The sequence below is a fragment of the Vipera ursinii genome, assembly GCF_947247035.1.
Source record: "Vipera ursinii genome assembly, chromosome: 2".
NCBI classification, from domain to species: domain Eukaryota; kingdom Metazoa; phylum Chordata; class Lepidosauria; order Squamata; family Viperidae; genus Vipera; species Vipera ursinii.
Genome location: NC_139513.1, coordinates 243,919,757 through 243,991,845, shown reverse-complemented (window position 1 = coordinate 243,991,845; position 72,089 = coordinate 243,919,757).

The window sequence follows — 72,089 nt, the reverse complement described above, 5'->3', positions numbered from 1 at the left end:
TGAAAAACCTTGCCAAGAAAACTGCAGGAACTTGTCCCAGAGTCAAAAACTAACTTAAAGGGATGTGCGTGCACACACACACACACAAACACACATACACAAAATAAAACATGAATTACAATACTCAGTACTGAATACAATTATTTAAAATAAAACAAAGGATGTCACTTTGATTATTTATTACATTGATGGATAAATGTTAAAGGAACATTTATGATACACCTTGGTAAGATATCGTAAATTAAACATGTAGTAAAAATAGGGTAAATGAATGAGGAAATGTTAAGATTTAACAATATTTGTAGAAATGTTGGCAATGGGCAGGATGTTGCAAGGAATGAATGCTCAAAAAGGGGTAGATATAGAAGAGTCAGTTGAGAAATAAGAAACAAAAGGAAACTATAAATTGGTGTATAGATAAAGTGGAAGCAAGGATGGTTTCCAAGGATATGGGGAACTGTTGGTGTAAAGTAGATATAGCTGGATTTTTCTTTTCTTTAATATGGATCCAGGAAATTACAGGAAATTACAGACCTATCAGCCTGACCTCTGTTCTGGGACCAGTGTTTTTCAACATCTTCATCAACAATTTGGACAAGGGGATAGATGGGGAACAAATCAAATTTGCAGACGACACCAAGCTGGCAGAAATAGCCAACACTCCAGAAGACAGGATTAAGATACAGGAAGATCTGGAGAGACTTGAACACTGGGCGCTATCTAACAAAATGAAATTCACTGGTGAAAAAAAGTAAGGTTCTACATTTAGGCAAGAAAAAACAAATGTACAGGTATAGTATAGGTTGTACCTTGCTCAATAGTAGTAACCGTGAAAAGGATCTCAGAGTCCTAGTGGACAATCACTTAAATATAAGCCAGCAGTGTGCTGCAGCTGGCAAAAAAGCTAACACAATGCTAGGCTGCATTAACAGAGGGATAAAATCAAGATCACATGAAGTATTAATACAAGTTTACAATGCCTTGGTAAGCCACACTTGGAATACTGCATCCAGTTTTGGTCACCACGATGTAACACCACAATGTTGAGACTCTAGAAAGAGTACAGAGAAGAGCAACAAAGATGATTAGGGAACTGGATGTTAAAGCATATAAGGAACAGTTGCTGGAATTGGTTATGTCTAGTTTAATGAAGAGAAGGACGGGGGGGGGACATGATAGCAGTGTTCCAATATTTCAGGGGCTGCCACAAAGAAAAGGGAGTCAAGCTATTTTCCAAAGCACCTGAAGGCAGGACAAGAAGCAATGGATGGAAACTAATCAAGAAGAGAAGCAACCTAGAACTAAGGAGAAACTTCCTGACAGTTAGAACAATTAACCAATGAATCACCTGCCTCCAGAAGTGGTGAATGCTCCAACACTGGAAGTTTTTAAGAAGAGACTGGACAGCCATTTGTCTGAAATGGTATAGGGTTTCCTGCCTGAGCAGGGGGTTGGACTAGATGACCTCCAAGGTCCCTTCCAACTTTATTTATTATTATTATTATTATTATTATTATTATTATTATTATTATTATTATTATTATTATTGTTGTTGTTGTTGTTGTTGTTGTTGTTGTTGTTGTTGTTATCTTTAATTTTGTTTGCTTACTGTACTCTGCATAACATTGCAGAGTATTCATTGGTTATGAATACATGTTTGTAAGCTACTTTTTGCTCTTCATACACTCACATAAGTTGACTCAAGCTTAGAATAGAATAGAATAGAATAGAATAGAATAGAATAGAATAGAATAGAATAGAATAGAATAGAATAGAATAGAATAGAATAGAATAGAATAGAATAGAATAGAATAGAGCATCAAGGGACCTTGTAGGTCTTCTAGCCCAGCCACCTGCTCAAGGAGGAGAACCTATACCATTTCAGACAAGTGACTGTCCAGTGTCTTCTTAAAAATCTGCAGTGATAGAGCGCCCACGATTCATGTATTCATTTGGTGGAATTTCTATTATACGAATTAACACCTTTTCAATTTTGAATATATATATATATATATATATATATATATATATATATATATATATATATATATATATATATATATATATATTCATAATACAAATATCATTTGAGAGTCACTGTAGAGTTGACAAAATGACTCTCAAATGAATCACAGTTAGAACAGTCTCTTTCTTGTTCCATGCACTCCTTTTGTATTATGATAGTGTCATCTCTGTCTGTTAGAACCATGACACATTTTACTTGTCAACAAAGAGACAACAAAGATTATTCTCATGATATTAAAAAGTACACAGAGGTAAACAGTACATATTGGTTAACTGCTTTTAAACAAAGATGACTTTGAGACATTTATGAAAGGCAGCTAACATAAGAAAGTACATCAACAATCCAAGATAGTTTGGTATGTAAATTTATTATGTAAAGTATTTTCGTGTTCAGTTGTCCAATTCTCAAAGAGTGCCTGGACACATTGTCCAGTTATCAAAGACTGCCTGAAGATTTTTTGGAAAGGTTTTTTAAAAGTAGTTTGTCATTGCCTCCTTCCTAGGGCTGAGAGAAAGTGTTATGTATTCACATGTTAATGTAACGTTAAACATACTTTAATATATAAACCAACGGGGCTGAGGTAAACTGTGGCATCTTTTGACAGCTGTCAAAAGCTGCCGGAGAGAACTATGCAGGCGCTAACCGACTGACAGCTCTTGGCTGTCAAAGTCGCCGGCTACAGCGCACGCGCCACCAGATGACAGCTCCGAGCTGTCAAACCAGCCCGACTCCGATTGGCTGAAGCGAACGAAGCGGGAAACCGGCGCAGCCCCGATTGGTCAGACATCTGACAGCTGCAAGTATAAATAGAGCGATGTTCTTCTGTTTGTTTGCCTGGTTCTTAATAAAGTTAAGTTTGCTTAACTTCGCTGTCCTGCCTGCTCCTTTAAAGCAGAAAGTGACTGACCCAAGGTTGTGTCTGCTAACTTTGTATCTGAGGCAGAACTAGACTTCACGGTCTAAGGGTTTCTAGCCTTAACTGAATGGCTCTTAAACTTAAGTATATTAAATGTATATTGAATTGTGGCCAAGGCTATCAACAATAATTAAAAAAAACAAATGAGACAGGCTCTTGTGGCTGCTGTAATTAGTGGGAATACTGTTTTAAATGAAGAAAAGTTACAGAAAGAAAAGAAAATAGATCTTGATGACAGAATGTGGGTTTGCAATTGTAATGTTCACTTGGTCTCTTAATTTTCATTGATCATCTGCTTCAGTTGAAGCAGAATTTCCTCCTGATCAATACTGTAAAAACAGAGGATGTTCAAGTCTGCAAAGGAAGTGAAGGCATGAAGGTTGCAAAAGCAAATTTGAATGGGTATGTATTGACAGCAGGGACACGGTGGCTCAGTGGGTTAGGATGCTGAGCTTGTTGATCAGAAGGTCGGCAGTTTGGCGGGTTGAATCCTGAGTGCCGCGTAAGCAGAGTGAGCGCCTGTTACTTGTCCCAGCTTCTGCCAACCTAGCAGCTTGAAAGCACATAAAAATGCAAGTAGAAAAATAGGGACCACTACTGTGGGAAGGTAACAGCGTTCTGTGCGCCTTTGGCATCTAGTCATGCCGGCCACATGACCACGAAGATGTCCTCGGACAAGCGCTGGCTCTTCGGCTTTGAAACCAGCCCCTACGGTCGGAAACGACTAGCATGCATGTGCGGGGGAACCTTTACCTTTACCTTTTTATATTGATAGCAGTATACATTCAGTGGAAATCTATGCCTACTGGAATTTACTTTTGCAACACCATCAAAAGTTCTAGCCAGTCACGTTGGCAAATGGCAACTTGAAAAGAGCAGAAGCAAAATCACTCTGAAGTCCCAGAATTTGTAAATAACCCAAACCTAGCTTGCTTTTATATTTTTGTTGTCTTTTATCCTTGGTGTAAATGTTCTTCCTGGCTTTTAACACTTTATATATGCATATATGTACACACAAACACACACATACCAACACACACATGTACATACATATACCCCAGGCTGAGTCTGAGGCGGGGTCAAATGCAGCATCAATCTACAGTCCCTATGCCCCCAAAGAGACCCTCCTGACATTAGTTGACTCTTATCTGGCACCAATTCACACTGACCCTCAGTAGTTCAGATGTTTGTGTATAAATTGTAACTCTCTGTGTTTTTGATCTCTTTCCTGGCTCCTGTTTTCTTTCACCTAACTATAGTACTAAGAATATTGCTTTTCCAGAATATGGAAATGTTGAAATTGTAAGATACAAAAAATAATTTATTTTTATTTTTTAAATTTAATTTATTTGTTAAATTTATTTGCCATCCATTTTGCAGTTGAGAGAGAGAGAGAGAGAGAGAGAGAGAGAGAGAGAGAGAGAGAGAGAGAGAGAGAGAGAGAGAGTTTTAGAAAACAAGTAAATTTTAAGAGTTGACTTTCTAAAATCAAACCTATACTTTTATCTTATTAACAATATAGATTTCTTCAAACAGATAAGTAAGTGCTTGTTTAATTATTTATTTAGGTGCTACAATTGAGCCTAAAGCACTTGAGATTATTTTTAGAACTGTTTTTTTTAATTACTCATATACTTTCAAGTATGTTTTCCATTCTGTCTATGAAGAAAAACTTTTGGAGTTTTTTTTCCAAGTCAGAAAAAAGTTGATACAGAAGATTAACATTCTTTTTAGATATAGTACACTTTCAGAATACATAACTGAAATATAGGTTTAAATACGGAAATTAAAGAGTCTTGTACTTCATTATTTAGAAAAGCTGAAAAGTTAACCTGTGGGGTATTAACTGAATCAAATTCTGTGCATAAGGAAATGCTCAGAAATCACTTACCGGTATTTCTGAACTGCATCAAATCTACATATTGGGTATATGTGGTAAGTATAAGTGTGTATGTGTATACACACACACACACATACACTATTGCATGTCATCGAGAAAATACTGATGCAGATTTAAATTCTGTTTATTGTAAACTGGAGTATATCTGTATCCCAATTCTGTATTTTTCCTAAAATGTTTCTAAAATTTGTGATTTAGTCAATAACTCAATCAAACACCTATAACATTTAATGAAGTATATGCATGAAAAAAAATGCATAGACAAGAAAAATTACTTGCAAAAGTGGATAGAAAATGTTGCAACATGGATGTAAGAAGTTTTGTGTGAGGAGCTGTGCCTGACAAACTTCATATTTTCATTAGTTTTTTTTTAAAAAAAATATGAATACATTTGTAATGTAAAAATAAATTTAAAACTAAAAAATGAGAAAGTGACTCAAAGAAAGGCCAAATCTGCATCAAAATCTTCTGCTAAAATAAGGTATTGCAAACTACAGAATACTGTGTCTATGTAGAAGTTTCTGCACACACACACACACATACAGTGACTCGATCTGATATAGTGTGAAGTTGCTTTCTGCTGGCTAATGTTCTTGCCCCTTCTTAATAAATAATAATAATAGTAATAATAATAGTAATAATAATAGTAATAATAATAGTAATAATAATAGTAATAATAATAATAATAATAATAATAATAATAATAAGAAGAAGAAGAAGAAGAAGAAGAAGAAGAAGGAGAAGAAGAAGAAGAAGAAGAAGAAGAAGAAGAAGAAGAAGAAGAAGAAGAAGAAGAAGAAGAAGAAGAAGAAGAAGAAGAAGAAGAAGAAGAAGAAGAAGAAGAAGAAGAAGAAAAAGAAGAAGAAGAAGTTGGAAGGGACCTTGGAGGTCATCTAATCTTCTCAGAATGCTTCCCTAGTGGAATGGAAGATGTGTACAAACTGATCGATCAGCATAGTGAAATACAATTACACGTGAGAAAAAAAGCAATATTTGGTTTGATACAGTACATTATGTACTGAAGTTATCATGTGTTTCCTGATATTTTTTGCTTGCATATGTTCCAAAATAGAACTTCATGCTTTCTGCTTCAGTGATTTACAGTATAGTTAGATGAAGAAGCAGTGGACTGGAGCTGAAGTAGCATGCAGTGAAGAAAACCCCAGATTTTATTAACAACCTGAAATTCTCACTCAGTGTACACCCAAGCACCGAAAGGCTTATATATTTGTTATACTGTGAAGAGCATACTTTCTGGCCTCAGAAAGAACACTACCATACTCCCATTAATTCTGTCTGTCAGCAGAAGATGACTGCCCAATGAATAATGTAGCAATATTTAAAAATTTTCCTCTAGTATTCCACAGCACTCATAAATACAGTCAAGTGGAAAATTTACATAGGCAAACCCATAATGAAATTAAAGAGAACAGTTTTGTGTAGTGGTGATTGACATCAGATTAGAAACTGGGACATCGTGATTTCTAGGCTCACCTTAGGCACAAAGCTAGCTGGGTGACCTTGGGTTACTCACTGTCTCTCAAACACAGGACAAAGCCATGGCAAACTACTTCTGAAAAACCTTGCCAAGAAAACTGCAGGGACTTGTGCAGGCAATCTAGGAGAATCAGAGTTGATTCAATGGGAAAAAAAGAATGAAATTAATTTCAACTTCTGGAAATATTATTAAAATGTTGATGTGGCCTTTAGGGGAGAACTATGTTTTAGATTGTGCACATAAAATCCTTTTTTCTTAACCCTAATTGCAAGCCAGTGTGATATAGTGGTTAAGGTGCTGGGCTAGAAACCAGGAGACTGAATTCGAGTCCTGTTTAAAGCATAAAAGTGAGTGATTTGGAGCCAGTCTTCCTCTCCCCCTCCCCCTCTCTCTCTGCCTCCCTCCTTCATCTCCACAGGCCACGTCACAGAGCTGTTATGAGGATAATAAGAGGAGAAGGAAGAAGAATTATAAATTTGCACCATCTGCAGTTACTTATAAAGTAATAAAGGCAGATACAAACCTAATAAATGAAAAAAATAAAATGTGGGATTTAAACATGATGAGACTACATATAAGGAAATCTTAAGTTTAGAAAGGAATGTATGGCAATTAAAGCCATATAATATTTTAAAAGAAGAAAAGATTGTACAAACTTGGTTCCAGTATGGGCAATTACAGGCAAGATGGAAAGAGGACCAGAAAGTTGGCTTTTCGATGACTGATGAAAATTTGGTAAAACAAATTAGAGATCAAGGTCAAGCACATATAAAAAGGATATATAATGCATTGATAGAAATTGACTCAGAAACGGAACTTGTTAAAGATTGTATGATAAAGTGGGCCCAGAATTTTCAAGAAGTTATAACAATGGATACTTGGGAAAAGATTTGGGTTAGAAATGTAAAATTTACACAGGCCCAAAATTTAGGAGAGAATTTTTATAAAATGTTTTATAGCTGGCACTTAGATCCTAAAAAATTAGCATTTTTATTCATACAGATACTAAAATATGTAATTCTATTTAAAAAAAGAAATTAAATTGGCATGAAAATATTGTGCAAACAGGATCATAATGCAAAATGACATTGGAACTATGAAACCAGTGGTTTCAGGGTTTTTTTTAATGCAGAATTAATCTAGATACAGGCTCATTTCTCCAGCTTAATGACTGAAAAATTAAGCACAGTAACAAATTTAATAACTGATTGCTGTCTCCCTTCTGAAGTAAAAATGTTGGAGATAGACACTATCATTTGTGCAAGGGAGCAACTGAAATTGAAAAGGAAATCAAAATAATTCAGTTACCTGCAATATACTACAAACCATAATGACAGCTGTCATAGGCCGCATTTACGCGGCCGCACTGACAGCTGTCAAAAAATGACACTTGCGCAAAACGCTCCCGCTAGCACACGCGGCCGTTTGACAGCTGTCAAACGGCGCGCATGCGCATACAGCCGCGAGCTGTCAAAACCGCGGCTATCCCACAGTGACAGCCACGAGCTGTCAAACACTGACGCATGCGCACTCACCACCCAACTGTCAAACTCACGGCAAGCCCGGCGGCCGCCGCAAGCTGTCAAAGTTGGCACATGCGCAGTCGCGGCGACGAGCTGTCAAATGCCGGCCGCCCGCCAAAACCAGCTGACAGGATTCCCTGCCCAGTTACCCGCTTAGCGTTGTCGCTGGGGAAATTCTGCCCTGCAGCTGACTGATTGGCCCCTGTTCTTGGAGGGAAAAATGCGCCCAGCTGATTTGCTGTCCCGTTTGACAGCTACCTATATAAGCATGTTGTTTACTGTTCCCGTTGTCCGGGCTGACTAAATAAACCTGTTAACGAAGACGCGTCTCCCTTGTCCTTCCTGCCGATAAACTACCTGGCGACGAAGGTGGGATCCCGGTACTAGCTGAAGCCACGGGCCAGGAGTGTTGCTGTCCGGCCAAACCGCTGAAGTCACTTGCTAAGTCACTGACCGGACAAGCAACCTACCAGGCGCCCAAAGTACCGCGGACCCCGAATGGCAGCCCTAGGACACATAAGGGAGTTCGACGTCCGGCACCCCGAAGGATGGGAGTCGCATTTGGGCCAGGTCGAGGGGTACCTCCTCGTAAATAAGATCACGGAGGACCGCCACAAGGCCACCGCGCTCCTATGCCTGAGCGGGCCAGCGGTGTACGACATCGCCGTTGGCCTCTGCAGCCCGGACCCGGTCACCACCATTCCGTTTGCCGAGCTCACGGACCGCCTCAGCAAACACTTCGTGCCAAGGCGGTCCGAACTGTACTGGCGGCTCTCGTTTGCCCGTCGGAAGCAGCAGCCGGGCGAGACCACCACCGCGTTCATCGCGACCGTCAGGCACGCCGCCCGCAAATGCCATTTCCCCGACCTGGAAGACCGGATCCGCGATCAAGTCATCGCCGGTCTCCAGAATCCGCGCCTGCAGAGGAAACTTGTGGCAAAGCCCACAATGGACCTCGCAGAGCTCACGCTAGAAATAATGGCATACGAAGATAGCCATCGCGACGAAATCGAGTCGTTTGGCGAAAACCCGGGCAACTCTGTCCATCAGGCCAGGGAACTCGACCAGGGGCCGCCGGAGCCCGAATCCGGGGTCGACGCGATCCTCTCCCGTTTCAACCGGATGACCGCCGGCCGGGAAAGGAACCGCAACCAAGACCGACAACCGGGCCCCAACGCAAAGAAGCCGCAGGCCAACGCCAGAGCAAAGTGTGCCAGTTGCGGCGGAAGCCATGCCCGAGCCACCTGCAGGTTTAGGAACGCGAAGTGCCACGGCTGTGGCAAGACCGGCCACATCCGACCAGCATGTCGCAGCCTAAACCGGGAGACCCTCCACGACCTTGACGAGATCCCCGCAGGTAGGACAGTCCCTCCCCGCCCTCAACCAAGGGTTATAGGGTCCATACGCTCCTTAACTAAAACCCCCGCTAACAACATCCCCAGAGCCAAAGTTAGGACGTGGGTCAAAATACAGGGAATCCCCTGCGAAATGGAGGTCGACTCAGGATCCTCCGTTTCAATCCTGTCAGGAGACACCCTCCAAAAGATAGCCACCAAAACAAATCACCGCATACCTATCCAACCCTCCAGGGTCCTGCTGGCAGATTTTCAAGGGGCGCAAATAGATTTAAAGGGACAAGCCGTCCTAAAGGTCGATTTTAAAAAATTCTCTGGCCACTTAACAGCCCAAATAACCAAGCAACCAAGAACTAGTTTGATAGGACTAGACTGGTTTGAGGCATTAGGCATTCGCCTCGAAGGAACAAACCGCATCCAAACCGACTCTTTAGACAATATCTGCAAAAAATTTGCAGATGTGTTTGACGGCTCATTGGGCAAATACAATGGCCCCCCCATCGACCTCAAGTTCAAACCAGAGGTCGGGCCAATTAGAATAAAAGCCAGGAAAGTTCCTTTCGCCCTAAAACCGAAAATAGACAGAGAAATAGACCGGCTGCTCAAGCTAGGAGTCCTAGAATCAACTGACAGCGGAACTTGGGAAACCCCCATAGTGACACCTGTCAAACCCAATGGTGACGTCAGAATCTGCGCTGACTATAAAGCGACCCTCAACCACGCACTCAACCCGCATGCGTACCCAGTCCCGTCAGTAAGAGACGTTCTATCAGAAATAGGGTCCGGCTCCATTTTCGCCAAACTAGACTTGGCACATGCTTTCCTGCAACTCCCAGTAACCAGGGAAACCGCAGAAGCCCAAACCATAGTGACGCACAGAGGGGCGTTCAAAGTGAACCGCCTCCAATTCGGCATCTCAGTGGCACCTGGAATATTCCAGGAAGTCATGGAGCGCACCCTCAAAGGCATCCCCGGAGTCTGCCCGTATTTTGATGACGTCCTCATCGCGGGCGATTCCACCCAGTCCCTAGCAACCAGGCTGCACGAAGTCCTCTCGAGATTCCGCGCAGCTGGCTTAAAATTAAAACGTGAGAAGTGCTCAATCGGAGTACCCTCCGCAGAATTCCTGGGGTACAAAATAGACGGCAAAGGCATTCACCCCACCAACGCAAAAATACAGGCAATACAAGCCGCACCCCCCCAAAAAAATAAAACGGAGCTCCAGGCATTCCTAGGGCTCCTAAATTTCTACCATTCATTCCTACCCACAAAAGCCACAATAGCAGAACCCCTTCATAGGCTCCTGGACAAAGGGGCCCCCTGGAAGTGGACTCCACTTCACAATGACAGCTTCAAACAGCTAAAACAATTACTTTCCAGCGATACAACCATATCGCACTACAACGAAACCAAACCCCTGTGCATCGCCTGCGATGCTTCGCCTTATGGCATCGGGGCAGTTCTCAGCCATTCCCTTAACGATGGCACGCAAGCCCCAATCGCTTACTATTCAAGGACACTTTCAAAAACCGAGCGTAATTACGCGCAAATAGATAAGGAAGCCCTGGCTATTGTGGCTGGAATTAAAAAATTCCACGACTACCTCTACGGCAGGCCATTTACAATCTATACGGATCACAAACCTCTCCTAGGCATATTCACATGGGACCGCCAGACCCCGCAAATTTTATCCCCGCGAATGCTTCGCTGGACAACATTCCTCTCTGCCTACTCCTATCAGTTAATCTACAAGCCTGGGAAGGAAATGTCCCATGCAGACGGCCTTAGCAGGCTCCCACTGCCCCAGATAGACCCCGACCCAGCTCCAGCCGGCCAGGTCCTGGCCATCCAAGAACTCACAGAATGCCCAGTAACTGCCAAAGACATTGCAATTGCCACAACCAAGGACCCCACCCTGAGCAGGGTACTCTCATGGGTCACATCAGGTTGGCAATCAACCTGCCCCTCTCCCTCCATCCAACCTTATTTTGCAAAAAGACAAGAGCTTTCAACACACTTAGGCTGCATCCTTTGGGGCTGCAGGGTAATAATCCCCTCATGCCACAGAGCAAAAGTTCTCCAAACACTACATGAGGGCCACCCTGGCATTTCAAAGATGAAGGCTCTGGCACGCAGCTACATCTGGTGGCCTTCCTTAGACAGGGACATCGAGCAGCACGTAGCCGGCTGCTATCTCTGCCAGCAAACCAGGCCCTCCCCTCCACACGCCCCAGTCCACAAATGGGAAACCACTTCCAATCCTTGGTCCCGCATCCACCTCGATTACGCAGGACCATTCCAGGGACAAACATTTTTAATTATTGTAGACAGTTACTCAAAATGGCTGGAGGTTCTCCCGATTTCAAGCACCACTTCAGAGGCCACTATTCAAGCCCTAAGGGGAGTTTTTGCCACCCACGGTCTACCAGATGTCATAATCACTGACAACGGACCTCAATTTACCTCCCGTGATTTCCAGATCTTCACGAGGAGGAACTGTATTAGACACGCAACATCGGCTCCATTCCACCCGTCCAGTAATGGCCTCGCAGAGGTCATGGTAAAGACCACCAAAGACTCTCTGCGCAGGATAATCGTCGGAAACTGGCACCGTCGACTCGCCCGCTTTCTCCTCGCTCACCACTCCACTCCCGTGTCCACCACCGGTAAATCCCCAGCGGAACTGAGATGGGGTCGCCGACTGGTCACTCGTCTTGACAGACTGCACCCAGACAGGCCAGCGGCCGAAAAAACCAACAACTTGCCACACAAAACATTCTCCAAGGGACAAAATGTCTGGGCCCGAAATTATGGGGGAAGGGATAAATGGACCCAGGGGGTGGTTCTCGATCAAACTGGGCCCCTGTCATACACTATCAATGCTGGCACGGGACTCACACTACGGAGACACGCAGATCAACTCCGACCCAGGTCACCCCCCAACACCTACACGCCAGAAACAGCGACAGAAGAACCTGCACCCCCCAGCACCGTTCACCCAGAGATTGTCCCCGCTCCAGCCGGTCTTCCTCCTGAGGAAGCCCCCGCATCAATAGAGAAACCTCCACCTCGCAGATCCACGCGACAGAAAAGGCCGCCAGCATACTTACTGGACTTCGAATGGGCCGGGAGCGCGCCAACAAGTTCTAACACTGTTAAAAGTTAAATTAGATTACCTTGTTCAGTTCAAGGGGGGGGGAAGGGGTGCAATATACTACAAACCATAATGACAGCTGTCATAGGCCGCATTTACGCGGCCGCACTGACAGCTGTCAAAAAATGACACTTGCGCAAAACGCTCCCGCTAGCACACGCGGCCGTTTGACAGCTGTCAAACGGCGCGCATGCGCATACAGCCGCGAGCTGTCAAAACCGCGGCTATCCCACAGTGACAGCCGCGAGCTGTCAAACACTGACGCATGCGCACTCACCACCCAACTGTCAAACTCACGGCAAGCCCGGCGGCCGCCGCAAGCTGTCAAAGTTGGCACATGCGCAGTCGCGGCGACGAGCTGTCAAACGCCGGCCGCCCGCCAAAACCAGCTGACAGGATTCCCTGCCCAGTTACCCGCTTAGCATTGTCGCTGGGGAAATTCTGCCCTGCAGCTGACTGATTGGCCCCTGTTCTTGGAGGGAAAAATGCGCCCAGCTGATTTGCTGTCCCGTTTGACAGCTACCTATATAAGCATGTTGTTTACTGTTCCCGTTGTCCGGGCTGACTAAATAAACCTGTTAACGAAGACGCGTCTCCCTTGTCCTTCCTGCCGATAAACTATTACCCATTCCTGAATCCTTTAGATATTCTCTTCAAACACACAAGGATGAAATTTGGTTTTATGTGCTGCACAGTTTCATGTTGAGAATTTGCAAAGATGATGGTCTCTCATTCCTATATATAGCAATAATAATGAAAGCAATGTAGTTAAGTGAAGGCAAAGGGGTCAGATAGCCTAGATTGCACAATGGCAAGTAGAACTGACTGAATATTTATAACTCACATTGTTGATTGAACTTTTTCCTGTATCCCTTCCTATTTCTGGTTGTTGTCCAATAAATCACCAGAGGAAAAACATAGTCAAGATTGAGACTGAATTATGGACTCATCCAATTAAGCATTCTGGAAGGCATGATTGCTTAAGGGATTGAACAACATCTCAGTTTAATTTTTTTTACCCTAGTAAAAAAGTATTGTACCCTAGTAATTGTTTATTAAATTTTCAACCCCCCATGACAATAACAAGTTTAAATTGATTGCTCAATAAGTTTAAAATAGATGCTGCTGAATACACACCTAAAGAAATTGCTATAGGATCACTTATTGTTAAACTTTATTGAATGTCATATAGCTCTTTATTATCTCTGTAAAGTGGAAGAGGTTTCCTGAATTTCATAGCAGCCAATCTGATTAAATGATTCTAAAGGGAGGAAACAAATTTTTGGAATGTGGAATGATCTGCCATTAAGTTTTAGAGACAGTAGGTAAAAAAGAACCTTGGTGTTAGCAAAAAGTAAGTTTTGCTAAGTCATTACATCACTTGCTGAAATTCTATCCATTCTTGAGTGTTAAAAGAAACATTGTGAGATTAAGATATAAGTAACAGTTTGGCGGGTCGAATCCCGAGTGCCGCATAGCAGAGTGAGCATCTGTTACTCGTCCCAGCTTCTGCCAACCTAGCAGTTTGAAAGCACGTAAAAATGCAAGTAGAAAAATAGGGACCACTACGGTGGGAAGGTAAGGCGTTCCGTGCGCCTTTGGCGTCGGGCAAGCACTGGCTCTTTGGCTTTGAAACGGAGATGAGAACCGGCCCCTAGAGTTGGAAACAACTAGCACGCATGTGTGGGGGAACCTTTACCTTTACCTTTAACATAAAAATGTTAGATCTACTTATTTATTAAAATATATATTAGTCCCTATTAAAATAAGAAAGTCCCCCATTCTGTTTATTAGCAAGGAAGTCAAACAGCAGCTTTAAGGTAACCCCATTTATCTTTGGACAACAATATCAGATTGATAACCTTGGAATTATCAGCTTTATACTTTGATCAACTGAACTGCTAGGTTTACCACTGAATTTGTGGTAAATTCCATATTAATCAGAAGAGTCAACAGTGATTATGTTGGTGGAAAGTGAGAAAAAAGGTGAAATAGCTGCAAATAGCTGCAAGGAGTATCCCCCCTTGCTTTGAATAAACCTCACGTTTCATACATCTCTGTTGCAACTGAGATTAACTGGATGGGAATTTTATATTCTGTAATATATTTTATATCACTTCTGATCTTCAAAGGAATATGTTGCCCTTATCAACTTGTATCTCTTCAACCATAGTTATACCAGGAAGTAGTTGGGAAAATAGAGGTCTCTGTCCTGGACTGTGCATAATTTAAAAACCAAACTACTACAGGTAGTCTTTGACTTATAACCACAAATAAGTTAAAAAAAATTGTTGCTAAAAGTTGTTAAGTAAATTTTGCCCCATTTTCTTGTTAATTGAATCAGTGCAGTTGTTAAATTAGTAACATGGTTGTTAAGTGGATCTGGATTTCCCATTGACTTTGCTTGTCAGAAAGTCGCAAAAGGTGATCACATGACCCCAGGGCATTGCAATGGTCATAAATGTGAGTCAGTTGCTAAGTATCTGAATTTTAATCACATTACCATGGGGATGCTGCAACTGTCTTAAGTGTGAAAAATGGTCATAGGTCACCTTTTCAGTGCAGTTGTAACTTTGAAAGGTCACTAAATGAACTGCTATAAGTCAAGGACTACCTGTATAGTTGAGTAAAGATCATCTGATGTTCTGCACAGCTTATCAGCATAGTTATGCTATCCACAATTTTCTTTTGTATTCTGGTAGAAACAGAGCCTCTCAGGTGATATATATTTACTGTATGTTTCTCTTGCTTGTCAAATAAATATAACAAAAGATAGGAATAAAATAAACATAGGCTTAGCCAAGTAAACCAATCAGTTAGGACTAAAAATAAAGCCCCAAGAACATGCACTGTTTTGCGAGTGCAGCAATAATTCTACCCCTCTGAATACTCCAGTGACTGAATTACTTGACAAGCCATTTGAAGTATAGCCAGTTGCCAGCTGCTATATCTAAGACTGTTCCAGTTCAGAATACAGATGCACAGTATTTACAGTTTATGGTTTAAACATGTGTTCATGGATCACTTTAGGGACAGCTCAACCTCTAAAGTTAGAAAACCAATGTAAACAAAATGGCAGATCATTCTAGATTTAAGAGACACAAGATTATTATCCTGCACCAATTGTGAAACATGAGTACTGCAAGAGATGTCCCTGGTTTAGGGACTGATGGTAAGTGTTGTCAACTTTGATGAATAGCAAATAAAATTGAAAATGATGAGTCTGAATTAAGCTCTATATAAGTTCTCTTAACATTTTGTGCAGGATCTCACACTTTGAGAAACCACCTTAGTTGAGAGACACATATACAGTATCCATGAAATTCCTGTATGTGCAGGCTACTGATGAAGAGATTACTTTGACCCTGATGAAAATCTGGAATTTGTAAAAATCCAAATAGGATTTTTTTTTCATCCTGATACCAATTTTTTTCAGATTAAAAATGCGTGGATCAGTTACAGATGAGATATAACCCCTTTTTTCCCCTTAAAAAAAACTATTGGAAGTAAATAGGTGCATCAATTTGGGGACAAGTACAAGTTATACTTCCAGCTGAGACGGTATGAGATGGATGAAGTTCTTAGCTTTTTTTTTTAGAGAAAAATTATGTATCTTACAATAATGCAGGACTTTGACAACACTTTCTGTTGAATGATGTTTGATCGTGTGCTATAATATGGGTCAGTCAGTTTAGGAAATAGTTTCTGCAAAGAGTATTGCAGGTATATTGTTCTAAGCATGCAAGTCATGTGTACTGTGAAAATGAGAGAGAGAGGGAGAGAGAGAGAGAGAGAGAGAGAGAGAGAGAGAGAGACGGAGGGAGAGAGAAAGAGAGAGAAATAGAGAGAGAGAGATTTTTTTTCCCTGGAAGACTATCCAGTTTTTCCCCAGCTAACTGTGGTGGATGAGCTCTGAGTGAGAATCATAAATCTGTTTCAAAATTTATATCCCTACTTTAGACATTCCTAGTGATACTATCAACAGGACATTATCTAATGTCTCTCTAAGTGTTGCTATGACAAGTCAATATTACTCATCCATCCTGTTACCTGCCTTTATTTATTTATTTGTAAGATAAATATGGCCACCATCTTGCTTACGACAACAATAAAACCACATGAACAGTTTCAAAAAACTGAAAACAAATCTCAGGCATCTTTCTTTGCTGCCCTCAACATCAACCAAAAGACTCCATCTCCCTTTACCACAGTACCTTGGGGACGAGCCCATTCTTAATAACCTTAATGGCTAAAAGGTGGGGTTGTAGGGAAAGGTTGCTCTATAGTACAGGGGCTACTGTAGAAAAATGCCCACTTTCTAGCTCTTAATAGATAGAAATATATAAGGGAAGTGACTTGAAGCAGGCCCCTCTGGTGGGAGTGGTCAAGTACCCTCATGGAGAGGCAATTCTGCAATTCATGGCCCATATATTTTTGTCTTTCAAAATCCATCTATTTGTTCTTTTAACTTGTTTTATTGTATTTCCATTTCTTCATAACAGCCAATATTTCATTGTACATTTGAGCAAGGCTGGCTTTACCATGACACTTGCTGGGTGGCAGTCTTTATTACAACTATAAGTAATGGTCAAGCTTGGAGATATAATGTAAGCTAGATCATATATTCTGTTCTCCTCCAACAATTTGCTGCCTTCAGGTGTGATGGAACAAGCTATCCCACCCCAGTTTAGAAGCACATTTTTATTTGTAGAATGGAAACAGAATGCCTAATAATGTTTGAATCAGTCTTATGTTTAAAGACTTCATTTTGTTGCAAAAAAAACCCCTTCAATGACATAATATTTATTTTATCCTGAAAATATTACAAATTTATCCAGATTTTTCTGAGCTAGATTCAGATAATGTGTGAAATGGTCCTATCATTAGCTTAAGTTGCCCAGTTCTGAAATAATTCTTAGTGTGAATTCTTTTATGTGCTTAAAGATTTCCCCCTCCTAATCTTTTGTACAAAAATTGAGAATTGACAAGCAGAATGTCTTTTCAAAAGAGGAATGCATCAAAATGTTCATAGCCCTCTACAGTAATGAAGAGTTTTGTTTCTTCAGCTCATTGGCTGTTTTTTAAAGAAATAAAATATTGTGACCCAAAACAACCTTTTCTGTTGTAAACAGTTGTACACATACAGAATATGTTTGGGTTATTATTATAATTTGAAATTAGGTAAAGGTAAAGGTTCCCCTGCACATGCGTGCTAGTCGTTTCCGACTCTAGGGGCCAGTGCTCATCTCCGTTTCAAAGCTGAAGAGCCAGTGCTTGTCCGAGGACATCTCTGTGGTCATGTGGCCAGCATGACTAGACGCCAAAGGCGCACGGAACGCTGTTACCTTCCCACTGTAGTGGTCCCTATTTTTCTACTTACATTTTTACGTGCTTTCGAACTGCTAGGTTGTCAGAAGCTGGGATGAGTAACAGGCACTCACTCTGTTATGTGGCACTCGGTATTCAACCCGCCAAACTGCCGACCTTCTGATCGACAAGCTCAGCATCCTAACCCACTGAGCCACCGCCTCCCTTATTTACTTTTAAATTCTTTAATTTCTGTAGCCAGTATACACATTTATAAAAAATATTATTAAAGTGCTTTGCATTTTGTGCAATATTTTTTATTTATTACTATTATTGTTTCTGATTTACTAACAAGTGAATAGATTTAAAATGATGAGAAAGCTTCTAAAAATAAAAGACAAAAAAGTAACCAATAAGATTAAAATGGATAAAAATCAGAGTAAAAATAAAACATAAAATCCATTGTCCCAATACAGGATGAATAGTTAAGATGAAATGAATTAAAATAGAAGAGAAATCCCTGGGAAAAGCAACATGGACTACACTATTGTGAAAAAAAAGGTCCCAACAATTTTTTTCATGCATCCAAGCCATATATGGTAGAAATGAGCCACTAAAAGAAAACTTGGCATATAATATTTTTAAAAAAGAAGTAATCAGTACAAACCAATATTGCTCATTATCACACACAGTGTGAAATGATGGCACTGCTATTTTCTTTGCCTTTTCCAGCTTCATCACTGTGTGTAATGTCAACTGGACACTGTTCACAAAGGGTCACTTCCAGCAACTGCCTAGGCAATGATCAGGGATCATTGTTGCATACATCATGAGACTGGGATACCAGCTGGTTTACCAGATGTATCCTTTGTGACAGATGATAGACCTGATATCTGTTTTCCATGCCTTAGTAACTTGCCTGCTGGATTACTGCATTGGAAAGCCTTTAAAAAGAGTTTGGAAATGTCAGTTAAAATGCAGCTACAAGATAATGCCCAACTATTACAGATTCCCATCATATTTCACCTGCTCTGGCAGTCTATTTGGGCACAGCCCTGATTTAAAGGGCTAGTATATTCCTTTAGAATTTTGTGCATATTCAAAGCTACAGGGTTTCAAAAGTTCTCAGATTCCTTTTCTTGCAACCCTGTCCAAACAGGATGGCCAACATTCAGCCAACATTTCCCGCCATCATGGAAGTCTTAAAGCGGACAGTTGTCAGGAAAATGTTATTTGGAGTCACACTGATGGAAGGCTAGGTTTAATCAGGAGAACACATTGTGCTTTTTAAAAAAATAATAATAATAAAAAGCACCTGAATAAGGCCACTATGAGATATAAACAGGTGATATATAGGTTTTTCCAATTTTTTTAAAAAATATGGCCTGTCAACTTTACATAACCATAAGTATTAGTCTTGCTCTACTTCAAAACCTTAAGCTAGTAAAAGACTATTTTCCTCTGCTTTCAAGTTATACCTGAGCAAAGACCATCTACATGTAAACTACTTTGTATTGCATGAACCTACCCAGATCTGACATGGGATACCAACTACCTGTCCTGTACATAGAAACATGTCTGACTTTGAGAAAGAAAGAAAGGAAGGAAGGAAGGAAGGAAGGAAGGAAGGAAAGGAAGGAAGGAAGGAAGGAAGGAAGGAAGGAAGGAAGGAAGGAAGGAAGGAAGGAAGGAAGGAAGGAAGGAAGGAAGGGAAAAAGTGGTGAAATCAGGATAATGGGTTATTCCTCTATAGAAACCCATTTAAATCTCTTTCTCTGTTTTTATAAGGTTTGAATATCTCTATTTGTTCCCTGAGATATGCCATCCTACAAAAAGATAAGACTAGAAAACAAAATGTAGTACACATTCATTGTATTTAAACTACAGTGAATGTCTGCTGTATTCTATTTTGTAATCTCACCTCTTTTTTTGGAGTTGTTAATGTTTTAGTGCTGCCTTCTAGTGTCTCTAAATGCTTTGCATTTGTTGCAATATCCAGATTTTATATTTGATTGGAGTTCTTGGTGGCAAGTGACTTCAGTTTGATTTGAACAGAAATGTACGCATGCACTGATACATACATTCTTTCCCTCTTCCCTCTGCTTGCTGAAATCAAAATGCCGCAGCTTTAACTTCAGTTAGCTCCAAGTTCAATACACTGCTGAGAAAAATTCATCAGGGATAAGTGCCATTCTGTAGCTAGCAGGATAAAAGTGAAGGTAAGGCATCCCTCTTTCTTTCTTCTCCTCTCCCCCCACAAATGGTATGAGCTAAGCACAGCTAGTAGTGGCAGTTTCCTCTGACACAAATGCTTTCAAGTGATCTTCATAGAATTTGGTTCTACCATTCAGTTCTCTTGTATGTGTCAGCCTTTCTGTATGGTGCTTTGAAAATAGGAAAGTGTGGAATTTCTCATGGGAATGCTTTGGGATTCAAGAAATGACCACCATAATGGACAGTTCCAGAGCCCCTTCCATGATAGCATAGGAGTGAAATGAAGTTTCTTCTAAAGAAAATATTTTAAAATGACCTTCCACAAACTTTGTAATCCTAAGAACATAGTCAGAATGGTTCCACAATTAGTCTATGATATAGGAATGATTGGCACGCAGTTGTTCAGCAGTTAAGACACTGAGTCTTAAACTGTTAAAAGTCCACAGTTCAGCAGTTCAAGACCTGGGTGCTGCAAGACAGAGTGAACTCATACCACTTGTCCCAGCTCCTGCCAACCTATCATATGTAATACAATGCCAGCTACATGACTGTGGAAATGCCTCCAGACAATGCTGGCTCTTTGGCTTAAGGAAACAGAGATGAGCATTGCCTCCTAAAGTTGGTCACAACTTGCAGAGTAAAACACACAAGGACACCTTTACGTTTTATTGGAATGATCTGAGATTCTGATATATATTTTCCATTAATCTATCATCTTTGAAGGTTTTTTTTCCTCAGAAGCATCTGTGTAAATAATGGAAAGTTAATCAGCAGTGTCATTTTGAATATATGAATAGAGTCATGGAGAGAAAAAAGTAGTTTTTGTGGGTAACTAATCTTAATTTATTTATAACCTTAAAGCCAGGGGAAAGCAGCTTTTATTGGCTTATCTTTTTTTCCTGGATACTAACATTTATAGTGTTTATATGAATTCCTTTCTTCAGGACATAGTTCTACATTCAGAAATTACTATGATGATAGGCAAAATTTTTATATGCTTTCTCTTCCCCTCCACACACACACATGCATAGATACAAAAAGAGATTCTATTCACTTTTCCTAATTTGATTATAGATTCTTTCCATTTCTTAATAAAAATTATGCTCAGGATATCTATCTGAAAACTGTATTTTGCTGAGATTCTGGGAGATGTTAATCTACAAGCTAACATTTGGTCCATTTTTTTCCTGGGCAATTTTAAAATGCCAATATATTTTTATTTTCATCCATCTATCATCCATCCGACAAAGCTTTTCATTTCAAAACAAGGGGACAGATGTTCAACAATATATAAAATCTGTATTTCAATGTGCCTGATTTTCTATTCAGTATGAAACAGAAGAAAACAAGAAGGAATTCAGAATTATACAAGAAGCCACGCTCAGGTTATCCACTACAAGATTCAAGTAGGCTCTGTGTTTCAGGTTAACTTTTAGCTGATGTAATGTTTGGCATTAAGCACCAAACTGGAAGCAAACAAATGGAGTAAATGGGACATGACTCATTCCAATAGTTTAAACTTTCCAGAAAATTCTTTCTTTCCTGATTATTTTTGTACTCTTTTGTATCGTAGTTTAATTGGTGTACTATACAGCAGGATGGAGTAATTATTTATAGAATTTTGATACCAGTAATTAACCAAGTATCAGGGCTGTTCACAAAGTTTAAATTAAACTAAATACCAAATACAGTGTAATGCAATAAAAATCAATCTCTATAACTAAAGAAAGACAAAATAGGGTCACATCCGTATAAGACTTGTTATTCTACTAAAAGTGAGAGGAAAGAAAAATGAGCTTTAAAATGCATCGACAAATGGTATAAAAGATCTGGGACATAAAACTTCTCCTAACCTCAGTTCAGCTTGCCTAAAGACATGAAAAAAGGTCTTCTTATTAGGCAGTGGAACTCAGAGAAAGATCATGAGTAAAAAGTATAAGGTCCAAGCATATATATTGGAAATGTTTTTATGAGAAAATGTTCCTTAGGCTAATTTAGGACTTTAACGATGGTTACAGAGGATTGAGTTGAGTCAAAACCAATTGGAAGTTAATGAAAAGTGTATGGCTCTGGTTTAATGTGACTATAATTGTGATTCTTTTCAATAATATCACTGTGTTTTAAAAATATGTTAAAGGTTTTTTGACCATTAGCAAAACAAGTGCTATATGTCAGATATTATTATATTGTCTTGAGACATAACTGGAACATGGATAAGTATAGCTTAGCAATCTATGCCTCAACAGAGTCACCTTGGGTACATCAATTGACCAAAGCTGGAATTATGGATGATTGTTATATTCATGTTGAAAAATTCTACAGGCTAGGAAAGATGATTAGATGCCCACCAAAGGAGTTTAACAGTTTAAATAAGTTTACCAGTGATGCCCCTTTCCTGGAAAGATAAAGCAAAAAGTAGTTATTTCTTCTCTATCAAGTGATTTGTTCTTTGCAAGCTGATTTTAAAAAGTAGCAGAAACAATTTTTAGAAAGTGTGCAAAGCTAATTATGCTCTTAGGAGTTTTATCATCTACAATTTAAATCAGCATTTTCCTAAGTAGGATTGAGAATTTTGCATATTGCATGTGCTGTGCTAACCTTTATTATGGAAACCAACTGAGAAAGCCAACCTAATTTGCATATCAAAGATATTTCCTACTGTACATTTTAAGCTATTCATGTACTTTATGCTATATTTTGCAAAAAAAAATGATGCAGGAGTGAAATTTCCTATGGAGATTCTTTTTAATTAGGGCGAGCAGCAACATTTCTTAGAGAAGAAATAAACAGGTTGGTCAATCATCTATTTGCCCACCTTTGTATGTAACATTTGTCTTGCCTAAGAATTACGGAGATTTGAAAAGTCAAGCATAGCAATTCATATGAGTGAACAGCCCTGCTACATTTTCTGCCAACAAAATTTGATCAAGATTCAAAGCCCTATGTTCTGGTCTGATGTGGTTCTGCTCACAATATGATAATAAAATGAGGCTGCATTTCCTGTTATATTGGAAACAAGATGAGACAACTGTTTTTACCCTCATTTCCACAGGAACAATTAATTACTTCTAATTAATTATAGCTTCCCAACTCCAATGGATTCTAGTGTAGCATACCAAACCAAACAAAACCAAACCAAGCCCCCCCCCAAAAAAAACTCTGTAAAAAACATAAAACCACAAAGATAGATCAGTAAAACTTTCTAAAAGCAACAGAAATCAAACACCCTCTCCTCAAAATAGTATGATGCATTATAGTATCAATAGGGAAGACCATTGTTATTTCAAGAAGCTTAGTGACATATTTTGATTTTTCCTTTGTATTAGGAGAAGCCTAGAATTTTAGAGCTCATTCTGAGCTATCCTGGTTGTTTTCTATTCTTGCTTGTTGAATGTAGCGGAAGTATGTGTGTAGGGTGGTGGTGGAATCTTTAGTGCTTCAAAGCTATGAAAGTCTCATACTTTTGATTCCCATCCCAGAGTCATGTATCAGCCAGTGAAAGTCAGGTCTTGTAGTCTCTTGACCACAGCAGGCTCGTGAGATCATAATGCTGGGTTGTGTTGTTTATTGGGCGCTTCTACATGGAGCCTAGCATTAGTACTGTGGAAACTGGCTGCATATGAAATATCTCTGGGGTCATTATTAAGGAGATTTGCAAGAGATTTGGGGTATTATTTTGCTTGGTATATATGATTTTTGTGTTATGCTTTTAAATATGTTTGCTTGAGCTAATAATAAAGCTTAAATGCATTTATTTACTGGTGTTCTTATTGTCTTTGGATCCAAGAAGAACCAATTGACTGGGCACCTGATCACTGCCATGACACTTGGCAAAACATACATTAATACATTAACTACATTAACACATAAACCCCAGACCTGGGACTAAAGCCAGGTTTTGTGAGCTTTCCAGAAGCCTAGAAGACAGACCACTTTAATTCTATTGGGATAGTAAATTAGCAAAGCTTATAGAAGTGAAATAGGAAGGAAGGATTAAAAATAATTTCCAGGGTTAAACATATTTGATCTATTTTATTGAAAGAATGCTACTCCCTTTCAGTATTCTCCATATTGACTGGCTAGGAGGAGAAATGAGCAAGGGCCAGTTTTGCAAAAAACAGAATTTTATTCAAGTGGAGTATAGATAACCAAATCTTTTAATTTCAAGAGGTTTAGTTTTTTCCTAAGTCATGAAACTGAATGAAACACCATCTCCAGTTATGAAGTGAGATTCTGATGCTTAATAACAGAAAAAATTCTGTTCTTGTTTGCATGCTTTTTTAATACAACTTTTAGAATAGAGTACATTAAGAAACAAGTGGAATACTAATCACAATTAAAACAAATCTACAAGATGAATAAAAGCATACATGATTGGAAAAGGTCAACTTGCAAGTGACCACCTACTGAAATTTAGGTGAAGTAAAACCTACCTGGGCTACAAGCCACCAAACTCCTATGACTTACAGCTGTTTACCTGGATCCTGAACATCAGGCCATTGGAACAGAAATATTACCTCAAAAATGTCTGACAGTGCTATTTTGTTTTAAACAATTTGACTAGATAAGAAAAACCTTATGTTGTTCTTGCTTGTCACAGCTTTTTAAGTTAAGGCAACATTGAGAAACTTGTTTAAATATTCACAGTTGACCAATTTGCATTAAATGCGGATAAGCCTCCTTTAAAACTACGTTGTTGGCAGGATAGACAGTAATTATTGTACAGTTTATCCTATGCCTCTGATTTGGTTAGAGATTGTCTAACATGAAGAAGTTGAATTTTAAAGCTTTATTACTGCTTATGGATAATGAGCAGCAGCTGGTCTGGTGGTAAACAGTAATTCTCAAAAGATTGGACATAAAATAAATTTTCCCTTTACTCCTTCTGTTCCTACTTAACAGAACATTTACATAAAATGCATATTTATTTATTTATTTGATTGATTGATTGATTGATATCCAGCTTTTCCTCTCATGCATGAAAGCTCAACACTCATTTTATTGTCATAGCAGCAACACCTTCAACAAGGCCAGCATTAGAAATGGATAACCTAAAATAATTTAATATTGGTCAAATCAAATCCCTGATCTATTGGGGGTTTGCAATTCCTTTTCTTGAAGTGCCCATGCTCCTTGCTTGGAAAATGTGCATCTTTAAGAGTCCTGATTTTAAGGAGACATGGAAGAAAGCACGGGACTCTACAGAAACTTCATTTTGGGAAATATAGTGTATAAAATCCATATGATTTGATTTTGTTCAAAGTACCCATCATTGTTATGCTTGATTTTATCCATGAACAATCTTGTTTTACAATAAAATAAAGTAAATAAAATAAACTCATAAGGTGAGAAAGTGTTCATATGGGATATTTGTTCTTAAAAATAAGCTGCTGCAAATTTAAATGAAGGATAGAAAACATTTTGGTGAATGAGACCAAGACCTCACCTTTGGTCTAAGGCAGGGTGAGACTCGAAAGTGAACTGATCATGCCATGAACAAAGGCAGATCTAGGATGCTCTATGCAGTTTTGTATATGCTTTTAAACTACCGGTATACTAAATTATTTTGGGGCATCTATTTCAAGTCTCAGAATCAAAGGTGATTATGATTCAAGGGAGTTACAGAGATGCAAAATAGCTGTGGGGCTAGATACAAAACACATATGACTTAAAATTCATAGGTTGAATATACACAATATGTTATACTACATTATCAGGGTAAAACTAGATTGGATAGTTTGTGATTTAGTGTGTTATGACAAACCCAAATAGATGCCTATCACATCACAATTAATTCAGGGATTTATTTAATTAACTGTGTTTTATTGGTAAAACAACATTCTGATTTTCAAATGGTGAAAAGAAAATACAAACTGTGCAAAGAATGTTGACTGAGGATAGTTTTGTGTTCCCTTAGGCACTCATACTATTACTATGCAAGTGTCCAATTGGAAAAAAAATAAAGTTTATTTATTTATTTATTCATAAATCCTTTTGAGAGAGAAACGAGTACAATTGATCTCGGGGTCTTCAGTATGGCACATTGTTAGTTAACTAGACTAAGGATTAGATGGTTGATTTAAAATTACCCTTTTATTTCCTTACCAAAAGAAAAGAAAGAAAAGAAAAAAGAACCCTGTTCAGGGGATTATCTCTCTCTATGATTTCCTAAGTAGCAGCCGTGAATAAAAAATAAAACTGACAGCATTAAGAACCAAATGAATCATGAAAAGATCACTAATCCTTCCTTAGAATAAAATGCAGACCCTTTGCTCCAGTTCCAAAACAAAACTCCAAGGCCTTGAGCTGGGTATCTAAAATACCCTTTGAGTATGCTAGAAATGTACTGAATTCTTCCTCCAGCATTTTTTTATTCTTGTTATTTTGGCCACAACAATAAAGATCAGATTCAAAGTCTACCCAAGTTAATAAATGCTGAGATGATAGGAAACCCCTGAAATTTGTGGAATAAGATGAATGAAAGCCACACACCTGAATAATGTTACTGACAGGTGTATTTCTCAAAAAATGGAATCAGGATGAAAATTAAGCTTTAGTTTATTAAAATGGAATTAAAAGTAATGAATGTTTGTGTGATGGCCATAATTAATCACATTAATTACATAATTCACTTCATTATGACAGCAAAGTAATGTTATTGAGGCTAATGATGTCTTGTAACCTTGATTAGCACTAGCAATAGCCAAAAGAAGCTTCTTCACATGCATAGGAGTCTAATCAGGTACTACTACTAGACCTGACTATTGTAAGGCATGGATTGGATCAGTTTCAAAAAAAGAGGCAAAGTGAAACAATGCAGCTGCTTTACATTTAGAAGCAAGCAGCTGTACTGCATCTCAAAGCAGCTTTGAGGGGGTCATTCACATGAATTTTCAGCCAAGTTATGTACTCCCTGAAGGCACTTTTGACCTAAGTTTATATAATTACTGATTATGAAAACAGGCGTGGTGACTCAGTGGCTTAAAGACACTGGTCTGCTCTGTGGTTTGAGTCTTAGCATCTTGTGGCAGAGTGAGCTCCTGTCACTTGCCTCAGCTTCTGGTTGCCTAGCAGTTCAAACACATGTTACAGGCCAATAGATAAATAGGTACCATTTTGGTGGAAAACATAGTGGCATTTCATGTGGACCTGCCCAGATATAATGCCCAACTGTGAGGTGATATTAGTGTGAGACAAAGCGTTGGATGATGCCACAGGTCACCACTTGTCTTTCTGTGCATCTTTCTAATTTGTCCAATGTGGCTCATGGATAAGCACTTGAGTGCGAATTAAAAGTACTAGCACTCTTTGGCAGTCAAATACTTACTATGTACTAACACTGTAGTCTCCTGACTAATTGTAACATCACCAAAATGCTAAATAAATAACTAATTATGAAATCGATTATTACATTACAGGTCACTGTCAATATACATGGGTTTGGGGGTTCTACCCAAAGCTTTGAAAAGCCACAACTCTGGCATGTCTGCATAGACTTTCAACTTTCTTTCCTCTGCTTTGATTGCCCATCAAAGAAATTCTTCTTCTTCCATGCCATTCCTTACATGTTGCAATTGGATATAGAACCACTGGCTTTATCTTCCCCAGTGTTAAGCCTCTGTGAGTAGTGGACATGCAATGTGTTGCTCATATTCACAAGTGCTTCATTGGGCCTCCATTTAAGTGAAATTCCCAAGAAAATATAGATACAATTTCTTGCTTTAACATTGCTGTTGTACGTACAGCTACTGATGCTCTAAAAATTGGCATCTCTGACAGTGGCAATAGCAAGAGAACAGAATATGAATGAGCTTTGGGTGGCCCTATTGTACTACTGTAATTCCAGAGGTATTTTAGAATGAAAAAACTTGTTGGTTGAAGCACTATTTTCTGGATACCAAGGAAACACACAATTTTTCAAGCATGGGTTTTTTATTGTATTAAGAAAGTAGAAAAGGAAACTTTTATACCTTTGAACTTGGGGTTGTCCCCTCTTTTCCCATCCTCCAAATTGAGGAAAAACATATTATGGAGAAACATGTTACATAATATTTTAAAGTTCAAGATGTATATCCAGAAGTAACGAACAAAAATAAATATAAGAGCTAGCAAGGTTATATACAAATATTTCCTTAGATTTATGTTGAAAACTAATCATGTCTAACACTCTGATTAATCTAGGTACCAAATATTTTTTTTACTATCCAAAGGTAACATAAAGCACCCAATATTTTTTTTTATGTTACTCAGAGACATAGAGAAAGAAACAGATTGTGAAACAAAGATAAACAGGCAAACAGGTAGTGTAATGATTAAGATGCTAAGAATTGAGAGCCCGAGGTTCTAATCCTCCTTTAGGCTTGGAGGCTGACTGGATGATTTTGAGCAAACAATTCTCTAAACTGGGAAGGAGAAAAACTCTATTTACCAGCCTGCATTGGACTACATTGGTAGTTTACAATCCATAACCTTGAATGAAGAGACCTTATCCAGTGGTATAAATCATTTGGTACGTAATTTTTTCAGCAATTTCAACATATACTGTAATGCTCTCTACATGGGGCTGCCCTTGAAGACCACTCGGAGGCTCCAACTGGTGCAGAATGCAGCCGCACAAGTTGTGCTGGGAGTCTCCCAATACTCCCATGTTACACCTTTGCTCCGGGAGCTGCATTGGCTGCCGGTTGCCCTCCGGGTGAGATTCAAGGTGTTGGTAATGACTTACAAAGCCCTACATGGCATGGGTCTTGATTACCTACGGCAACACCTGCGGCCAGCATCAACTTCCCTCCGTCCAGTGTGCTCCCACAGAGAGGGCCTCCTCAGGGTGCCTTCGATCAAAGAATGTCGATTGGTGGCCCCTAGGGGGAGGGCATTCTCTGTGGGCGCACCAGACCTGTGGAACCGCTTGCTGGTCGAGCTACGGATGGCCCCCGACCTTCACTCCTTCCGGCGGGATCTAAAAACTTATTTATTCGAGCAATCCGACCTGGTTTGATGGGTTAGGGTTGGGGTTTTAATATGGCTTTTAATTACTGTTTATATTTGGGTATAATATTTAATTGTTTTTTAACTTTTGTACTTCGTTTTTATATTTATTGCCCTGTACACCGCCCTGAGTCCTTCGGGAGAAGGGCGGTATAAAAATTTAATAAATAATAATAATAATATATTCAATACAGGATAAAATCTGTCTAACTGTTACATTACCATGCTAAACATTATCTCAAAATATGAATGGGCAATTATTTAAGTATCACAGTCTATAAACTACTAACAATGATAGTAGTAAACATTTGTGCAATTGTGCAAAAAAACATTCAGTGCAAATTATATTTGAACTGCATTGCTGTTTTAGGGTGGTTTAAAATTCCTTTTCTGAAAATAATACATCTTTAGAGATACAACATGCATGGAATTGGTTTCAATTGTGCACAATAAATATTGTAGCATGAATATACGTGTATTGTAAAACAAATTAAATCTTGAATTTGCATGCCTCTCTCTGCTGTGAATAGACCCTTCATTCAAAATCTTCCAGGAGATAAAGTGAAAATATTTGTGATGGTTAGATCTAGCCTGAGAACATCTCGAGAAATGAAATTCACACACTTAATCCTGTTCTCCTCAGCACCTCCAATAAAAGTCTTGGATGGTTTTGAACAATGTCCTAGAGAATGGATTCAGGCACCCTGGAGAAACACGTTAATGGAAACCGTTACAGCATTTTAATTTGCAGAGATGAAGGAAAACTTTCCATAGATGTTACCAGAAGTATCTTCCAGCTGAAGAGAATTGTTACCTTGCAAGTAAGTTTGAAAAAGACTCATCTTATATAGCGTAGTATTTTAGTTACATTCAAATGCAAATACTACTGTAAAGAGCGTTGCAACACTGAGTTCAGAAAAAAATGAGATTTTTTTTTTTGTTCCAGGGTTGTTTTGGATATGTGTTTTTCAGGATAAATGCTCCAGCATACCACATGATAAAGTGCATTTGAAAACAACAGCCATTTCAAAAGCATTTTAGAATAAGCATTATGGATGCTAGTCTGCCCAAAGACTAAACATCTTATAAGATGAAGCCATGCCCTTGTTTGGATTCCTTCCTGGACTGTCTGGAACTAGACTGCAAAGGAAGAAAACCATAGCCTGATTAGATTCTGCCCTACATCCTGCTGAAGGTTATTTCTTTGGCTAATTGGATTTTAAAATTAGACATGTATACTGATAGTTTAACTTATTTCAGTGTTTCTCAAACTAGATTGGATTTATTTTCCTCAAGTGATAAACTGAAGTTATTTTGCTAGACACGTTTTTCTTAGGGTCAAACGAGATACTACCCAAGTTGTGCATTCTCTTGACTCCTTATCTTCGCTTTTCAAAGTAAAAGGCAGTGCTTGAGAGAGGAAGTAGAGCAGAGAAGACAGAGAAGGTGACAAGAACACTTAATCTTTTGTGCTGCAAACATTTCCCCTCATAATCGCCCTGACCACTTTTTCTTATTGTTGCTGTACATGTATTATTATTTACTAAGTTTATAACTTAACTTTACTATGATTCTGGCCAGTACACCATATTAAAACAATTTAAAGAATCAGACAAAGCACAACAGGCATCCAGAAAGAACCCACAAGCTCTAAAAAGAGCTGTATAACCACATCCTCTCTAGCCCACAACAATAAAACAAAACCACCACCACCACCACAACAAAACCAGAAAAACAGCTTGAGGTGTAACTTTTGTTTAGTTGAAACTCAGTGCATGGGATGCTACAAATCATAATGGTCACTTATTAGTACCTTTTAAAATTACCAATGTCTTTTTGTTTGTTTCTCTTCCACAACATTTATTCAAACTATACTATTGAATTATTTCCTAGTAGTCAGCAAACATGCCTCAAAGGTTATCAATATTTTTCTACATGCAGACTGCATAATCATTGGAAGTTTTTGTAGACAATCATGTAAGACAAAGGTTGGCCTGTGGATAGCATGCATGATGCCCTTACTCTCTCCAATGTTGATTACGGTACTTTCTTTTTAAGGTTTAAAACTGAGGGGTCCTTGGTGCTCTCTGAGCTTGATTGTTTTCTTGCAAACATTTCATTACCCAATCTAGGTAACACCATCAGTGCAAGATTAAATCTTGCAATTCCAAATTTCATAAGATTTTGATGTTGTTATTTGCCATGTCATAATGGGGGTTTGAATATCAACATCTCATGAGAGTTTGGTCAATCAAAGTCCTATGTGATTTATCCATCTTCTATGTGAGCAATTAAGTGAGTTTTGCCCCATTTTACAACTTTTCTTGTCACATTTGTTAACTGAATCACTGCAATTGTTAAATTACACAGTTGTTAAGTGAATCTGGTTTCCCCATTCAGTTTAATTGTCAGAAGGTTGCAAAAGGTGGATCATATGATCTCACAACACTGCAACTGTCATCAATATGAGTCAGTTGTTAAGCATCCAAATATAAATCATGTAACCACGGGGATGCTGCGGTGGTCATAAGAGTGAAAACTGATCATAAGTCACTTTCTTCATACTGTTGTAACTTTGAACAGTCACTAAATGAAGTGTTGTAAGTCGAGGACTACCTGTATTTTAATGTCTATTTTAAAGTTCATACTTTAGAATGCTGGATGTCCTCCTAGATTTCCATTTGAAATCATTACTCCAGACAATGGGAGGCTATTAAAAATAATATAAATTGCTTAAAATAGCAAACCCAAAATGTATTGGGAAAAGTATATTTATACTTATGCAGTACCATTTTCTAGTTTACTTGGTGCAAGCACACTCAAAACAATTTCTAATTCCCCTATCACAGGTGCATCTAAAAAATTAGTTACAGAATATCATTGCACATGTTTCTAAAAAAAATGTGGTATATTTGCTAACTACTATAATGCCATGGATTCATCTCTTCTCTAATACAGACAATCCCTGGGTTAAGAATGGGCTCCTTTCCTAACTCTAACCCAAATTTGTATTTAAGTCAGAACTCATGCTTACAAGGTGACAGCCTATTACTAAAAATGGCGGATGGCATTCTCCTTCCTCGAAGCCACCAAAAGGCTGAAGCCACACAATGCTTTCAGGAAGTGCTGAAAACCTCTAAAAACAATCTGTATATTTAAAATATGGCTTCAGCAGTTCCTGAAAACATTGTGCAGCTTCATTGGCTCAAGGAAGGAGAATCCTGTCTGACATTTTTGGTAATAGGCAGCCTGTTTTTATCTAGGGGTTGTCTTTAAGTCGGATTTCTTAACTTAATATTCCCATTTCTCTGGAATTTTAAGCAATTACACGGAACTTATCCACATGGAAGATCTACTTCATATGCACATTTCAACAAGAGTGTGGCTTTGTAACATGCCCAATACTGTCTCTGGTGAGTCAGATAGGATGAGAGAATTCTAATAGTTCTAACTGGGTTAAATGTTAGATAATGGCCTCAAGTGCTTTTGAGAAGCAAATTGTAGAACACTTGGTATTTTCAGTCATTGCATTCAAATTCCTTAATAAATAGTTTATAAAGCAGGACAAAAATAGTTCTTTTAGCCTTTAGTAGTCAATATCATTTCATGGGTCCTTGGACATTCTGAAAGGATTTTTTCCCCCAAAAGACACATGTAACCCTTTCCCCTTTCAAATTAGCAAATAGCCTTCTGCTTGTGATTGTTAAATCTATAATGAAGTAAAATACCTTCCTTGCAACTGGCAAATAATTGAGAAGGCAGATAGCTTTTTTACTCTCTTGTTATGATGAGCAAATAAGATAAGATTGTGCTCAAGAAACATCTGTGTCCTTGCTGGATATCTTTGTTCCATACAGTTACTTGGCAAAGAGAGATTATGAAAGCAAACAAATTGTCATTCAAGGCCTGGCACAGATCCTGTTGCAAGTTATTTCATCTTTACACAGATTATATGAAAATGAATATTCTTCTTCTTCTTCTTCTTCTTCTTCTTCTTCTTCTTCTTCTTCTTCTTCTTCTTCTTCTTCTTCTTCTTCTTCTTCATAGCTAGCTAAGAAAAACATAGCTCAGTTCACTGGTAACATAAAATACTGGAAAAAAATGCACAGAGAAATGGAAAGTTCTAAAAGCCATTTCTTTGAGAATATGATTGCAACTGAGAATCCACTGAAGTGTAAATAACAATGAATGTCAGTTTGTGCGGTCTCTGAGAATTACACAAGTAACTAAAAAGCCTGAAAGAAAACCATTATAATTAGTTTCTCTTGTATTTTTAAAAACAAAGAATACTTAGTAATATGTTTTGGTAGACCTTTTTTTTAAAAAAGTGTTAGTACATAAGGGGTTTAGGGTGTGTTCAAAATGTAGGGGAAAATGTTTTGTCCTAAACATAGAACAAAACATCCAATGATCCAAGGAAACTAAATAGAGGATGGCACAAGTATTCAATGTTCTAAAAAAAAGAAAAGAAAAGAAAAGAAAAGAAAAGAAAAGAAAGCCTTGAAATATCCATAATATTTCACATGTCTTGGTTCTGATAGATGAAACCCATCAAAAGAACTTCAAGGCAAAATTCTTCCTCAAAGAACATTTTATAAGGAAACATATTGGCACTACATAGTTGAACCCAAAAACTAAATCCCCTTCCCCCAGATGCAAAGTAACAAAGTGCAATAAATCACATTCTCCAATTAGCCTAAAACTAAAACCGCTTTCTCCCCAGCTCCACAGCCCACCAAAACATTATCAGCTCGTCCTTGGGTTCCCACAAAGCAGAGTTATTATTATGGCTAGCTGAGCTGGAGCTTTCATCCCAACCCACTCATCCCCTTCTGCACCCTGATTCCTAAATACCAGAAAAAGCATGTTAAAAGAAAAGAGAAAATGGCTACATTTTCATCAGCTGTCAGAGCGGGAATATCTAATGTTTACAGTGTTGACATTACCACGGTAAACAATAGGAATTGAAAGCAAGACTTCTGCTATGTGTGCCACATGGGAAAAGTAATCATTTGAGAGCAGAGAGCCAAATTCAGTAGCTTGGCAGGCAGGGGACTTATGAAGTAATGGGTCTCCTTACTTTTGCAGAGGTTAGCTTCACTTCTTAAAAAAAAATGATGTGATTCACCCTTTTAGGTTTTTTTAGTATGTTCCTTGCCTCAAAATGGTGGGAAAACCTATTTTAGTGGTGTAGCTCCATCAATTGAAAAATGTAGTTTGAGATCTGGGGGTTAATCTTCTGAAAGCCATTTCTGAAGGCTTAGGGACTAAGCAAAAGGTATTCTCTCAAGTATAGTAGAATTTGTTTTCAGTACTGAATTCTAGACTACAAGTGATCCAGAGCTTTATTAAGATTAGATAGAGGGAGATATGCACATACATTATCCCATTTCATAGTCAACCAAAGAGAAAATGTATTTACAAATTGTGTAGTATTTAAGGCATATATTGGTTGGGTCAGATGTAAGTACTATAATGTCTAGATTTTTAAAACACTTGTACAGGGATTTTTCATTATCTAAATATGTACTACGAACACATCACTAATTCCAGTTTCTATTTTTGATGTATTTAGGATGTGAGTAAACATGAATGGGAATTTTCTTGGACTATTGATTGAGTACATGATACTGAACATCAAAAATACTTTCTACGGCTTAATGATATTATATAAAGAGATATGTATAGCCATGAAAAGAAGAGCAACCACAGTGTTAAACTGAAGTCCAGGGAGTATAATAAACAAGAGACCAAAATCCATAAAGTATTTTTAATGTAATACATATACGAGATGTCATAGATAAGTTTCAGAGACATAATAAGTTGCTATGAGCAGATCACCATATAGAAATATAGGTAGTAAACATAGTAGTTTCAGTAACATTATTACAGGTATAAATTACTTTGGCTTTGTGAGTTATTGTGTAATAATAGCTATGTACCCCTTGAGATACATTGACTGTGATTATTCTTATTCTTATATTATGCATGGTGTTCTTTTCCAAAAATAGATAGCTTTGAAAAAAAAACACCACTATATAGCTATATCAGTTAAACCAGGCACGTCAAACTGCCGGCCCACAGGCTGGATGCATCACGACGAAACCGCGTCCTCCCCATAGCCAGCAATGGGGAAAAAGTCACGATACATCGTGCAACATCACATGACGTTGCGAGTTTGATATGCCTGAGTTAAATGTTTATTTGAGAACAATTGATGTTTTTAGGGGATAGAGATTATGTTGAAAGGTTAACAACAACAACAACAACCATAATAATGATAATGATAATGATAATGATAATAATAATAATAATAATAATAATAATAATAATAATAATAATAATAATAATGTTGGAAGGGACCTTGGAGGTCTTCTAGTCCAACCCCCCCCGCTCAGGCAGGAAATCCTATACCATTTCAGACAAATGGTTGTCCAGTCCCTTCCTCCCTTTCTGCCTGCTTGCATTGTAACAAGTCTTTACGAATCTCAATGCTTAAAATTTGTCCAAGCAAGGCATTTGTTTGTAGCTGTTTCATGGATCAGTATGATTCTCTTGTTTCTAACAGGGAAGTAAAAGACATACACTGAAATATTTTCAGGCTATTGGAACACCAGACAAGGCTTTGGGGTGATGAGAAATGTGTCACAGAGGGTGATCACTTCATCTTTTCATACCATTGAACAAGATGAGTTCCCTCCATGCCACAGAGCACCTTACTGAGGTGAATCTGACCCACCATAAACAGGCTTACTCTGTAATCATTTATGAATATGACAGCTGGATGCAGCAATCTTGGATTCATATCTCAGAAAAAAGTATTCATCTGCAAACGGTAGTCTGTACTTTTTCGCCATCACATTTTGCCTGGTTTGTAGGCCTATTTGTAAACAGATACCTATGACAAATAAACAAAGCAGTTGCACAGCAATATCAAAAATGCTTTAAATGTGAATACCAGGCAAATATATGTCAGGTTTACTTAACAGACACAGTATACAATGTAGCAACATGCTACAAAAACAGCAATTTGTCTTTTTTTTCTCCCTCTGGAAGGACATTTAGATTGAAAAAGTGAGTGGTCTAGTATGAAAAAAAAAAATAACTCATGGCATCAACCTTGCCCTAATCATCTGCCAGCTGGTAGTAAGTGTTATATTTGCTTAATATTTGATATACTTCCAACAAATTGCCACTGTTCTACTGGGTTGAAAATATAGTTTCCATTGTGTTTGCTGATATTTTGGTGTCATCAAGTTAAGGTTGGGTCTTGATGACTTAGAAAATGCTCATTGTCTTGACCAGGCTTCAGTAATAACTTATCACCTTTCCATTACAAAAAGCTTATTGCAGGGGTGTCAAACTGCTGGCCCACAGGCCAGATGCGTCACATGGAAGCCACGCCCACCCCATTGCCGGCAATGACAAAACAATCCTGATACGTTGCACGACGTCACATGACGTCACAAATTTGACATGTCTGGCTTATTGGAATCAAATCAAATCAATTCAAATTAAACCAGTTTATTACAGCCATAAAACCGGGCACAATAGAATATCTAAACTATTCTAGACATATGATATATAAATAATCTAGCTATAATTAGTCCTTTTCTGCTTGTCCAAAATGAATTGTTGGCAAAAAGCCCTGTGGAAGAATCCTTGTTTTCACTACATTCCTGTATAACATCAGGAAGGAGCTCAAATACATTTCTGGAAGAGGTAATTCCAAAGAGATTGTTCTATCACAGCATCACTTAGTTTCTGATTCTCTTGTAGAAGGAATTGTCAGCATCCCATTCCAGCTAAAGAAGATAGTCCTGAATACCTATGCATCAAGCCATAAATAAGAAGGGAAGTCTGTTGTTTTTCCCAGTATCCAGCATATGGGAAAAATATACTTCCTTGTAGCATAATTGCATAATTGCGTATATATACTGTATATGTAGGTCTTGGCATATTCATGTATATGTATATGTATATACTGTATATATGTGTGTGTATGTATATATATATATGATAACTTTATTGTCACTTTGAATGTACACCAATCGGCATACATCAAAATGAAATTTCATTGCATACAGCTCTCAAAGGGTCACCACCTCCGATATATACTCCTTGTTCGGGGCCCGCTCAAATTTCACATTGTCCATTTTAGTCTGTAGGGAATGAACGATGGCAAACAGGACAGATGGAAATGGGGCTCTATGTGGATTAGCCCTCAAATTCGCTTGTATTCTGACAACCTCGCCTTCTTTCCTTTTTCTGATCCTGACTCTTCCACCCTTTCCTTAAAGAGGCCTTGCTTCTTTTTGCCTCTGGACTGGAGCACGCTGCTGCCGCCGCCACCAACTCCTCTAAAAGCCTCTCTCTCTTCCTCTGGGCCTGCTGACAGCCTCATCCATATATATATATATATATATATATATATATATATATATATATATATATATATATATATATATATATATATATATATATATAATAAAAAGTAGGATTATCGGATGTACCTTGGCACCCTAGATTTTGCTGGAAAACTCATCATCCCTCACTCTTCCATACAGTTGTTTGGAGTCTGTAAAAAGAAGCAGAGTTGTAGTTTAGCAACTTCTGGAATGTCACAGGTTTTTTTTTTATCTCTGAACATGAATCTGATTGCATATTAAACTCACCTTTAGAGACCTGCCATGTTAAACCTAGCTGTAAGAGATTAGAATTGGAAATATGTTCTTTTGGACAGCTTGATGACTTATTAGATAGAAGGGTTTTATTTTTTTAAGTGATGTTAGAGAACAAACCTCTGTTTGAAGGTTTCATCTGTTTGATGGCCCTTCCATTCTGAGTCTGGTTTGAAGATTTTAAAAAGAACTACATGCAGGATTCCTGAAGCTTCCTATCAACAATTGGCAGATTAGGAAAGACATATCTCATGTGGTCAGAGATTCTCTATTATGAGAAATATAGTATTATATTTCTACGGTCTGTGAAATATATCTGTCCAGAATCTATCAGCAATAGTTAATTGACTATTACTTTTGGAAGCAAAGACAGGGCAAAAATATGATATGAATGTAAAACAGTTCATTTTCATAAACAGTGATTTCTCCATGACACCATAAAAGGAAGCATTTTTATTTGCTCTGCTTCTAGAGAAGCTATACTATTGTCCATCTAATGCCATCTTATTCTTTTTTTTAATCAAGGTTATTCTTAAGTTATGATCCAAATAAATAATTGCATGTACCTCCTTCTTTTGGAAAAGATAGCCTCAGTTATAAATGGTTCTTTCTACAGTGGCTCAAACACATATTAAGATATATCACCTGCAGATTTTATATTGGAATGAATTTTACACTGCTATTTTGTCCCATTATTTATGATGATACAAATTTACATTTAATACAGTCACCCAAGGTTTAATATAAAGGAGAATGGCCAGCAGTTGGTTTATATAAAATCTCATTAGTGTCTTTCATTGTTTCTGACAATTCTTGGAAGAGAATGGATCATTAACATGCAAATAGAGATAACCCCTATTTCCAAGCTAATTGTGACAGTGCATTCTTATGCATTCATAAGATATATCTGGCAATTTTCAAGTCTAAATTATAAGAAGGGGCTCGTACAAGTTTCTAAGCTGGAAACTAGTTCCATGCTTAATTACAGCTGATTGTATTTCTTTTTATTGTCAATGTTAAAAGCTGATTTAGCCTATTACAGAATACTGATTAATGTATTTTTAATAAATTAGTAATCACTGGATTTAAAGTAAGTTCCAAAGAGTTGTTGGGTTGATGATATGCAGCAAATGCATCTTTAGCACCTTGAAATGACAGAAAGTCTATTAAACTGTTTATCATCCACCATCCATTGACTTTTCCTTTTGAAGCACACTTAATACCATCCGTTTAACATATCTGAGCTTGTCAGAAAAGATTATGCTATAGCTGTCAAAAAAGGAAGAAAAGAAAGGAAAAGAAAAGAAAAGAAAGGAAAAGAAAGGAAAGGAAAAAGAGACTCTGGTCCAGTCTGCTGGATAAAACTATTGAATTACAAAAGGGAAAATGTCATTAACTATCATTGTAGCTTCCAAAGTTCATGTGTTTTCATCCCAATATTGACCAGACAAAATATTTCTGTAAATTGTAGAAAAAAGTATAAGTGGCAGTTTTCTAAGTCCTTGGTAGCACATCCCAGGGGCAGTAGTACGAATGTGTACCATCCCCTGAAGCTGCAAACACTGGACCAGATACAAGGCAAAGAATTAAATAACATCATCTTCCTTCTTGCCAGAATCCATAATGGCATCTTGCAAAGGCATAAAATTCTGGTTTCAGAAAGCATTGAAAGAGTGTAGTGCAAGGCATGAAAGCATAGGAAAGAATCTCTGCACCAGAAATCCCTGCCACATTACTATTCTTAAGGGGGGAGGGCAGGGCTTTTTTTTCCTCATAGAATGCTCAGAACGGCATTCCGGCACCCTTTTTTTGCAAAAAAAAAAAAACAGCTCCCTTATTGGCTTTCCTAAGCCTATTGCAGGGCTAGCAATCTTGGCTCTTTTTTTATGACTCATGGACTTCAACTCCCAGAAATCCTGAGCCAGCCATGCTGATAGGGGAAAGGGAGAGGTTTCCAAGCTGAACTATGCTGGCTCAGGAATTCTGGGAGTTGAAGTCCTTGAGTCATAAAAGAGCCTGCACTAGAGGAGGACATTAAAATTATTTACAGGATTACTTCTTTAGGAACTAAACTTTTAGAATCTAAAACAGCTAATTCAAAAAAGCCAACAGGAAAGAACCTCACATTTTCCATCTGCTTCTGTCTTTTGGAAGGTAAAATTAGATAACAAAATAATCTATTTCCTGTGTTAACATCTCTGCAATGAAATCAAAGGTAACAGAAAAGAAATGAGAAACATTTTTCTCAATGCAATATGTCTAATTTAGCTGATTCTAGAAAAAAATAGTATCTTTTGTACACTCTTGAAAACTATTTTGAATCTAAACAATTCTTAAGAATGAAATATTCTTAATTTTGACTTTTACTTTTACTGTTTGGACTGTTGTGTGTTTTGAAAAATAGATTATTTAGAATCTAGTTATGTTGCACTTCAGTCTTTAAATAATTAACCTAGTATATACATAACAATATATGATGTTTTCCCTGGTGAGCTTAACATCAATAACAACATTTATTAAAAAGGCTAAAATAATTTCTGGTGGTATTAACTGTATAGTAAAATTTTGGACAAGCAGTTATCATGTTACATATGTGCATAAGCGTACTCAGTAGCATATGCCTTTTTAAAAATATCAAACATGTAAAGAAACTATTGTGTAGTGGGTCCGACGCAAGAGAGACGCCAGCCGGTGTGTGGGTTAAGCTCTTTATTGGAAGGGGAAGTGAACTGGGGAATGAGGGCTACCTGGCCTCCTTATATACCTGGCCAGGTAAGCTAACAGCCAATGGGATTGGCCCTAGGTTTCCCGCCAAAACTGTCCAGGCCAACGCCCCCTGAAGGCTGTTGCTATGCAGATGCCTGCATACATAACACCCCTCCCCCCTTAGAGAAGACCCACATAACAACAACAACATGCAACTACTATAACTATGAGTATATATATATATATATAAAACAGTGGTGTCCTTGTGTGAGGGTCACTTGCACACATAGTCCGACAGGTAGGCTGGTGTCCTATGTGGACGGGTGGATCGTCTGGGTGTGCTTGGCCCCTGGGCTTGGACCTTGGGTTCCTGAGGCCTTTGTGCAGGGCTGCAAGGGGCCGGCATCAGGAAGTCCTCCTCCTCTGGTCCCTCCCCTGTGACGTCCTCAGCTGGGTTGACCCCTCCTGGAGTGTGGTCCTCCTGTTGATCGTGTGTGTTGAGTTCAGGGACGTGTGTGACGCGCTCAGGGGCGTGTGTGACGTGCTGAGGGACTCTTCCTCTGAGCTGATCGATGTGTCGCCTTATGTGTCTGTCCCCCTCCACCTCTACAATGTACGAAAGGGGTCCTGTTTTCCCGACCACTGTCCCTGGAACCCAAGGATGTCCAGCCCCGTAGTTCCTTGCCAAGACCAGATCCCCCAGGTTGAGGACCCTGTGTGTGGGTGATGATGGCAATGGTGATGGTAGTGATGCTGGCGATGATGGTGATGTTGCCCTTCCGGTTTCGGCTGCTACCCGGTCTGGGTGTAGGCGGTCCAGCTTGGTGATGAGGCGCCGTCCCCATCGCAGTTCTGCTGGGCTCTTGCCGGTAGCCACACATGGTGTTGTGTGTTGGGCTAGTAAAAATTTGGCCAGTCTGTGGTGCCAGTCCCCGCTGATGATGCGCCAGAGTGCGTCTGTGGTCGTCCTTACCATCCGTTCGGCCTGCCTGTTGGTAGATGGATGGAAAGGCACGGAGGTGGCGTGCCTAATCCAGTTCGCTTTCAAGAACGCCTGGAAATCAGCAGCAGTAAACTGAGGCCCATTATCAGACACAATTATGTCGGGGAGGCCGTGTGTGGCAAAGAGAGCTCTGAGCACCTGGATTGTCCTCCCCGAGGTCATGTTGGGGACAGGGACTACCTCTAACCACTTGGAGTGACTGTCCACCACTACTAAAAATAGTTGACCCTGGAATGGCCCCGCATAGTCAATGTGAATGCGGGACCATGACGTGTGTGTGGCCTCCCACCGGTGTACCGGTGCATGTGGCACTTCTGGCCTGGATCTCTGGCACGTATAACAGGCCTTGACCCGATCCTCAACCTCCTTGTCCAACCCGGGCCACCAGAGGTAGCTCCTAGCCAGTGCCTTCATCCTGACCACCCCCGGGTGCCCTTCGTGTAAGGAGTCCAATACCCTGGCACGTAGTGCGGGTGGAATAATGACCCTGCTACCCCAAAGGAGGCACCCCTTGTGTGTGGAGATTTCATCGCGTCTGATGAAATAGGCCTGAAACTCTGGTCCCGGGGATTTGTCCTGCCACCCTTTGCAAACCCATGAGTGCACCCTGCCCATGATGTTGTCTGTGGCTGTGTGGCTGGCAATGTCCTTGGCAAGAACTGGACACTCGGGTAGTTCCTGCAGGGCTAGGATCTGTGTGGCTGGTGCTGGGTCTGGGTCGTGTGTGTCTAGGGGGAGCCTACTTAGACCGTCTGCGTGGCCCATCTCCTTCCCTGGCTTGTGTACCAGCTTGCAATTGTATGCTGCAAGGAAGATGGACCACCAGAGCATCCTGGGGGACAGAATCTGGGGGGTTTGCCTGTCTGTGGTGAACAGGCCCAGGAGTGGTTTGTGGTCCGTGAAGACAGTGAACTCCCTGCCATATAAGTAATCGTGGAATTTCTTGATTCCTGCCACGATTGCCAGGGCTTCTTTGTCTATTTGGGCGTAGTTTCTTTCTGCTCCAGACAGTGTCCTAGAATAGTATGCATTGGGGACTTGTGCCCCGTTGGGCTCAAGGTGGCTTAGGACAGCGCCCACACCATAAGGGGATGCATCACAGGCGATACAAATGGGCTTGGACTCGATGAAATGGGTTACTGTGGACTTGTCCGACAGCAATGCCTTCAGGGCCTTGAAGCTCTGATCATGGGTGGCCGTCCAGGCCCATGTTGCCTGTTTGTCTCGCAGCCTGTGGAGCGGTTCAGCGATGGCTGCCTTGTGTGGGAGGAATGTATGGTAGAAATTCAGCAGACCCAGGAATGCCTGAAGCTCTGCTTTGTTCTTGGGTGTGGGTGCTAGTTTGATGGCCCTCACCTTGGATTCTGTGGGGTGGATTCACCTGGCGTCTACTCTGAACCCCAAAAATTCTGTGGAAGGAACGCCTATGCTGCACTTTTCCTTTTTGAGTTTGAGGCCAGCTGTGCGCAGTCTTGCCATCACTTCCCTAAGCCTCCCTGCCAGTTCCTCTGCTGATGCTCCTGCGATCAGGATGTCATCAAAATAGGGGCAGACTCCTGGAATGCCCTTGAGTGTCTTTTCCATAACCTCCTGGAAAATGCCGGGAGCAACGCTGACTCCAAACTGCAGCCTGTTCACCCGGAACGCCTCCCTATGGGTTACTATGGTTTGGATGTCAGCTGTTTCCCTAGTGACCGTGAGTTGCTGGTACGCCTGTGCAAGATCGAGCCTTGCAAAGATGGCGCCGCCTTGGAGGGAAGCGAGAACGTGGCTGACCACGGGAACCGGGTAAGTGTGCGGGTTTAGGGCGCGGTTCACCGAGCACTTATAGTCGGCCCTAGATCCTTATTTCCCCATTGGATTTGAGGGGGGTCACGATGGGGGTTTCCCACTCCCCTCCATCTACGGGCTCTAAGATTCCCTGGGCCACCAACTTGTCTAGTTCGCGCTAGATTTTGTGTTTGAGCGCAGACGGGACTCGCCGCGGCCGGACCCTAACGGGGGAGACGTTCGAGTTAAGCTTGAACGATATGGGGGCCCCGGTGTACTTGCCTAATGACCCACCGAAGACGTCGGCAAACTCCCGGCAAACGGCCTCAACGGAGTCCCCCTGGATCCGATAGATCCCGGATACTGAGATTCCCAGGGCCTCAAACCAGTCCAGCCCGACCAGGCTGGCTCTGTGGCCCTCTACCCCTCCAACATCCAGGTGCCCTTCATGACCCTTAAACCCCACTGAAATGGTGGCCTCCCCCTTCACCTTGACCGGCGAATTCTGAAAATCGGTCAGGGTTAATTTAGTAGGCCGTAATTTAATCTGTTGCTTGCTCTGGCTAATTATGTGGTTAAGGGTCTCATCCGAAATAATCGAGACCGCTGATCCGGAGTCAAGGTCCATGCTGCAAGGGACGCCTTGCAAACGGATTGCTAATCTAATTTTGGGTTTGAGCAGCCGGTGGCTACCTGTGTGGTTAATGGCCAGCCGGCTCTCGACATAGCCAATTTTTGTTTTGGTGGGGGCCCCAGTACCTACGAACGGCGGTTCCTCCGGCTGCAGCTCGTGGATCTCCTCCTGGGGGCAGCGGCTACGGCAGACGGCAGCTATGTGGCCTGTTTTCTTGCAGGCCCAGCATGTGGCGGACCGGAACTTGCAGAGGCTGCGCATGTGGTTCCCACCACCCCCTGCGCACCTCTGGGGAACGGCGGTGTTGCTGGGAGGCCTGGACCTGTCTGGGCGTCTGGCTCGCTGGTCGGGGGTCGACTTCTGCTGGAGGAGGTCGATGCTCAGGTCGTCCTCCTCTGTGGCCCCTTGCCGGTGGACGCTGGTTGCCTGGTTGCCGGGCCGGGTTCCCTGGCAGGCTTGGATGGCCCCGCAGGCTGCTTCGTGTGCTAGGACGGCGTCCTCGGCTTCCTGGAGAGAGAGCTCCTCTCTTTCGAACAGGCGCTCCTGCAACCGCCTGTCACGTAGGCCGCAAATCAGCCGGTCCCGTAGTCGCTCCTCCAAATTTGTGAACCTGCAAGCGACGGCAGCTTCCTGCAGGGCGGCGAGGAAGTCGGTGCCGGTCTCATCGGGGCGCTGGTCCCTTTTCTCGAATTGTGACCGCGTGGCCACCTTGGAGCGCCGGGGCCTGAAATGTGCGTTGAGCCTGGCCACGAGGTCTCAGTACGCGACAGTGTTGATGGCCTCCTGGGGGAACAGGTTCACGGCGACTTCCAGCAGCGCTGGTCCCCCAAGGCAGAGCAGGGCGGCCGCCTTTGCACCGTCCTCCGATATCTGATTGAACCGCATGTACAGTTCAACGTGAGCCAGGTAACGGGTCCAGGTTTCGGGGTGGCAGGTCTCGAATTCGCGGGGTTGTCCAGCTCTAGCCATGGCGGCAGTTGGTCGTGGATGTGGTGCTTGGCGTTGCTGGTTCGGCTGGTGGTCGTGGGGGGAAGAAGGAAAAATGCCTTTCCCTTCAGCTCGCGGAGCGTTTCCCCAGTGACTTCAGCTCTTGGTCGGCAGCAATCCCACCTTCGTCGCCACTATTGTGTAGTGGGTCCGACGCAAGAGAGACGCCAGCCGGTGTGTGAGTTCAGCTCTTTATTGGAAGGGGAAGTGAACTGGGGAATGAGGGCTACCTGGCCTCCTTATATACCTGGCCAGGTAAGCTAACAGCCAATGGGGTTGGCCCTAGGTTTCCTGCCGAAACTGTCCAGGCCAACGCCCCCTGAAGGCTGTTGCTATGCAGATGCCTGCATACATAACAGAAACAAAAATAAGTCCAAAATATCTGTATTACATCCAGAAATACCAACTTTGCAACCAATATTTCTCATCCATAACTATGGCACCCTAAGGATACCTGCATACATGCAAATGTTTCTCTGGGATAAGTAACGCAGCAGGGATTGCTTTTTCCTTCCAGTAACATATACCTAACAATAAACCAGTTTATTGCATTTGGCAATTGTACCAAAAAAAAATCTCATTGTCAACCAATATAATTCATTTAATTTGAAATCAAGTGAAAAATTGATTTAAATTATTTTATTAAAACAAATTAATGGCAATTATTTTATAAAAAGTCAAATAAATAATAATAATAATAATAATAATAATAATAATAATAATAATAATAATAATAATAATAATAATAATGATAATAATAATAATATATGGTGTTATTTTTTATGTGGTATGTATTGAGCAAGCAAGCAACTCTGGGAGGATTATAATTAAAACACCTAACATATCAAAAGAATGACCTCCAAGGTCTCTTCCAACTTCTTCTTCTTCTTCTTCTTCTTCTTCTTCTTCTTCTTCTTCTTCTTCTTCTTCTTCTTCTTCTTCTTCTTCTTCTTCTTCTTATTATTATTATTATTATTATTATTATTATTATTATTATTATTATTATTATTATTATTATTATTATTATTATATACAGCTGACCAGAAGAGCAACATACAAAAATAAAAGAATAAATAAAAGAATAAAATTAAACCAATTATGATAGAATGAAACAAAGTAAAAGAAGAATGGGATTTCACAATCAACCTAGGCTGATACAGTTTCTCAAAATCTAGGATGTTGCTGTAGAAAAGGATTTGGAAAAGATCATTACCACTGGTAGTTTTTTTGCCAGCCCATTTCTTATTGAACGAAAATTAAAATTTATCTTTTATCTAGATATATCTTATGGTAGGCTTAGTTTGTCTCCCCAGCCCCAGGTCTATATATAACTGTATGGTACAATGAAGTGGTCCAACTTGCTTTTTACCCAAAATATTTGACTCCACACAGGGCTTCCCAAAATAAGTGGTATATGCTTTTTAATGAAAGTGATGCAAATGCTTTTAAAAAGCATTCTTTAAGAATGACAAAGATGTATATTTTATGCATGGATAGATAGATAGATAGATAGATAGATAGATAGATAGATAGATAGATAGATAGATAGATAGATAGATAGATAGATAATAAATTCTCTGGCTAATGCTATTTCCCCCCTAAAATAAACTTTATATAGTTAAAAGGGATGAAAAAAATGTAATCCTCTCAGCTAATTGGCCTGAATATCTGGTAAAGAAAATGGGAAATTGTGGTACAGTTCCAAATACTGTACCAATACAAAGTAAGTGATAAAGGATCTCACAGAAGCCTCTTGTTGTTTTTGCATCACCAAAGATCTATTATTGATTTTGAAAAATATAGCTAAAGAAGCAGTGAAGCTAAATAATTCAATGTCAAAATCCAAAGATTGTCAGGATGATGAGAATGAAAACTAGTTTATCTGACAAAGACAGCAGTAATGACTCTTGACTATAAAGCTCACATTTCATTCAATTTCTGTTTTGTGAAAGTTATTAAAGCAATGAGATTTACAGCTGTCCTATTTAAATAAAACCAGTTCAGGTAAAAAACATGAACACACTGTAAAGACTTAATTTTTTTTCTCTATTTGGTGGCTAAAACTGTACAAGTGCAACTTCATGCATCAAAAGCTTTTAGACCTCTACTGAGAAGAAGACTGAAATTAAAAGAGAAAGTTTATAATAACAGCAAATAATGTTTACACTAATAAATGTGTTTGATGAGTAAAACACTTTCATCAAAGAGAAATATTTCACAGTTAAAAGGGGATGAAGTTATTCAGTTTCCTTCCAATCACCAAAAACTGTTTCCCATTACAGTTTCATCATGGAAAATGAAGCAAAGTATGTCCTTGTTTTACTATACTAATGAATAACAATAAATGAGATCACAAGTCCTCTCATGTAGCATATCATAGTTTTGGTTGAACATCAGGCTAAGACAAAATAGTCCAGCCAATGTTTTGCTTTTCCATTCTTATGTGCCAAGCTATGCACTATTTTTTTTTAGTCTTTGAATAATGTGCCTAGCTAGGATCATATGATCACTTTTTGTGATCTTCTGAAGCAAAATCAATGGAGAAACAGATTCAATTAACAATCATGTTACTAACTTATCAACTGCAGTGATTCATTTAAAAAATGTGGCAAGAAAGATTATAAAATGGGGCAAAATTCACTTAACAATTGTGAATGTCTCACTTAGTAATGGAAATGTAAATGTCTCACTTAGTAATGGAAATTTTGGGCTCAATTGTGCTCAAAGGTCGAAGACCACCTCTACATTATTTTCTGGATATCTACTGTTATGTACTGGGCTTTTGGTACCTCACCACGTGCGTTGCTGGAGAGTTAACGGCTCTCCAGCAACCCAGACAGGATGTCTCCGGTCCTGCAATTGGTCAACCTTAGGCTGCAAGCATGGGTTCAATCTGATTGGTTGCTATCAGAGGATTTGGCTATATATTGTGGTGAGATGCACCTCAAGTCCTCAGTACAGTTCCAGCTTAATAAAAGAATGAGTTTCTCTGTACTCAGCTGTGTGTCTTCATTCCTGCTCACCAGAGCCCACGACATAATATCTACTATTCATTAAGAAAATCTGAAGAAAATGTTTAAAACAGTGATGATTGTAGTGTCCATTGCTGCTCTCTGTTTGAAGCTGAGCTGAACCAGAAATTTGACTGTTATTTGCATCACAGGAAAGCTGTGGAAACAGCATATTAGGGATGCACAGTGACTCACATCACTTCCTTTGAAGCCTCTATTAAGAAGACTTTGAGGCTGCACTATGAAAGGCTGAGAGGCCCTTAGTTTTAACCAGCAGAACAGCTACAATGCACAGCATAGCTATGAAAAGTAACTTTTGTGCATGCTCAGGAAGGTACTTTTAGCGAACTGAAGGCCAACTGAAGCATATCGGTCCTGCCTATTACTTATGTTTGAAGCATTGATGTTAAAAATAAAAACTCATAATGAAAAACCTGATTAGAGTGCCTCTGTGTCACAAAATACTTACAGGCTGAGCACAACCATTTGGCCTGTCTTAAGACCCATATTATCCTATCACAAAGATAGTCTGGCTTTTCAACAGCTGCTATTTTCCTAACACAAAATAAAATGCTGTCTCAAAGCATGTATGCTGACTATATTCACAAATCTACAAAGATATCTCTTAGAAGAAAATTATCTCTCAAGTAAAAATCAAATGTAGATTGAAAAGTCTGACTTTTAAAGTTCTGCTGAGCTTTCTTCATGTTAGATACTTACATTCAACACAATATCAAATTTAAAATGTGAACTTCTTTCCTTGTATTATATTTTTTCTTCTCATTGCACTCATGTCAGAAGCACTGAGGCATTTCCAGGTTGAAAGGATTAGCTGGTGACATCACCGTTGCCTCAGGGACACCCAGTTGGGGGCTCCTTTCATGTCCCTGGCAAGACCTGAAGTGAAGGACGGGTGCTCACCCTGCCCCACAGCAGCACTTAGGACTCAAACAGGATGCAAACTGTTTCACCTAATACTGTCTTTTGCAACTGACCGATGTTGATTTTGTTAATGTTGATAGTGTTCAAGTGGTGATCCATATACTTTGGAATTGAACCCAAAGTACCTATTACTATTGGTACTATCTTTGTTTTCTTTTGTCGCAATCATTCTACTTTTCTTTGCAGACCATTATTTAGTTTACTAAATCTGCCTACATCAGTTCGATTAAGACATCTAAGAGTAGTATTTAATTTACAAGTCAGTAAAATTAGCAAAGTGTCCAATTATTCTGATTTTCCACAGATCAATTCCTAGGTCAAATACAAATTTAACATTGTTTCTATTTGATATAAAATTAAAATAAATCTTTCCACCCGAAAAGGATATTCATAACCACAAAATCATATACACACAAAAAATGCTACCAAGAATTTAGACTTGCAGGCACTTGCCATAAAAAAAAAGGACACAATGGTATATAATAGAGTTGACATGCCTGGGAGTATTCTTAATATGGAAAATAATTTGGCATGGGAAAATTGTTCACAAAAATGTGAACACTGTAGTTCAAGGTTTCTAAATGTAAGATCATGCGCTTATGGAAAAAGAATCCTCTGGAAATATTGGGGTACTGTTAGATAGTGTTAGACACAATAACATAAGAAAAAGATTTAGGTGTGCTCATAACAGATAGTAATAGCACAGTGCTTTACAGTCCTCTACAAGCAATTTACAGAGTCAGCATATTGCCCTCCAACAATCTGGGTCCTCAGTTTACCGACCTCAGCAGAATGGAAGGCTGAATCAACCTTGAGCTGGTGAGAATTGAACTGCCAAACTGCTGGCAATTGGCAGTCAGCAGAACTAGCCTGCAGTACTGCATTCTAACCACTGTGCCCACCAAGCCCTGCAAAATAAGCAAAGAGCAGTGCTTTTTTTGTAAAAGAAAAAGTTGCTGGAACTCACATGTCATACAACCTGCCATGCCTACCCTACAAGGTTCCATCCAAAAAAGGTGCCGGAACTCCGTTCTGAGCGTTCTATGAGAAAAAAAGCCCTGGCAAACAGTATGGCCAAACTGCTGTGAAGGCAAAGAAAATCCTGGGAGGCATCACTAGAGGGATCACCAGCAGGTAAAAGGAGGAGTTAACCTAGTGGTGGGATTCAAATATGTGAACAACCGGTTCTCTGTGTGGATGCCGCTTCCGGAAGTCCATTCTGGGCCTTGGCAACAAAAAATTAGCTGCCATTTCTGCCAGAGTGGTGCAAACTGGCTGAATCCCATCCCTGAGTTAACCCCACTATATGAGGCTTTAGTCAGATCCCATTTGGAATACTGTATCCAGTTCTGGAGACCTCACTTCAAAAAACATATTGATAAGATTGATCAAGTCCAAAGATGAGCAGGAAACACGGTGCAAGGTCTGAGAGACAAAACATATTAGAAAAGATTGGAGGAACTGAATATGTTCAGGACAGAAGGGAAATAGGGCAACATGATTGAAACTTTTAAATATATTAAGGATGTGAATAAAGTTCTAGAAGGCAGTATTTTCAAGCAAAAGTCAAGAACATGGGGGACATAACCTCCATCTGAAAGGAGGGAAGTTCAAAAATAGTGTTATAAAGCATTATTTCACAGAAAGAGTAGTGGAAGCTTGCAGCCAACATCCAGCGGAAGTAGTGGGTCTGTAACTGGAGCGTAAATATGCTTGGGAAAAACAGATATCCCTTATCCTACAAAAATTAAAAATGAAAATAAAAATAAAAACATAAGTTAAAAACAAAACAAAATGAATCAAAATGAAAAAAAGCTTCAAAGGGCAGACTTGATGTACCACTTGTTCCGCTGTCAGTTTTCTATTTCTATAAAATCAGATTATCCTAACTAGGAATGTTGCAATAAACTTATTTTAATGTTCAGAATCTTTGCTATGGGTGGAGTCCTATGATTTTGGTCTCAATCCTCCAAAAAACCAGTATGGTGCAGGGAATAGTATGTTGGAATGAGAAGACAAAAACATGGTTCATCCTTGTTCCACAATAGCTCAGAACTGATGGGGATGGGTGTGATAATCTTTCCTTAATCAATGTATGAGAGCCAGTATAGTGGTTAAAGTGCCAGGCTGGAAAACAAAACAAAAAAATCTAAGTATTAGTCCTGTTTTAGGCATGAAGCCAGTTGACTGACTTTGGGTTAGTCATTCTGTCTCATACCTGGGAAGAAAGTAACAGCAAACCATCTTGCCAAAAATACTTTAAGTAGTATACTGGCAGCACCAGAAGTCAACCTTGACTTGAAGGCACTTGCATAGACGCAAACCCAAAAAACATACAATCATGGGTATAATAATCTATCTTTTCCTATTAAGTATAAACTCCACCATTGTGGGGCTCAGAGGAGAAAGGAGGAGGGTAAACATCAGACTCTGCAATAAGTCAGCCAAGATTTCAACGTCTCATCATTATACCAATAGCAATAGCACTTAGACTTAGTGCTTTACAGCCCTCTCTAAGCAATTTACAAAGTCAGCATATTGCCGCCAACAATCTAGGTCCTCATTTTACCGATCTCAGAAGGATGGAAGGCTGAGTCAATCTTGAGCTGGTCAGGATCAAACTCCTGGCTGTGGGCAGAATTAGTCTGCAATACTGCATTCTAACTGCTGTGCTGCCATGGCTCTATGATTATGGATGAAACCCAAAACAATGCTTGAGATGCACTGCAGCCCAGACAAAATGGAGGACAAAATGCCAAACCGTGAAACCCAGTGATATGTGGGAATAAGCAAAGAACAACAAGAAGATTTCTTCCTATTAATTCTAATACAAGAAACTTGGGATTTTCTTAAGCAACATGGGAAACTGGAAAAAGGGAAAACAAATGGCGTAGTTATTTCTTTTTTAAAATAACAACAACAACACTCTGCTCATGAAAACCTAGCACTATGCTCCAGGCCACAAAGCCTCTAAGTTGAGAGTATTTCATGCTTATAAATAGGATTGGTATATAAGGCACCTTGCAATGAAAAGAAATGAAAGTATTTTATTTATTTGCTTGCTTGCTTGTTTGTTTGTTTGTTTATAAATATATAAATATATTTCTCTGGGCAGAAAATATTGTATCATAATACTTACTTGTAACAAATTTTGTTCTCAAGGATAGTCTTTAATAACTTGCAGTTTAGAACAACAGAAAACTTTTTTTTCCTACTGATGAGTTTCTTGCAAGTCTTTCCCTATTCCTTAAAATGAGTTCAAGGAGGAAATGTCACACATTATACATTATAAATAACATCATCTCATTTCCCCCCCATTTTTGGCCTCAATTTGTTTTGGGCTTTTGCTTTTCTAACCTGACAAGGTCCACATTAGCTCTCTGAAATGAAATGCTGTTAGCCACAGTGGAATTGTTGAAGAGATTTGTTTTGATTTGATAAATACTACAGGAATATAACCCCAAGGAATTCAACAAAAGAAAATATTTGATGCTATTTCTTTTTCTTCATCTTTGCTAGAACTTTGAAATAACAAAGTCCATCAAGGATAGTAGCTCTGATTATGATTTGTTTGATACATTTTTTATATCTCTGAGTTGTTGAGGTACCTTCTGCCCTTAACAAATGTGAAAAAAATCTGCACATCAGATAGTGTCCTTTATTTTATTGGTGTGCTTTGTTTTGCAACTTACTTATTTGGAAACCTTAAGTCATAAAGTATTCAAGGAGCAAAAGCAGGTGCATTTTAGTAGCTGTTATTAGATCCAAGGATATAGGTTGTCACTAAGAATTATGATCATCATCCCCATGTTTTCTAATTGCTACCACATATGGCAAAATAAGTGTACCATCCAGCCCTACTCAAAATTCAACCAGTGGCTGAAAAGATAGGTCAATAAATTCTGTTGTCCAAACAAAATAACTCAGTGAAATTGTTTTTGCGGTAGATACCAAGTGTGGAACAATGTTTCACATGAAATGATTGTTAACTGTGAATACTAGGTTTTGGTTAACTCATATACTGGCATCCTTAGAGCAAATAAAAAGAACCAGATTTTCCGTAGCTAAATAAGCAAATGGAATTGGAGCATAAATGATTATAACTATGCCTAGCATATGCACACTATGTTCTAGCATAAGTGTTGTATGTTTCCACAGTGTCAACAAATTTAATGGCTCCAGCAAACAACATGTATGTTATGGAAAGAGATGAATGTGAGATGATTAAACTGTAAATACATTTACATTACTTAGAAAGAGAACTGAAGTATGGCTGGAATAAATGTGGACCTGAGCTGTAATTTTTTCATCAGTGCATGCAATCAATCAAACAATCAGAATAGAGCTGGAAGGGACCTTGGAGGTCTTGTAGTCCAACACCCTGCTCATGCAGGTGATCCTATACCACTTCAGACAAGTGACTGTCCAGTCTCTTCTTAAAAACCTCCAGCAATGAAGCACCTACAACTTCTGATGGCAAGCTATTCCAGTGGTTAATTGTCCTAAGCAGGGCTTTTTTCCTCATAGAACGCTCAGAACGGAGTTCCGGCACCTTGTTTGGATGGAACCTTGTAGGGTAGGCAAGGCGGGCTGTATGACATGTGTGAGTTCCGGCACCTTTTTCTTTTACAAAAAAAGCACTGGTCCTAAGTATTAGGAAATTTTTCCTTAATTCCAGGTTGCTTCTCTCCTTGATTAGTTTCCATCCATTGTTTCTTTTTTTTATTAAAGAGTTTTACAAAAACAAAATTTTACAATACTGTATATCCCCAAATCCCTCCCACCCCAAACCCGCCCACTTCCCCCCCCCCACTTCCCAGAGCTAAATACAGGATTATAGTTACAATAATCATATTCTAAATAAAAATTATGCATAATATACAATTAACCAAATTCATAATGTGCTTTAACTCCACTTTAACATAACTACAAACAAAGTACCAATAGCAATATCCCACTAAAATCTACTCATAAGCTAAATGGAACTTTTTAGTCCCATATTTGTTCTGAATATAATCTATCCATCTCCTCCAAACTGAGATATATCTTTCCTGTGAATGATCTTTCAAGTAAGCAGAAATCTTAGACATTTCTGCAAGATTCGAAACTTTAAACACCCATTCTTCTATAGTGGGCAAACTATCCTTCTTCCAATATTGTCCCACCAGTAACCGTGCTGCTGTTATCATGTTCAACATCAAGTTAGTTTCTTTAACATCACAATCTACAATAATACCCAATAAAAACAATTGCGGAGAAAACTTTATCTTTCTCTTAAATTCCATCCATTGTTTCTTGTCCTGCCCTCTGGTGCTTTGGAAAATAAGTTGACCCACTCCTCTTTGTGGTAAATACTCTCAATACTACAATACTGCTACCATGCTGTCAACATTATCAGATTTTTTTAAAAAAACATTAAAGAGAAGAAAGAACTGGTGGTTTTTAAATTACTTCAACCTTAGTTCCATAGATGTGTCCCATCCAGCTCCCGGCTAGCTCCCACTACTATTTCTATATTCAGATTAGCTTCTCACAAACTTTATGGGAAATTTAGAGATATACAACTGCATACTTGAGGATAATGGCACATTGTTTTATGAAGCAAAATTGTACAAAACCGGCACAAAGTTTCATTTTTAGAAGATCAGGCAATGTTGGTTTTGAGGTTCTCAGTAGGATGCCCAGGTTTGTGAGAGCATGTGCACATTGTGGAATTTGTGAAACAAAGTAGTTCAAAACTCTGAAATTAGTTTTAGCCAACCTGAATCCAGATCCTGGAGGTTGTAATTATCAAAGCTTGTATATAACTAAATGTCTAAATGTATATGACAAAGTTTTCCACAGTCTTACGCAACATGGGTGCAATATTTCTCTGAATGGACTCATTCCAATTTAGTTTAGCCCCTTTTATATCTTTGTATAAATGTGCACATGAGCACATTGGAGAAAGGCTCATATGTATGCCCATTTCCCCTAATACTGTTTATACTTACTTGTTTGCATGTTTATTCATTCAGTATATGTTGAAATTATAACAGCTTCAATTTTATTTATATATGTGTGTCTGTAATAAAATGTGTATGCTTTTTTCCTTTCTTTCATAATTTCATGTATTTCTTTCATTTTGTTTATCTTTTGCATTTCATTAATAAAAGAAGTAAAAAAATGTTAAAATAAGGCACTGAGGACTTGGCTGTTTACCTAGGCATTTAGGTCAAGTGGATTAGTGAGCCACTGTTGCTATTGATGTGTTTTGTTGAGTGGGTTTATTGTTTATCCTTCAGTGGGTTATATGCGTTAGGTTTTCTGTGTTTCAATTTTTGTGATTCTCACACAAAAATCATTTGTGTCAGATGGGCAGCTATATAAATCATATTAAATAAATAAATAATGGATGGATTGGTGAAATAATTTATTTTACTAAGGGCATCATTATTTTTATTGACTTTTTATTCTGGCTTTCCAACAAGGAAAAAATAGGTGACTGAAGTAGGTACTTATAAATATAAGATAAATTAAGAACAAATTAATTGAACCCAAAGGAAATGTACAACTAATGAAAATTTATTGGCAATAAACATAGTTCATTATTTGAGTGATATAGCCTGAATATTGAATTTTTAATCTATTAAAATTATTGTTATTGTAACTGTTTTTCCCCCCAGAGAATCCTTTTATAGTTTCCATTTATTAATAACCATGTAAACAACCTAGGAGATGAATTATTTTAGAGGCCTTTCTTTTGCAACCCAAAGAGTGCAAAATATATCACAATCAAGTTCCTAGTTAGGTAGGTAGGCAGCTAATGGATAGAGATTAGGCAAAGTGAGATTTAAAATTAACCTTATTTTCTCAGCAAATTTTCTTTCTTATTTGTTGGACTGCTTATCAAAAATACACAGTAGAGCTAGATGTAGTCTGGATGATTGCCAGTAGCTTCATAATTTAAGAAAAGCAGCCAATGACTCCAGTATTCCTAAATAATATATTAAAGAAGAAAACCAACAATCCTGCCCAGGCCACTTTATTTATTTATTTCTTTAGGAAGGGCTAGTATTCCAAACTCTTTGGTTCTGAAAGTATAAAGTGTATCTATCGACTAACACCAGTTAGCTGAGTGACCATTTCAAAGTTATTACAGCACTAAAAAAATGTGACTTATGACCATTTTTCACAGTTATGACCTTTGCAGCATCCCCATGAACATGTGATCAAAATTCAGATGCTTGGCAACTGGTTCATATTTATGACTGTGTCCCAAGGTCATGTGATCACCTTTTGCAACCTTCTGACAAGCAAAGTCTATGAGGAACCAGATTCACTTATCAACTACAGTGATTCACTAACAACTATGGCAAGAAAGGTTGTAAAATGGGGTAAAATTCACTTAACAAATGTCTCACTTAACAACAGAAATTTTGGGTTCCATTGTGGTCGTAAGTCAAGGACTATCTTTATATCATATTTAGAAACCTGGGCCCAATAAAAAGCAATAGTTTATACCAGGGGTGTCAAACTACCGGCCCACGGGCCGGACGCGTCACACGGAAGCCACGCCCACCCCATTGCCGGCAATGGCAAAACAGTCCCGAAATGTCACGCGATGTCATGTGACATCGCAAATTTGACATGTCTGGTTTTATACCATTAGCTTGAATTTCACTTAAGTTTCGAATATCATTCCAAAGCAAAGAAGCATCTGTAGTCACTCAAAGACTCAGTGTGGCTGATTTGAGTCTTTTTACATAGAAGATACTTCCACTGAGAATGCTGGTAATACTCTTTCCAACAAGACTAAGAGATCTTTAAAGCAGCCACACCAGTCCTTCAAGTTGATTTTTCTGCCTTGTAACCTCATGGAGTGGATCCAAGAGAAGCACATTTTTAAATAATTTCTATAGGCCTAATCCTTAATTGAATGAAAGCATGAGATTGTCTCATAGAGACATACTCTATTTCCTACAATAGGTTTTCAACATTAAAAATCATCTTTTCATGCAGTTACAGATAATATTCATTTATTTTGCTGGTGCTGGAATTCTGAAAACATTTTCTATTTGTTGTAATCATCCACAGAGGTCCTACTTCACTCTCCCTCCCATTTTAAATGTAACATCTGAAGATAATTATATGTTGCCCCTAAAATAGAATAACTATTCCATAAATATATAGCTATATTTATGGACTATTTACATCCATATACCTAGTAAATTTGATTTGCTTTTGGAGAAATGTGATACTTTAACTGAGTTTAATTTTTGACAAGAAGGCAGGTGAAAAACCAGGTGTACTAATTCTGTGAAACTCTTGCACCAAGAGGACAGGATCATTTTTTTTTTTAAAAGATAGCTGGAGAAGATAAAGAAATTGTTTTAATAAGTTTAGATTTAATGAAAATGCATTATTTTTACCTTTATTACACCAATGTTATGTTTTTATTGTGAATTATCAAGAGATTTTGGTATGCATAAAATTATGTATTTGAAGTCAAGTAGACAAAGGTTAAGTTTAAAAAATGCAGGCCAAATAATAGTCCTGAATTATTCCTTTTCTAAGTGTATGGAAGGTGTTTCCTTGACAACAGAATCAACTGTATCTAGGCTGTGATTTTTCTTTACCATATTGTTAAAATATGTGGGATTTCCAGTTTGGAGGAACACAACATGCCTTCAAAGCTGATCAAAAACCTTCAAACTTTGAACTGACTCCTACAATACTTCAAAATGAAGTGGTCTTTTTAATTCATCCTATATCAAAATATGTCAAAATCTTGTATATGCTTTTATAAATTCTCAATTTATGTTATTATAAACATCCCAGTAGTAACCAACCTTACTTGTCTTAATTTTTTAAAAAAAAAACATATTACAAATAAAATCTTACTACAAAAAGAAAAAGAATCATCCTTACAAAATGACCTCATTGGTTTTAATTAATCTCCCATTCAAAAATCTAACTTACTTCTATTCTGGAAGGTTTTGACATAATCTTTACGTCTTTTTGAAGCTAAACATTTCCAGCTTGACTGCATTTACTTTAAAATCTATCTAATTGGTCATTTATTCTTCTATTCATTCATTTCTTCCTTCCTTCATTGCTGTTAACTCAATAGGGAAACACAACCGCAACTTATAGCTGCAACACTGACAGATCCGATACAAATGATTTTACATGTTGCAGGAATGAATACCTAGGAACAAGTGACATTGTGCAATTAAATGAACCCATTTCATGCAAATTCTTTATTTCAGAAAAATTGAAAAGACTAATCATTTTGATTATTTTTTAATAGCAATGTGGAGCTCTGTATTTACTGCCTGATGAAACTCCTGAAATGCATTGTGTGTCTTCAAAAGCTGTCTAGGCTGCTGAATAGGACACTATAAACCTGATTTCAACGGACTGAAAACAAGATGTGACAAGCGGTTTGACACTGGCCCTCGACTAATTTCCGTTATTTGTAAAGAGGCGCATCTGAATAGAAAGAACTCAACAGAGTGGGTCAGTATGGTTGAGGCCATGTCAGTTCACACATAAAAATCCAGTACAGGGGAAATAAGCAGCCATTGATTTCCAGAGAAAGCCCCAGAGCATGTGGAAAGTTGCCAAAATGAGGCACCAGCTGCTCTCTGCTGGAAGCCTTTGTGGGAGGGTGAGAGAAGGGAGAGAAAACTGGTGGGTCTAAGAAAAGGGAAATGAGATAGAAACCAGGATAGACAAGGGTTCCTGACTGCTTCAGCAATGCTTCATTCTGAGAAAATGCTTTAAAAAACTTGTGTGTGTGTGTGTGTGTGTGTGTGTGTGTGTGTGTGTACACATGTGCGCATGCGTGCATGCACACACAAACACACACCACCACCCCTCTCTTTCTCTCTCTCTCACACACACACACACATACACACACACCGACTTTTATTTACATGGTGAATTGGGAACATTTCCAATGGGAATTTCTCATGCTCTTTCACATTTCATGAATTCAACCTACTGTTTTTCTCCCTACTGTTCTGATCTAATAAATAAATATAGGCTTAAAAAAGAAGAGGAACAAATACTCAGTGTGAGTGCAGTTCTTCATTAGCATAATTGCATTATGGCAACAATTTCAGAAAGATAATAAATGGAGATGTCTTAAGCCCTTTATTAAAAATAATAAAATCCTGCTTCAGTTTTGCTCAAGTATTTCAGCAGTAGGTGAAGGAGAAGGGATATTAGTGATGAGCAATGTCTTTTGTTTAAAACTAGACATTTCAGAAAGTGCAGCCTTTAGCTACTTAAAATATTCATAAGAAAGCATGAACCTGCAAGTTTCAAACAGATTCCAAAGCTGAAATGTTCATTACTTTTACAAAGCAGTAAGAATGTCTTAGTTTTCTACATTTGCTTTTAAGCGCATAAAAAAGATACACAAGAAACGTTTACTTTCCCATTCTTCTATCATGAGAAGGGATGATACCATACAGATATGTACATATTAAATAAGGATTAATTATAATTTATATAGTTTACTATTTATTTAATGTAGTCACTGAGATGACTAGTTTTGCCTAGCTTCTCTTTCAAAGGTAAATTCATTTCAAAAACCAATCTACAAATTTATTCGAAAGTAACTTCCTTGAAAATTCTCCTGCACTTTTTCCACATTTTTCCTAGCATATACTTCTGCTAGTGAAAAATTAACTTTTGACAATATTTCCTGAGTCAAATGTGTATTTCTATTTCCTCTATGTGCACATTATATGCAAACTTTTTTCTTTAATATTATTCGTTTTTCTGCACATTTTAAAATAGTTACGAATTTTATAGTCAAGGTTTAAAATATGTGTGAAAGTACAATTTGATTTGAATAGAGATCTGAAAAATGTAGAATTGCAGTGGGGGAAGTTCAATCTGAACAAGCAATATTTTTCCTCCATCCTTCAATTGAGCATATGCTTTTTTGTGACACCATACTTGGGTTTATTATTTTTAAATGTGCTGCTCACTGCAGGTTTTGAATAGAAGTCTAGATAGCCAGCTGCTGGGGTATGGTTTAATGAAGTGCTTTTCAACCTTGGCAATCTTAAGATATATGGACTTTGACTCCCAGAATTCCCCAGCCAGACATGCTGTTTTAATGCACTCCTGCATGGAATAGTGAGTTGCCCTAGATGACCTAGAAGATCTTTTAATCCATAAATTGTATATGTGCAGTGTATGTATGACAGTCTTCTTAGTGTTTCAGAACCAGTTTGTTACAGCCTGATTTTATTTATTTATTTATTTGTTTTTATAAACCGCCCTTCTCCCGAGGGACTCGGGGCGGTGTACAGAATAAGGTAGGTATACAAAATGAACAATAGTGAAAAAAAACAATAGTAAAAAACAAACTGGGACCCCAATTAGAGCTATCAGGCCAGGCCGGACTGCTGGAACAGGTAAGTTTTTAAGTCACGCCGGAAGGTGCGGAGGTCGGGGGCCATCCGGATTTCGGTTGGTAAGCTGTTCCAGAGGGCTGGCGCACCCACTGAGAATGCCCTCCCCCTGGGGGCCACCAGCCAACATTCCTTGAGCGGTGGCACCCTGAGGAGGCCCTCTCTGTGGGAGTGCACAGGACGGTGGGGTGCTGACATTGGCAGAAGGTGCTCCCATAGGTAGTCTGGACCCATGTCATGTAGGGCTTTGTATGTCATTGTTAGCACCTTGAACTTCACACGGAAGGCAATATGGCAAAATAATAGTAAGAAGCCTATTCAAATTAAGATAAAGTCAGATGAAATTCAACTTCTTTCTTAAGACTTTGTTAATTATTACATCCTCCATATATTTTAATCCATCCTTTCCCAGTGTTGTTTTGACCTAATATAATTTTATGGTTAAATTTTTCCTTAAACTTTATAGGATTTTTTTTGTTATCCTATTGACAATAGTTTTTTGCTTTCAGACAAATTTGAATTATGTGTCTCTTGCCATTATATATGTCCCTCTTTTCTTCCTCTTACTCTTTTGTTCTATTTTTCACTTAGTTTTTAATTTTCATTATTTGCATATAATATGAACTTAAATGCTGCTTCATTCTTGGCTGTTGCTGCAAAATAATAGTTATTGATATTATGAGTCATCTCTCTTTCTCATCTCTTTTACTCTCCCCCCCTCTTCTTTTTTCAACATTATTTGATCTCAAAAAAGGTATGTGAGGTTAATATATGGGATGAAGGCCAATTCTAGGTCTCTAAGCTGGAGAAAAAGTTGAAGAAAAAATTATTGCCAGAAGAAAGAAGTAGCAAAATCCTGTATCATTACCCACATGTATGACATATTGCATATGACACAATTGAGGCCAACATTTAGGTTGCTAAACAAGACATTTTAAGTGAATTTTGCTGTACTTTATGATTTTTCTTGCCACAGTTGTTAAGTGAATCATTGCAGTTGTTAGGTTACTATAACGGTTAAGTGAATCTGATTTATCCATTGACTTTGCTTGTCAGAAGGTCACAAAAGGTGATTACATGATTCTGTCCTGTGAGACAGTTGCCAATAGTCTGAATTTTGATCATGTGTTCATGGAATACTGCAACAGTCATAAGTGTGAAAAATGGTCATGTCAACAACAACAACAACAACAACAACAACAACAACAACAACAACAATAATAATAATAATAATAATAATAATAATAATAATAATAATAATAATAGAGTTGGAGGGGATATTGGAGGTCCAACCACCTGCTCAGGCAGGAAACACTATATCATTTCAGACAAATGGTTGTCCAGTCTCTTCTTAAAAACTTCCAGTGTTGGGAGCATTCACAGCTTCTGGAGGCAGGTTGTTCCACTGATTAATTGTTTTAACTGTCAGAAAATTTCTCCTTAGTTCTAGGTTGCTTCTCCCTTTGATTAGTTTCGATCCATTGCTTCTTGTCCTTTGGAGAATAGCTTGACTCCCTCTTCTTTGTGGCAACCCCTGAGATATTGGAACACTGCTATCATGTCACCCTAGTCCTTCTCCTCACCAAATTAGACATACCCAATTCCAGCAACTGTTCTTCATATATTTTAGCCTCCAATCCCCTCACCATCTTTGTTGCTCTTCTCTGTACTGTATCTAGAGTTTCAACATCTTTTTTACATCGTGGTGACCAAAACTGGATGTATTATTCCAAGTGTGGCCTTACCAAGGCATTGTAAAGTAGTATTAACACTTCATGTGATCTTGATTCTATCCCTCTGTTAATGCAACCTAGCACTGGCTTTTTTGGCAGCTGCAGCACACTGCTGGCTCATATTTAAGTGATTGTCCACTAGGACTCCGAGATCCCTCTCATAATTACTGAGCAAAGTAGCACCTATATTGTACCTGCACATTTGGTTTTTCTTGCCTAAATGTAGAAACTTACTTTTTTCACCATTGAATTTCATTTTTTTAGATCATGCCGAATGTTCAAGTCTGTCAAGATCCCCCCGTATCTTAAGCCTATGTTCTGGAGTGTTGGCTATTCCTGCCAGCTTGGTGTCATCTGCAAATTTGATGAGTTCCCCATCCAAATCATTGATGAAGATGTTGAAGAGCACTATGCCCAGTGATCTTTTTTCAGTGATGTTGTAATTTTGAACAGTCACTAAATGAACTGTTGTAAGTCAAGGACTACTTGTAATCACCAAGAATGAGCTTTTTACTTTTATAAACCTCAATGCTAGCTTGATGATGGGAAGGGAAGGCAATGAAATCAGGGGACTTAATTCCCCATCCCTCACTTATGTATTTTACTAAAACGTTTGATAGCAAACTAAATTTTGGAATGGGGAGGATGATAACTCCTAACTCCTTCTCCCCAAACATTCAGAATTTTACTTTGATATGATATAAAAATCAGTACTATTTACAAACTAACACTTTTTCTGGGTTATTATTTTAAGGGACAGGTGTCAAACTCGCCGTATTACGTGACATGTCATGATGTATTGTGACTTTTTTCACATTGCCAGAGCTGGGGTGGGTGTGGCCTCTGCATGATGCAACCAGGCCACAGGCTGGCAGTTTGACACCCCTGTTTTAAGGAATACATATCCACTAAGTGTGATAATTAAAAATCTTTTTCACTAGATTTATTAGGGCTTTATTGTAAATGAATATACATAGAAGCAACTTAGTACAGGTATAAAGTACAAACATTTAAAGCCATTAAAATAAATAGTAATACCTAACCAATGAATTAGAAAAATAGCCTGGCTAACTGAAATTCCATATTCACGCCAGCTTATGTTAAAATAATAGAAAAATAATATTGCCTTTAAAATAATCCATTCTCAGTTTTAAAAGTTGAATTAGATTACCTATAACATATTCTTTCAGTTTAAAAGTTGTTCCATATTTCTCAAGTGTAATTTAATTAAGATTAAGCATTTTGTTTATTAAACATTTTTTTAATTGAAAAGTTTTACAATACATTTTTTAAAAAGACAAAACCCCTCCCAACCCCCTCCCCTCTCCCCAACCCTCCCCAATTAAACATTTTACAGATAACATGCTAAGGATCTCAGGGCAAGTTATATTACATAATACAAGAGTTAAATAGCTTAAGACCCCAATCCTAGAGTGACTGTTTTTCTTAAACCATCTAAGACTTTAACAAACATTCCTAAATAGTTTGATCAGAATTATATAAGCAGATTTGTTGTTCTTTTAGGACCAGCATTAAAAAATATTCTGCAGTTCAGAGTTCGTGTCATGTTCTAGGCCACCTGCAACTTCCCTTATGCCTTCAAGTGGAGATGAAGCAATGGTTTATCCAAACATTTTCCAGAGTGTAATTCACCATAGCCAAGCCATTCCTGTCTAGCTGTCCAAATATACTCCCACTTGTACCTTAAGTGACAGAAATAATGCAGAACACTAAGCCTGTACATCTGCTTTTTTGAATTGAGTGCTATACAATCTGGAGTTGCAGACATATTCAATTTCCTTATTTGTGAATTACTGAATAATTCTCAGTTAATTAGTTTTAAAGCAGGGAAAAATCTATCCTGTAAACTAAATGTTGCATAGATTGAGCTAAATGTTTATAACAATATTCTATAGAATGTTGGCTTGTGATAGCCTGCTGGTTAAATACCAGTTTGATGATGATGATGATGATGATGATGATGATGATGATGATGATGATGATGATGATAACAACAACTTTATTGTCACTTTGAATGTACACCAATCAGCATACATCAAAATAAAATTTCATTGCATACAGCTCTCAAAGGGCCACCACCTCCAATATACAGTATACCCCTTGTTCACCGCCAGCTCAAGTTTCGAAACGTCCATTTTAGTGTCTAGGGAGTGAATGATGGCAAACAGAACAGATGGAAACAAAGTTCCATATGGATTAGCCCTGAAATTAGCTTGTATTCTATACAACAACCTTGCCTCCTTTCCTTTTTCTGATCCTGTCTGATCCTGTCTCTTCCACCTTTTCCTCTTCTACCTTTTCACCCCCAGAGCAAGCTGCCACCACCTCCATCTTCTTCAAAAGTCTCTCTTCCTTCCTCTGGGCCTGCCAACAGCCTCATCCAATTTCTTCACTCCATAAGTCCTGGGACCTCTCCTTCTCTGCCTCCTTCGGAAAAGTCCTGATTTGCAATGGAATCCGTCGCTGTGCCAGCAGTCAGATCTTGCTGCCGGCAGAACAATTTCAAACAACACAAATGACTTTTAATGGTCACACCAACAGTTCTGAAACAGCTAAAAACTCACCATACCAAAAGCAAAGATTGTCAGTCGTATGTTAGCTTAGTCCCACTAAGTTGCTCAAACACATTAAAACCTTCCCGATCATGTGGCCTATAACCCTTATATCCCTCCAAAAACTTTTAACCTTCGAGAGCCAATGCAGCCACAGCTGATCCAGGAGCTGCCATCTTAGAAACAACAGTAGGATTTATTTTGAATTTCTAGTTATTCTTTAGACAATTAACTTTCAAAAATATCTCTTACTGATAAATTGCTTGCAATTTGCCAGATTATATCTCTAAAAGTAAAATAAAAAAACCCTGCACAGTTTAATTGGCCACTTATTTCTTTGATATTTATTTCTACAGAGATTTCCTATGGTAGAGTCAAAGACTATGAAGGTTAGGCCAAGATAAATAGAAACAGATCAGTTTTATCTAGAAAGAATCAATTTACCAAAAATCTTCACAGGAGCACACTTATAGAAGTTTCAAAAACAAAGTACAAAAAGTTGAGCCTGGAATGATATGGGAAAATTTCACTGTTTATGCTCCAGTCACCAATCCAAAAAACATATGCTGCATGCAAGGTGCTTTAGTAGAAGTCAGTCAGAGAAAAGTTTGCAGCTGCTCATAAATTTCTAGAATAATTTGAATTTTAATCCTAGTAGTTTTTGAAAAATCTCTGGGGTACCTATTCCCTTTACAGAATAACTGGGAAACTTGTACACTCCATGTGGTCTTTAATCAATGCTGATATCATGATCTCTATGTTCCTTGTAATTTGACTAGTCAGCTGCACAGAGAGTTCTATCATATGAGAAGAGCATTATTAGAATCAATCCAAATTCATTCAATGTCGATTTTGTGTATTATTCCATTCTATCAATGTCTATAAAATTGCTATTTTTTAAAAAGCATCCATTAAACATAAAACTGTTATATATAGTGACTTCTGAATCTGGCTGTCCACGGCAACATATCTTTTAATATGACTTATGCAGCCTGGCTTATGTATATACCATATAGGTTTATATTGCCCCTTCCTTCCAAGCAATATTTTTCATGACCATTTTGTTCCTTAGCCAACTTTCCATAAAAGGTTCTTTATTTTACATTATCTAATATGTAACATTCTTTTAACTACCCCTTTACAGTTGATTCTCTAAACTAGTAGTGGATAACTTACAGTCCTAGAATGGAAGGTGTTCTTCAGTGTAATTCCAAACACCCTTTGCAAACAATCCCTTTAAAGGAAAGATGTATTTCATCTTAGCAGCCTGATAGGTGACTCTAATCAGAGAAGAAGGGAAAGAAATGTTGTGTAGCCGGTTCTTTGCAGGCAATAAGCGAGACAGAAGGTTCTAAACAGAAACATGCTTTATTGGAGTCAAGCAGAACAGAACTGAAACAGTGGCTGCTGCGCAGCTACTTATACGGTTGGCTGCTAGGCGGCGGCCAATAGATTTAAAGGAACCTGTTCCTGCCCCAAATCTACCAATGATATTTCTGGAGACAACAAGTCTGGCTTGGTCTATAGCCATTACACAGACACACCATTGAGTAACCGTTAAGCAGCATTTATACAGACACGTGAATTAGTACAAGCAAAAACCCCAATACATTACAAGAAATATCATTGGAGGCTCTGGGTCTTGCTCTTCCCACCATTGACATATAATTACTCCAATAAGCATACAGCCTTTGCCAGAAGAAAAATTATATACTCTTGGTCTAATAAAATAGCAGGACTAGGGAAGGTCAAGAACACCTACATAGGCTCTAAAGAGGAGTTTGGAACAACATCAGCAAACATTGCTTTAATTCAGCTTTTAATAGATGGAAGTAAAACTGAAGTCCCTGCCACATGGGATTTTTGCAATGCTTTTTTGATCCATAAAGAGCTGATAGAACCCACAATGGCATCAAAAACATTTTGTGCATTATTATGCCACCACAGAAATGATATAAATTATACAGATGGTGCAAGTATGTAATTTGTATTACTTACATGATGATATTAGCTTAAATCCCGCCTTTCCTGCCAATACCCGTGTTATGATTCATGCTGTCAACTATTTGGTAACTGAGCCAATTTATCTGGTTCTGGAATCAAAACCAAACTTACGATTAGCAATGTTGACCCCACCAGTGATCTATTTTATCACTTGCAGGAATTCTTTCCTTGTCCCTTTTCCTGGATCCTGGACTCATTCAGTAATTACATTTTCTCATCCCAGAGCATCAAGATCCTGTTTCTATTGCCTCTTTGTAGCCATTCTAATCAATAGTTCTCTTTCTCTATCTCCCCTCTGTCACTCTAACCACTACAGCAACATACAACCATAATTAGAGAAATTAAGAAAAGCTGTGTTACAAAAGATACAATCATGTCAACATCACAGTCTGCAAAAGGCTTTTAAATAGTGGGAACACTCCTTATCTCATAGAGTGAACCATCTCTTGAATTGCTCCAAACATTGTCATTCATTTATTATTTATTCAATTTATATGCTGCTAATCTCACCTGGCTACAATTATTAGAAACTGATGAAAAACATGAAAACATTGCAACAATAAAAAATAACAATAAATTAGTTTAAAATTGACAAAGATGGAAAGGAAGGGAGCAAGATGCACATGGGGAGGAGGTGGGGGTCAGATTTAGACTGTTAACCATCTCCAGAATGATGGGGCCCCATTGGTGTCCCACACCAGTTGGCAGAACCAGGTCTTCAGGCCTTTTCAAAAGGCCAAAGGTTGGTTGCAGATCTCATTTTGAGGAGCATAATGTTCAAACGGCAGGAGCCATGGCAGGAAGAAAAAATGATCTTTTTTTGGACATGCATCTTCTGCTAGCATGGGTGTGTGTGGGGTATTCCTATCCAGTGGCGTAGCGTGGGTTGTCAACACCCAGGGCAAGGCAAGTAATTTGCACCCCCTAACCCGTGGATTTTAGCACTGGGCGGCCGCTGCACTGTCCCTCCCCAGATAGTCCCTCGCTCTCTCTCTGCACTGCACCGCACTGCATGCCTGGCACCCCCCCTCCACAGTGGGCGGCGACCCGGCGGCTCGGATCGGATTCGCACAGCCAGCACTGCAGTGAGAGAGAGTGAGTGAGCCAGGCAGGGGCAGAGAGCTGCGAGTGTGAGCGTGCCCCCCCAGATGTTGTGCCCGGTGTGGCCGGCCCCCCCTGCGCCCCCCATGCTACGCCACTGTTCCTATCAGGTGAGATGGTTCCTTAGGTATCCTTGACCAATGGCATGAAGGGCTTTAAAGATGATCACTAATAGCTTAAATTGGACCTGGAAGCAAACTGGTAACCAGTGTGGCTTGTGGAACATCAGTGTAACATGAGCCTTCTTAGGGGCCCCAAGAACTGTCCTCACAATTGCATTCTGTGCTCATTGTAGCTTCTGAATACTCTTCAGGACTGTCACTGTGTGTTTTTTTAGTTTTGCCAGCTTCGCTCTGACATGGACTAGCCCCATCTATAGCATATTTCAGTAGTCCAATTGAGACATGACCAGGGTTTGAGTGACTGAACACAGGGACTCTTAATCCAGGAAAGGGCACAACTGGCACACAGCTTAAAGTTGCACAGAGGCTGTCCTAGCTATGACTACCACCTGCTTTTTGATCAGGAGTCATAAGTCCAGGAGAATTACTAAAGTCTTCTGAGGCTTTGACATTCTAGGAGGGCCATGGATTTAACAGTTAGCTGTGATCAAAGTCCTGAGGACCCTACTTTGAGGTTTACAGGGTGAAACACCCCCAGTTAGAACTAGAGTGTGCCTCATGTATTTCAATAGGGCATGAACAGCTAGACCAGTTCACCTTGTACATTGTCACAGGCAGCATTCTGTGATTCAGTAAGAACAGAATTATGTTTTGCTATTTGTATTGCCATAAGGTAAACTTTAATGTAGATTTTATATTGTCTTTTCCCAGAAGTACTACATTGTCCATGAGTTCATCTTCATATCCCATTACTCCTGCTCTAGAATCATGGCTATTGTCACATCCAAAAACCAGGTGGGCATATCTCTGATAGGAAAAAAAAACCCTTCTTCATGCCCGTCCACATGTCAGTTAGACATGTCAGTTTTGCCTTCCCCACCAAAAGTTCTAGATGAGGGAGGTCTTATCTTACAAGTCACCACCGGGGCATTTAATGATAGTGGACATGATGGTGTACTCTCCAACCAATTAGCACAGCAGCATCTATATTTGATCTTATAATACTCTCATATTGGATTCCCATAGATTGCTGATGCTCAAGAACTTCATTCTCCGTATCTTAGGTATGGAGTCAGGAACAGCTCAGGAATTTGTAGCCTCTATTGCTGTTGTTTTTATGTGTTGAGTCATTTTATTCTTTGGATGTGAGCCACTCAAAGTCTCTGAATCTAATCAGGATACCATTTATGATAAACAAATAAATAGGATTAGATTAACTAACCATTACATGACAATGTAATGTCTGTTTTCCACCTCCTGTGCTGTGGATGAAGTCCACAGTTTTTGCAAATTCAGTCCCATTAAAATCCAAAGTGGATTTTATTTGTTGTTCCAAATTAGGAAAGCTAAGTTTCTAAGACTGGTCAAAAGTCTATAGACTCCAAGCTCCAGTTAAATTTAGGAGGAAATACAGTGTGCTTTCATAGACAAAAATATACTCTATTGATCACTATAAATTAATCATCTTGTCATTCAATATATACTATTTATCTTTATAATAAATTAAGAATGTAACAGTGACTGTAATCTTTCTAAGTAGTGATATAACTGGATCAAATATCTCAGTATTTATACTTTAGGCTCTTAATTTCCAGTGTGCTTTTCTTATTATAATATTGTATTTTCTGATAAATCCAGAAGGCACTTGAGATTTCATTACTGTTAGGGTGGTTATCATAACCCAAAGAAACTTTTTTTATTTCTTTGTGCTTTGTACTTTTATCCAAATGCCCAAGTTGTTATTCATTTAATCTAACAACCTGCAGCAAAACAATTATTTTAGCTAAATTAATACACACAGGCCATGTCATGCCATGTTCTCCTTCCCTTCTCCCATCAATCCCTGTATTAATCAAAGCTCAAAACTCATAATTAGTAACAACATTAATATTTTTATATATCTTGATTCATTCTAGAAATCTGAGAGACTTTTAAAATCATTTCTCACCATACTTAAGGGGTTGAGAATAATTATTCAGAAGACTACAGGATTTAAAGTATTTTCCAGGTGTAGCAGGGATCTTGTTCCCACTGTTATAATTCCTACATTTTGCAATCCACCTCCATTTGGGATTTATTTTAAATGCCAATTATTCCATTCCTAGTTTGCAAATATTCAATTATCTTTTTTTTTCTTGTTTTTTTTATGAATGTTGACAAAAATGCCTGAGGAATATGTGATTATCTAAAAGGAATTATACCAAACCCAAAAGTATTTTTGAAGTAAACAAGGGAAACTATGTACAACAATGAAACACAATAATATTTTTTGCTTTATTGCTTCAGTGCCAGACAACAAATTGTAACATAAGTTTTAGTTAGTGTTCAGTTTCGTTGATATGGTAACTACATGCCAAGATGGGGCTTGGCAAAGGGTTGTTGGGGCTGGGAAGGGGAGAAGGGAAAAATGTTTTATCATTTATTTTCTTATTTTGTACTTTAAAACGCTGCTGTAAGATATTCCTGTATTCATTTTTTTATGAATTGCAGAGAAAAGTTTAATAAAATAAAATCAATAGAAGATAGGCACAATAATTTTATCCTCTCCTCACATGAAATCTTCTTTCACAAACATGATTGCACATATGTTTCTAATTTGAATTCAAATTTCTCAATGTGTAATATTTCATTAATAAGAAACTACAGAAACATAAGATGGGAAAACTTCCCACTGTTAAAGCTGCTTTTCTTCACAAACTCTCCATTTCAAACTTGTCATCACAATCTGTTCAAATAGAATTACTCCACCCTAAATTTCATATATATATATATATATATATATATATATATATATATATATATATATATATATATATATATATATATATATATAATATATATATGAAATTTAGCGTGGAGTTATATATAGCGTGGAGTTTTATGGTATTATTATATTATATATATATAATATAATGGTATTATTATATTATATATATATAATATAATAATACCATAAAAAGAAATAAATGAAAAGGGACCCCCCCAATTGCTCCATCCAATTGCCCAAACTCTACCTTGAATTAAGGGATTACAGAATCAAAAAGGGGAATTTTTATATTGTTGAAACAATAAGCAGGTTTTTATATATAATTATCTAATGCAAACATTATTTATATACACAAACAACATTTATATGAGTATTAGGTGTTTTTTTTAACCTCCCATCTTTCCAATGATACAGAATCAGTCTTTTGGCCATAGTAAGGGCACCTAGAATCCACTTACATTGTCCAGTTGTCAAATTCATGTAATAGGTATGTACTTCAAAAGAATATTATCCTCTGAAATTTTTACAAAATGCATTTTTGTAGGTTTTGCTGGTGTTGTTCTTGAATTTTACCTTGTAAAGCCAAGTTATACATCAGCAATTACAAATTTTATCCTTACAAATCTCTTTCATATATATATATATATGTGTGTGTGTGTGTGTGTGTGTGTACATACACACACACACACACACACACACACACACATGTAGAATATTCTGCTATTTTCATCACAAAAACAACCCAACTGGTGTTGATGGCTAGGGTGGGATTTGAACTCAAAATCTCCCATTTTCTAGCCCTTGTCTTATGGTCAGACTTTATTTCATTTTATTTTACTATCGAACATTTGGAATGTTTGTCATGAAAAGAGGTACATAAATATTAATGTATTGATAGTGTTGTCATTTTTAGGGTTATTTTTTTCTTTTGATGGGGTTTAAGAGCTACAAAATTTACTGAGTGTACAGAAAATATAGGTATAATGGACTTTGTGAAATGCTCTGAATGAGATCTAATAGATGAATTATTAATCTCAACATTAGTGCAATCCTGCCTAAGCACAACATTTTTGTAGCCTACCTTGAATTTTATGAGAATCAATCCCTATTCCCGCTGCAGAAGTCAATGCAAATGATTTGATTAAGCAATTAAAACAAAAGATACATAGAGTTTGATTTATAATAAACTATTTGATAGGTGAATTTGATAATATTTATACATAAACTATGAAATGAGGAAAAAGTTGTACCTACTATTTTTTCAGTTGCTCATTTTTGTCCAGGTTTATAGTTGTTTTATCATAGTGTTATACTGAGCTGTTTTTTTATATAAAAAAGTTACATGAAAATGCATACTTATTTTAGTGCAAATTTCCTATTTCCATAATGTTGGAATGCTATTTGTATGCTCTATTTGCCAACATAATCATTCTTATGTGGAGCTTACTCTGAGATATGCATTTTAGCTATAGTTTTGTGATATGGCAACACTGCAAAACTCATATAAAATATTAATATTAATACATAACCCATTTTTTTTTCTTATTTGCTTGGGAAGTGCAGGTGTAATATAATGAAACCATCCCTAAAAAGTATGATCAAAATCTTACTTGGTAATGATGACAACAGCTACCATAAAGACCTACATATCCCTATTGTAAGTGCATGCAAAAATGGATATAAAACAGTATTTCTTGCCTAAATCATATGCTTCACTTTAAATGAAAAATTCATACTGTATGAGAGTAAAATACCTATAT